Genomic DNA, 72,089 nt, shown 5'->3' on the forward strand with positions numbered 1-72,089 from the left:
AGATTCAGGCCGAAAGAGTTTTTTTCAATGTCACCAAGTTTTTGAAATATAAAAGATTAGAAGTTCTATGTAAACCTTAAGGAAGCTAGCATTAAAAAGATCATAGATAGTTCCAAAACTGAAATGTATTTAAGATGATACAATCCACTTGATACATAACACTAAGTTTGTGCCTAGGGCTTGGGTTTGGGCTTGACCTTAGCTTTGCCCTATGCTTACTCATACTATTGAGGATGCATTAGTGATGTGAACCCTATATACCAACATGACACCCACATCAATAATTAGAATCACAGACCCTAAGGCCTTTGTGTCTCCTTCAAGCTATGCAAATCATGTTGCGCATGACACATGGCCCAAATATCCTTGATTAGTCCAATTAGCACTTTTTTCATCCTCTTAGCTTTGACTCTTGTCATTGGTCCACCATTGATACACAAAGGATCATTGGAGTTGTCTTGTCGTTCTATATGTTGATGCATATTCATCAAAACATGCAATAACATCCCAATGCAAAAATATGTTTTTACTGTTTATTTGATAAGGGTAGTTTTTCAATTCATTCAATTTGACAGCCAAGACGAATTCCAATCCAAACCAAACTTATATTACTGCATTCACAACACAATGAGCTATCTTTTGATCTATGATAGCAAAAAAAAAAAAAAAACATAAGATAAGGCAATCAAAATAAAGATAAAAGTCAGTGGTAGATTTGGTAATTTCTTTGCAACTCTCTACAATGTCTAGCAAGCCGCACACAAATGCGTTCAATTTTGGATTCTAAAGATGTATAAATGAAACCAAGACATAAAAGGATAATTTCACCAACCTTAAGGTCTTCCACCATCAATCTTCTTCCAAGATGACCGGATAAAGGAAAAGAAAGATAAAGACTTCAAAACTTTATCACCAAGTTTATTCAAAACATAAGCTAAAACTTTACAATTGAGAGGCCACCTTTTATATATAAGGAGATGACGACAATGCTACAATTTTCCAATAAAAGTCAACTAAAAAGCAAGTAGTTTACATATTTTAAGCTAAGCTTCACCTTATAAACTAAGCCCATACTTCTTAATGTGCTAGGAGACAAAAGTTGTTGTCTTTTTCCCTAAATTTAGGAACCATATTCTCTAACTTTATCAACCAACTTCCTATTCAGTTCCAAAGTAACTAATTACTCAATTTTGGACTCAATAGGCTTCTCAATGAGCCTTGGACATCTTAGACTACTGATGGACTTCTTTTGAGACTTCTTTGGGGCAAATAAAACAAGTCACTTAAATGGATCTTAAGTCCATTCAATGATGCTATGCCCAAAAGTGAGATTAGGCCAAAAATGAGCATGTACTTGTAAAGGTTAGATGTTTATTCTTTTTACGCTCTTGGATGGCATAAAGGCTTGAGGAAGATTTGAAACCAGACAATGGTGATGGAGTTGGGTATGCATCATCCTACCTAGGTTGAGAAGGATTTTTCCTCAAATCCTCAAGGTAGTTATCTTCCAAATACGGTGAAAGATTACCTACATTAAAGGTAGTTGAAACTCCTCCTATTTCATTCGAAAGATTCACCTTATATGCATTGTCAATGACCTTCTCAAGGATTTCAAATGGTCTATTTACCCTCGAAGCAAACTTACTTTTCCTTTTGTTAAGAAACCTCTCTTTTCTCATATGCATCTAAACCAAATCACCTAGTTGGAAAAGTGAAGGCTTCCTATGCTTATTGATATTTCTTTTGGAAGCTTCATTAGCTTTTATAATTTGCAACTTGACGACCTCATGGAGCTTCTTAATGGTGGCTACTTTCTCCTTGGCTTCTTCGTAAACTTGAACACCAAAAGGCAAGGATGTTAGATCTAAAGGAGTTAAAAGATCAATGCCATATACTACCTCAAATAGGGATTGGTTGGTTGTCGTGCTTAGACTTTTATTGTAGGAAAATTCAACCTGAGCAAATTTTAAGTCCCATTCCTTCAAATGCTTGCTAACCAAAACTCTTAAGATTGTCCCTAAGGTTCTATTTGTTACTTTAGTTTGACCATCAGTTTGGAGGTGATGAGAAATGCTAAACATGTGCTTAGTCCCCAATTTACTCTATAAAGTTCTTAAAAAATGGATTAAAAACTTAGTATCCTTATCTGAAACTATAGTTCTTGGAATTCCATAGAGTTTAACCACTTCCTTGAAGAACAATTCAACTACTTTGCTTACATCTTCAGTTTTGGTATAAGGAATGAAGTATGCCATCTTTAAGAACCTATCCACCACCACCACATGATAGAGTCTTTCCCTCTTTGAGTTCTTGATAGAGCAACCCCAAAATTCATACTTAAATCCTCCCATGGCTACTCCAAAATAGGCAGAGGCATGTAGAGACTTGGTTTGAAGTGTGACTGGGACCTTTAACATGTGCCATACCTTGCAATAATGGCTAGGACGTCCCTTACCTTCTTAGGCTAGTAAAAGTGCTCCTTGAGCATGTCCAAGGTCTTGTTAATCCCAAAATGATCTGCTAATCCTTGCTTATGAGTCTTTCTAATCAAGAGCTCCCTAAAGGATCCCTTTGGAGCACAAAGCTTAGACCATTTGAAGAGAAAGTTATCTTGGACTAAATAATCTCCATACACTTCCTTGGAACACCTCTTTATGATCTCCCTAAGCTCTTTATCAACTTGATAATACTCATTCATGAGTTCGAAACCAAGAACTTTTGCATCAATAATAGACAACAAATAATACCTCATAGAAAGTGAGTTAGCAACTATATTAGAAGACCCTTGCTTGTAGGATGAAACAAAAGAAAAGGACTAAAGAAATTCCACCAATTTGGCATACTTTGAACTAATCTTATGTTGGCTACTAAGGAACTTCAAGGCTTGATGATTAGAGTGGAGCAAGAATTGCTTAAGCTTTAAGTAATGACTCCAATGGTTAAGAGCCCTAACAATAGCATAAAATTCTTTATCATAGGTGGAGTACTTTCTTTTTGACTCATTAAGCTTCTCACTAAAGTAAGCAATTGGTCTTTTAGCTTGAGTGAGGACTACCCCAATGCCAACTCTAATGGTTAAGAAGTTTAATGAATCAATTGCTAACTACTCTTCTTCATGCTTTCAATAATGGGGGCCATGATGGTGCTGAAATTAGACACAAATCTTCTATAGAAGGATGTTAGAACATGAAAGCTTTTTACTTCAGTGATGGTTTTGGGTTGGGGCCAAGACTTGATACCATTAGCCAAGGAACATAACTTGATCTACAAAAAACTGACACTTCTCTATTTTTGCATACAATTTTTTTTTCTCAAAACATCAAAAATATTTCTCAAGTGTATCACATGATCATCATAAGTTTTACTATATACAAGTATATCATCAAAATAAACAACAACAAACTTTCCAATAAAAGGTTTTACTACCTTATTCATAGAACTCATAAATGTGCTTGGAGTATTGGAGAGGCCAAAGGGCATAACCATATATTCATACAAGCCTCCTTTAGTCTTGAAGATTGTCTTCCATTCATCACCATATTTCATCCTTATTTGATGATAGTCACTCCTTAGATTAATCTTTGAAAACACACAAGCACCATGCAACTCATCAAACATGTCATTAAGTTTAGGAATGGAATACCTTTACTTGATAGTGATATTATTTATGACTCTATTATCTACACACATTTTATAGGTGCCATCCTTCTTAGGAATAAGTAGCCCTGGAACCAAACATAGACTCATGCTAAGCCTTACATAGCCTTTCTTAATCAATTCATCCAACTGCCTTTGTAGCTCTTTAGTCTCCGTAGGCTTGCATCTATAGGTTGACTTGTTACGCAATGGTGCTCTCAGAATCAAGTCAATTTGATGCTTAATACCTTTTAAGGGAGAAGGCTGGATGAAAGCTCATTGAGGAACATATCTTCATATTCGATCAAGAAAGGTTGCACTAATAGGCCTAAATATCCTTGATTAGTGCAATTAACACTTCTTTCATCCTCTTAACTTTGACCCTTATCATTAGTCCACCATTAGGGTCCTATGGATAGAATGGAATCCCTTCATGGATGAAACTTTTTAAATATTTCTAAATTTTAAATATTTTATAAATATTTATTTATTATTGACACGTGTAACAGTCAACATGAATATACATATTTTAAGCTAAGCTTCATAGTATAAACTAACCCCATACTTCTTGATATGTTAGAAGACAAAAGTTGTTGCTCTTTTCCTTAATCATGTTCCCTAATTTTATCAACCAACTTCCCATTTAGTTCCAAAACAACTAATTACTCAATTTTGGACTTAATGAGCTTCCCAATGAGTCTTGGACATCTTGGGGTTGTGATGGACTGATTTTGAGACTTCTTTGGGCCAAATAAAATAAACACTTAAGTGGATCTTGAGTCCATTCAATGACGTTATGTCCAAAAGTGAGATTGGGCAAAAAATGAGCATGTATTGCTTCCTTTGGCTTGTCAAGGGTTGGATCTTCATTCTTTTTAAGCTCTTGGATGACATAGAGGCCTGAGGAGAATACGAAACCCAACAATGGTGATGGAGCCGAGTATGCATCAATGATTGCTACCAATTAGCCAAAAAAAATTGCTAGTATCAAAGATCTATTAGTTGTTGAGGAATGGGTTGAAGCAGTGGAAGGAATTGTGCCATTATTTGATATGTCTGACAAGGAAAATGTGAGATATGTTACCCACCTTCTCAAGGTTGATGTGAAAGTTTGGTGGAGCTTGACCCTAGAGACAATTTGAGCTTCAGATATTACTTGGGTTATTTTATAAAATTGTTTAAGATGTAGTACAAGACTACAAATATGACATACTTGAGGGCATAATTCATCATTCTAACATAGGGGACCAGTTTAGTAAAAGGGCATAATTCATCATTCTAACATAGGGGACCAGTTTGGTAAAAGAACATACTACCAAGTTCAATGCATTATCATGGTATGCCTCAAGGATGGCAAACACTAAGTTAGGATGGATGGGAAATTTCATCAATGGAATCAATCCAACAATAGCTCATAATGTTATGATAGGAGCACTGCCACCTCAGAGTCATAATGAAACATTAAATAGTGCTTCGAGATTAGAGGCATTTGTGTAAAGGATGGTTCAAGAGCTTATATATTGCACTTAATTTTTATGTTCATTCAATGGTTTAGATTTGTAGATTAGATGCATTTTAGGTTAGACTATTTAAATTTAGGAATTAATTTTTATATATATTTTTTTGTTATCAAGGACCTTGCCTGTATTTGTTGGATGAATAAACCTGAGGCACAATGATTAGACCTACAACCATTGCAGCAAGTAAGTCAAGGTTTCACAATTGTGACAAGATGAAGGAAAATTGATAAAGCATTAGTACTTCTAAGGTGAAGGTTTAGGTTTGTGTTTTTGTCACATTTATAAAACCTTGAGTTACCTAGTGTTGTGGTTGTGGGTTTGATCACTGTGCTCTAGTTTTATTTGTCCAATAAAAATGGGTAGGTTCCCTGGTTACCCAAAAAAAAAAGAAACTATTCTCTAAGACTTCCATCTGGACATATTTTGAGATTTTGCAGAGTTCTTCATTATGCAATGTTACTAGAAATATAATTAGTATCTATTCTATGTAAAAATGGTTACAATGCACAATTTAATGGAAATGAATGTTTGTATCATTTTAGAAATTATTTAGTTGACAAAGTTGTAAATGAAAATGGTTATATGTTTTAGAACTGAATGATCTGAGTGTCATGAATGTTGTCAAAAATAAAAGATCTCAAGAAAAAATCAACACAAGGTAAAATCAACACAAGGTTACCTTGGCACCATCAGTTAGATCATATAGTAGACAACAAGATAACGAGATTAGAGATGAATGAGATTTTGAATGCATTAGGTTTTGAAACTTATCCAACTTATGAGTCTTGCCTTTAAGGAAAAATGATCAAATCACACTTTAAAAATAAAGGGAAAAATCTAAAGAACTGCTAGAACTGGTACATTCAGATGTATGCGAGCCATTTAATGAAATGACACGAGGTGGTTTCCAATATTTAATCACCTTTATCAATGATTATTCAAGGTATGGGTACGTGTATTTGATGAAATACAAATATGAATCTTTTAAAAAGTTCAAAGAATAAAAAATGAAGTATAAAAACAATCTAGAAAGACTATTAAGACCTTATGATCAGATTGTGGAAGTGATTATTTGAGTATAAAATTTTGAGATTATTTGAAGGAAAATAGAACTATATCCTAAATGGCTCTTCCATATACACTACAACACAATGATGTATCAAAAAAGAGGAATCGTACCTTACTGAATATGGTACAATCCATGGTAAATTTTATAGACCCATCGATGTCATTATGGGGATATGCATTACTTTTTGCTACACATATTTTGAATAGAACACTGTTCAAATTTGTATAGAAAACACCATATGAGATGTGGTATGTCAAGTCTCCTAGTATTAATTATTTTAAAATATAAGGATGTCTAACTTATGTTAAATTAATTAAAACAGATAAGTTGTATGCCAAATTTGAAAAAGGTCAGTTTATAGGTTATTTTAAAAATAGTTTGAGATATTGCTTCTACTTTATGGTTGATCAAAGAATTTTGATTATTAGAAATGCGTATTTATTAGAGAAAAAGTTCTTACAATAAGGAGGCATAAGAAGAAGAATAAAGCTAAAAAAAGGAGTTCAAAAGCCTCAAATTGAACACGCTAAACCAAGAAATCCTCTCAGTAGACATCTACATATGATGTACTAATTCCAATTTAATGATTTCTAGAATAATGAAACCTTAAGACATATACAAATTTCTTCATGAGCAAGATTTCAAATCCTTCATAGTGAGAGAAATAGATCATGTTGATGATCTTAGAAGTTACAAAAAAGCTATACTGGATACTAATTTAGGTAAATGGCATGAAGCTATGAATTTTGAAATAGAATCCTTGCATGCTAATCAAGTATGGACACTTGTTGATTCACTAGAACGAATTGTTCCCATTGGTTGTAATTGGGTCTTCAAGAGAAAGATTAGTAGGGATAGATAGATGGAGACCTACAAAGCTCAACTGGTAGCAAAAGATTATACTCAGAAACAAGGGTTGGATTATAAGAAAACGTTTTTGCCCATAGCTATGATTAAATCCATCTAGATAATGTTGGCCACTATCGCATACCATAATTAGGAGATTTGGAAAATGGATGTCAAGACGACATTCCTTAATGGATTCATTAAGAAAAACATATATATGGAACACCCTATAGGTTTTTTATTTATTATTGAAAGGTATAGGGTATGCAAGTTGCATCAATTTATTCATGGATTGAAATAAGCTTCAAGGAGTAGGAACATTCGATTCGATGAAATGAAAGGTATTTGATTATTTGCTTATATATATATGTATAATACAATATGATTGCATAAACAATATGTTCTTAGAATGGTAGAAACCTAACGATAGTATTAGAAAACTGATCATAGGAACCCTACGAATACATTGGTGGTCATTCGAGAAACATCTATAATTTTGACATTACTTTGACTATGGGCGCAAGTATTAGAGATGAAATTATCAAAACGTTGAATGACTCTATTGAAAGGTGGTAACAATTATCTTTTTTATGGATAAATAAACTGTGTGTTTTCCTTTTATACATCCAAAAGAATTCTAACTCAAGAAAGAGTACAAATAGATTCCTTGTGGATTTTTTTTCTCTTAAATCTAATTCAGAAGTTGAGTGTCTTGATTCAAGGGGGAGTATGTTTGTTTTATATGGCTTACTGACTTTCTTTATGGTTGCTAGTTATAATCTTTAAGTTTTATCTTTAGGGAAGACACTATTTCTGCAATCTATTCACTCTTATTGGTTTTCTTTCCTGTTTTGGTTTCTGAATTGTGACATGATTTAAGTCATATGATATTCCAAAGCAAGTTAACCTTTACAAGATCACTACGAGGGAAGATATTAGGAGTATCAAAGCTGCAGTCAAATATTAGTGTTGACCAAGTGATTTTAATTTCAAGTAACAGAGTTAAAACAAAGGAAGTTGAACTAACAACCATTATTATTTTTCCATCCTATTAAAGAAACGATGTCATATTGGTGTTGTTATATAAAAGTACCTCTGACAATCCTTTCATTGTTTGCATAAGAATATTCGAGACTCTTCTTTCCACAGGTGTGTATAATATAAGTCAAGGGTGTAAGTTTTTTTTATTCATGCTGATGTTGTGTTTGCTTTCAATAATTGTGATGAGTCTTACTGATATATCATAATATAGATTTTGTATTTTTTTATTTCTATATAAAGTTTTGTAAACCAATGTGTTAAAAACAAGAATCACAAATGTATTTTCATAAATATTAGTTTGTTCTTTGTTTTATATTGTTAAGTTTCTCATCACTTTGCTCCTAAAATTAAACTCTTGTTTTACAACTAGCGACACCACTTGAATTGTTGTTAGGCCACCATCAATGCCAACAACTTTGAAATAAAACTATTTATAATTCATATGATCCAGCAAAACCAATTTGGAGGAGTAGCAACTGAAGATCTACATGCATACTTAGCCAAGTTTATTCAAATATGTAAACTAAATAGAGTGTTGGATGAAGTAATGAGACTATGACTATTTCCTTTCTCACTTCAAGACAAAACAACTATTTGGCTCGAATCAAGACCTCTAGGATCATTCACTACATGGCAGGCTTTATCACACGCATTTTAAACCAAGCTCTTTCCAACAAGAAAAACAACAAAAATAGGAAATAATGCCACTACATTCACGAAGAGGGATGATGAGACCTTATACAAAGTATGGAAAAGATACAAATACGTTCAGAGGCATTGCCTATATCAAAGTCTACCTAACTAGATGCTAGCACAAACCTTCTATAGCCACCTGGACATATTAAGATAATTTTAGATGCAATAGCTAATGGATCATTCATGGGACTAACCACAAAGTATGTATTACAATTGATTAAACGAATGGTAGCAAACAACTTTGGCTAGAATGATGATTCAGTACCAAAAAAATCATCAAGTATTCACGAAGTAAACAACATAACTATGGTTAATACAAGGCTTGATAATCTGACAATGAAACTATAATAAATGGACATGAAGGTAGTTGACGTTGCACTATGTTTTTTTTTTGGTAAGTAAATATTAACATCGTTGAAGTGAAAACAAAAACAAACTTAAGCTTAACTTGATGGGATTGGCTTCAAGCTAGTGAAGACTATACAACCAAGAATCAAAATTAAACAAAGATGCAAAATTCCTTTCCCCTTAAGACAACCCCTAGATGAAAAGGAATATAAAACCAAAGTCAAAATAAACAAAGGGACATGTCTCTTGAGTGACTATCTAAACTAATTCTTAGATAGGAATCAAGAGAGCCCAATATCCAAAATACAAATAGTAATCCTACATGAATACCAAAAATGGCTTGGAAGTAAGTAACCAAATACATTAAAAGCTCTATTAGGAGGAAACACAAAACTCAATGCGATAGCATTTAAAGATAAAGCACCATGCCAAAACAAAACCACAATAAGCTCTTGGATTCTTCACACGAAATTGCATTTAAAATAAGACCAAATCCACAATACATAAACTACAACATACATGATTATTCTCCATTTCTTCTCAACTCTTGTGATAACTCCTATGGTAACCCCCAATTTCGAATAATGGCTTCATCATTAGCTCTAAGATTAATTTTCTTTATGGAAAGAGCTTTCTCTGACTTGATTTCTAAAATCAAATCTTGGATATCCCTTGCAACTTAAGTGAAAGTTCTACTATTGCATTCTTTCCATATAAAATAAATTGTTGTGCCAAGGCTAAGTCTAGCTAAAAAATATGTTAGATTATTATCCTTCCAATTTAAGCTCACTAGTCCTATATAGTCTTTCCAAGGCATAACTTCATACTCAAGCTTGCTCCAACTTAATATTTCTCGCCATATACTTCTTGTAATTAAGCTAAAGAAGAAAAGATGATCCAAACTTTCCATAGGTCTATACTGCAAGCAAAAGAATGAAAACATGCTTAAGAATATGATTCTTGAACCAAATGACTTTATTCCACCTAACCTACTATTTTCTAAATTTAAGAATACTCCAAGCCGAATAAGTACTAAAATCACCTTTCGACATTGCATTCCATCTTACATTATCCTCACCACCGCTCGGAAGAAAGTTGATACTTCTTTTTATTTCTATAAACTCCTAAGTGTTTGCACTCAGCTATAACTAGCATCCCTTTTTGATAATATCTTCCATTTTAGCCATTTCTCCTAGCTTGGAATCATAAACAATATGGTCTATGTATCAATCCACTAAAGGTCCAAGTGGATGCCATTTATCATACCACAAACTAATCTTCTTCCCATCACTAGCTACACAATCAATGTACGATTTAGCCTTATCTCTTAGCTTCAAGATAACCTTATCTTTCCACGTCCATGAGCAATTTTGAGGAGTGTACGAATTCCATAAGAACTTCTTCTTAAGATAGTGTTGTGAGGCTTATTGCACCCAAATGGAATCCTTTTTCATGTTCCATAAGAGTCTCATTATTGTCACCTTGTTCCATTCCTTTGTACGTATTAGACCAAACCCCCATTTTTGTTTAGAAAGCAAACATCCTCCGAAGCAACTTTGGCACTAGACTTTTTCACCAAATGACCCAATTAAAGGAACTTTCTAAGGATTCCTTCAATGCTTTTATTCACACTTATAGGAAGAATAAACAAGCTTGACCAATACACTTGGATTGTAAATGGATAGATTTAATTAGAAGCACTCTACCCATATATGACAAGAATAATTAATCATCCCAGTGATCCTCTCAATCAAAGGCTTGCAATCTCTACTTCTAAGCTTAGATGTGATCAAAGGAACCCTAAGTTATTTGACTAGAAGAAATCAAATTACATAACCCAAACAATCTGCAAGTCTTCTATGATAAGTTGAAGTCTTACCTTAAAAAAATATTAGGGACTTTCTCTCATTTGCTCTTAATCCAGACCATTTCCCAAAAGCTTTAAAGGCCTTCTGAAAGAGCTAAATAGATTTCTCCTCTACACCAGAGAAAAACATCACATCATTTATAAAACATAAGTGGGTTATATTTAGATCTTTACAATGTTTGTAGGCTTTAAAATTCGAATTCATGGTTGTTCTATTTAGTAGCCTAGAAAGTGCTTCAATTGCAATTACAAAAAGATAAGGTGACAACAAATCTCCTTGTCTTAGCCCCTTTGAGCCACCAAAGAAACCAACTAGTTCTTCATTTAAGCTAATGGAATATTTTGGGGAAGAGATAAAAACCTCAATCCATTTAATCATGGAATTAGGAAATCCCAATGTTTTAAGTACCTTCATTATGTTAATCTTTATAGCACAATTATTTCCTTTTTCTGAGCATTTATGGTAGTTGTGAAGGAGCTTATTTTTTTTTTGGTAAGTAAATTTCATTAAACTGAAGAAAAAACCTCACCATAGGCAAGAACCTTAGCTTGAGGTAAAAAAGCCTAGCACAAGACAAGTCTTTAGGTGAAGGCCAAAGAAATACACCCACCAACAAACATGATAGGAAAACTCCACCAAACACAAGCAAACTAAAAAATTCAAAGTACAAATAAGAAAGAATACTTTCACCATAGGACAATTCCTTAGGTTGAGAAGAGTAAAAAAACCCAATAGAAAGATAAATCAACAAACCAACTAGATTTGTCACCCCTTGAATATGCACCTCGACAAACCCTACTTGGTAGCCAATTCTTGATTCTTTGTGAAGTTAGTAAGCCTGACAACCCAATCTCTTATGAGCCATTTAATGATAGTATGAATCTACATATGTGGATGAACTTGCCATCTATTGGAAAACCAACACCTTGAAGAATGTCGTAGGCAAGATGCTTTTGGGAGCCATGTATAATTAATAGATTATTTTATAACCTTTCAAATATCAAACATAAGTCAAAATATATTTCAAACTTATCTCACATTATGTCACATATACTTCCAATGAATTAGCTAGAATTTCAGAATCAGATGTCATTTGTAATCTTGATGACCTGACCAAACTTTCATAATCATATGTCACTTGTAACCCTGATGACTTGATCAAAATGCAAAAGTGTGCATAACAGAATAGATAATTCAATTGGACTAAACTTATGAGTTCTGAGCTAAGAGTAGATATTCACAAATTGCGTATAATGAGTCAAAACCTATATATATTCAAAATTTCAAATCGTCAATGAAAAATAAGTTTTTCTTTTTCTTATGGAAATATATAAAAAACAATTCTATTTTGGTTGCTAAAAAATAAATTTATAAATCAATATCAAATTAAGTAAAATTTGGGTAAAATAAAAACATTTATAGAAAGATTATATAACTTACAAAAACATTATATATATAAACAAAACAAAATATTTGTATAATTCACTAAAATATTTATATATAAACAAAATAATATGTTTATATAACTTACGAAAACCTTTATATATAAACAAAACAAAACATTTATATAACTTATAAAAATATTTATAGATAAACAAAATGAAATATTTATATAACTTATAAAATCATTTATATATAAAAAAGAAATATTTATATAAATTACGTAAATATTTGTATAAATGTTTGAGTTTAAAAAAATGTTTATAAAAATATTTTATAATTTAAAAAATCCAAATTTTTTTCATATTTGACTATCATTTCCAAATGTATAGGGTCAAAAATCAAACATTTATATACACACAAAATGAATAGTTTTTACTTATCTCGATTAAGAGCAAAGACCTATAGAACCTTTTATATGTTTCAAACTACCTCGCACAACCTATTTGGATCTTAGCCACAGTTAATGAATTCAATTTATATCAATAAATCTTAGAAATATTGTTCAATTCACTGAAAACCTCAATTAAAAACTAATTTCACAAAGATACTCAAATGAACAATCCTAGACCTAGCTAACACATGTTTATAATTTATATCAATAAAATATTTAGCTTGAAAGGAATATAAGAACTTCTCAAAAATTAATTTCTTCTATAGCTTATGAACACTATCAATAGTTTTTAGGTTTGATAGCTCAAGCTTTTAGTAATTTTTTAAATTTCTATGTAACTAGAAAATTATGAAATTTTGCAAAATTAAACGAAGCATATTGATGGTTTAAATAAAAAAAATCAACCTGAAAATAATTTAAAAAGTCATGTAAAATGAATTTCTTTCACAGATTGCTAATATTGTTAAAAATCTTTCAGACTTGACACACAATTTTATAACAATTTTAATAAATAACATATAATTTATAAAATTGTGAAATTTATAGAATTAAACTAGACATACTAATTTATTTATAAAAAAAATATTCAAGTTAAAAATAATTTAAAAAGCTCTAAAAACTAAATTATTTGTAGAGATCACAAATTCTGCTAAAGAAATTTTAGGTTTAACACTCAATCTTATAACAATTTTAATAATCATATTTAATTTGTAAAATTATGAAAATTTACAGAATAGAAATATACATATTTATTTATATATAAAAAATATTCAAATTGAAAATGATTAAGAAAGCTATAAAAAACTAAATTCTTTTATAGGTCACAAACTTTACAAAAAATTTTAGGTTTAACACCTTAATATTCTATCTAATTTTATGAAATATTTATAACTTATAAAATCATAAAACTTAATAAAACTGTTAATAGTACTCTTTAGCAGCTAAACTAAAATTTTAGAAAATTTTAAAATACTATAAACCAACAACTTAAATTCAAGAAATAAACATATAAACAACCTACTAAAAATTGCATATTTTTATAAAATTAAATTAATAGATAAAATAAAATATATATGAAATATTTTTTGTTGTCAAACGGATAAATTAAAGAGGAATATCAATATTATAAATAAAAATCCAAAATAAATATATATATATATTTATTTTGAAAACTAATGTGCTAATATTATGAAACAAATAATTTATAATGCAAATTAGGGCATGTTTTACTATACAATAGTACAATTGAATTTCAATTTTAAAAACTCTAATTTTTGAATCATATATCATGTATAAACATGAATAATGAAAATATTAAGAGTTACTTTAGTGTGAGAAACTATTCCAATGACATTGCTTCACTACTCCAAGTCTTCTTTCAGCATTTTTTTTTCTAAACTTAACAGTCTCAATCTCTTTTTGCTCCTCAAGAATGCTTGAGTTTGTTGAAAGTTTTTTTCTTTTAATGTAAGTTTGTAAAATGATCAAACTTAATCTACAATTAATGAGAAATATTGGTAAGTTGATTCTTATCCTCCATAATATTCAAAATTGTTTTCCAAATAGCAGTCCTTAATACCTCAATTTTTTAATATTAAAAAATATCTCAATTCCTTAATTAAAAACCTTATCTCAAATATTAATATTAAAAAATATTTATTCCTTTAAAATAGAAGATAAAATAATGATCTCCTATCATTAATATTTATATTTGATTTCATCAATTTTAAAATTCAAACTTATCCCATATTTTTAATATTTAAATTATATCACAATCTCTAACTCTTATCCCAAACAAAATTTATCATATATAAAATGACAATAATAATAATATCTATAAATATTGGATATTACATTCGGTGTCTCTTTTAAAATCTATTCTTGAGACTTTTCATAGTTGGTCGGGCCTCCATGCTAACCCTTAAAAAAGCAACATGTTTTCTTTGAAATTTCAAGAATTAATAATAGCAAGCTACTAGGCATTCCCAACTTTGAAGAAGGTTCTCTCCTTTTCAAATATCTTGGGGTTCTGTTTAGTTCCAAGAAGCTATTGGTGCAGGATGGGAAGCCTTTAATTGAGAGAATTGTTGGAAGAATTACTTAATGGAAAAGTTAGTTTCTTTCCTATGCTAGGAGACTTGTCCTTAATAGAGTTATGCATTTTAATATCCAAATTTCCTGGTCTTCTCTTTTTGTGCTCCTCTCTACTGTGCATAAGGAGATTGATTTTCATCTTAGAGCTTTTCTTTGGGATGGTGTCAATATGAATATGAAGAAGGGAAAGGTGGCTTGACAGGATGTTTGTGTTCCTAGAGAAGAAGGAGGAATTAGGTTGATGAGAAGCAAAGATTAGAACAAGACGACTATGATGAAACATGTATGGGCTCTTATTAGCAATGAAAACTGAGCTCTTTGGGTAGATTGGGTTGTTTCCAACAGTTTAAAGAAACAAAGCTTTTGGGATATCAAGGCCGACAATGATAGCTCTTAGACTTAGAGGAAAATTCTCAATCTCAGGAAAGATATGAAGATGAGATGCAAAAAGAAAATAGGAAATGGAAAAAGAACTTTTATTTGGCTCGATAATTGGCGTCCAAAAGGCCCTTTATTAGATAGATATAAGTGAAAAGTAGTTTATGACTCTGACATCACTATGTTTTGCTAAAATTAAAGAGGTTATCAATGGCTCTCAATGGAGATGGCCTCCAATTAATACTGCACATTTAATGGAAATTTTTTGTTGGTAAGTAAATTAATTTTATACCAAAGAGAAATGTACAATGTACAAAGTTTACCTAGGACAATCTTATAGGTTAAGCCTAATCATTGAAAGCATACCTAAGACAAGCTCTTAGGTCATGTCAAAATAGCACAAGTACACACGAGAACATCTCAAATAAGAGAAATACATAAAATGCACCAAGATGTATACAAACTCAAATGAGGGTAATGGGTAACACCAAACTATACAACTTGAGGGTCACCTATTCTTTTTTCTTTGAAAATGCAACAAGGAAGAAGACTTGTTGAGGTAAGCCAATGGTTTTCACTTAAGTGGGCTACTTTGCTTGCTTCCAAAACTTTGTCTCTAATGTCCTTTTTAACTTTTGCCACCAACACTTCTTTGGTGGAGGAGGTATAAGAGAAAATACTATTGTTCCTTTCAATCCATAAGTGGTATATGGTGCTAGCCAAACTAGCTTTGCATAAGTTATTCTTCAAAGACTTTTCTTTCCACTCATGAGTAATTCTTTCCACATAGTCCATCCAGTTTTGGTCGGTGTAATGACGACCACATGCATCAAGGATAATGCTTCACACCATATAACTATAGTCATAATTGAAGAAAAGATGGTCAAGGGTTTCATCTTCCTCTACAAAGGACACATGTTGTTGTATCTAATTTCCCCCAATTCACAAGCTTTTCTTTTGTAATTAACCTTTTTTTCATTGCTATCCAAGTGATTAGAGCTTGTCTTAGAATTTAGAGCTTATGCCACACAATGTCATGCCATGGAGCTTGATCTTTCCTTGTACAAAATGTTTCCTAAGCACTTGAACAAGTGAACCTTTTGCTTGGGTTAAGCATCCACAATGTCATGTCTTCACCATAAGAGGCCAGCCCCAACATTCCTTCCTTTATCTCTATGAGAGCCAATAAGTTGGTACAAGGCCATTTCCATCTATTCCTATTAATAGTAAAACTAACCTTTGTATAACACCCTAAGCTCGAGTCATAGATTAATCTTTCTCCATATTTCTCTATGAGAGGGCCATTCCCATGCCAATTATCAAACCAAAGGAAAGTCTTTGTTCTATTAGCAATCCGAATTCATATGTCTATATGTAGCTCCTCACTTAGTTTTAGGATTTTTCCTCCAAGCCCACGGGCATCCATTACTTACTTTGGGTTCTAAAAGCTTATATTTTTTGGGTGAACCTCTTTCACCCAATTCATTTATAAGGATGGACTCACAGATTATGCAAGGTTCCATGTATGCCTAGTAATAGCTGCCTTGTTCTAATCTTTACATCTCATAAGCCCTAATCCTCCTTCTTCTTTAGGGATACAAATTTCCTCTCAAGCAACCTTAGCTTTGTTTTTCTCATGACCTATACCTACCTAAAATGAAATCCCTTGCTTGCCATTAATTTCTTTGAGAATTTTTGCAAAAAGCATGAATATTGAAGACCAATAAGATTGGATACTAAAGAATACGAATTTATTAGGACCAATCTACTCGTATACAAGAAGAACTTGCTTCTCTAAGAGTTAATTCTTCCTAAAATTTTGTCCACCAATGACTTGCAATCACTATAGGAAAGCTTAGAGTCCACCATTGGAACCCCTAGATACTTAAAAGGGAGAATGCCTTCTTCCATACCAAAAAGCTGCCTATAACTAAATTTCTCTTGATTGGAAATACTAAAAAAAAAAAGCACATTGCTTTTTGCATTATTATACTTAAGCCCAGACCAAGTGTAAAATTTATTCAAGGCTACCACAAAAATACATATTGCTTTTTGCAATTAATGGAAATTAGAATAGCCTTTGATTGCCCACTGTATGGAAGGGAGGATAAACTCATTTGGCTACACCATTCTAGTGGAAAATTCTTTATTAGATCTACTTGGGATAAAATTTGGCTTAAGAAGGATAGAGTGGAAAGACATCACTTGATTTGGTTCAATAAGCACTTTCCAAGACATGCTTTCTTAACTTGGTTGGCAATTAAGGAGAAATTCATAACCAAAGACAAGCTTTTGAGATACAAAATAATAACAAATGAAACTTGCATTTTATGCAATAGGAGGAGGAAGACATGGATCACCTCTTCTTTAATTGCGAGTTTAGTCATGAAATTTAGATCTATCTCTTAAGTCTTTACAACCAGAGATATATCATGCAAACTTGGCCTGACATTATCACAAATTGTTCAAGAAGGTGGAAGGAAAATAACTTTTTCTTTGGGTAAGTAAGATAATATATTGATCCAAAAAAGAGAAACAACTTAAACTCTTCTAGCTTGACAAGGTATCAAACAAGAAAGTAGATGTAATATAAAGCCAAATAACCACATCCCATAAGATAAGTCCCTGGGTGATAGGGAAAATAAAAGACCAAGAATAATTCTAGAAAAACACATCAACCAAATGCAAACTCTCTTTAAGAAACTAACTTAAGAGATAACTAATAAACAACAAGGAAAATGCAAACACTAGAAAGAAACACAAAGTTACAACATAAACACCAAACCATTTAAGCCCTCAGGTAGAAGACTTGAAAATGGTTCTTAAGAGGCCCACCTCATGGTTATTCGCTAATTTTCTTGAGTGCTTGAAATCTTTGCGAGATCCAAAGGCTTCTTTTCCACAACCTTTATAATTCTTTTGATCAAAACCATCTTGTTTGCCTTTCCATTTGAAAAAATACGGTCATTTCTTTCCTTCCAAAACATATATACAATAGTAGAAAAGTTTGGCTTATCCATTATATGCTTCAAACTATAGTTTTGCCAAGTGACACTAATTTCTTCACTCATCTTTTGTATGCATTGATTGACTTTGGTGCTACACATTGTTTAATTGCTAGTGGTATAGTAGAGAGATTAGGGCTAAAGCCCATAACTATTTCATAAATCAGTATAGAGATGCTAGATGGAGACAAAATCTATAGTAGGCACATGTTGATTAGATTGATAGTTTCTTTTAGAGGCTAGGAGTCTGATGCTTACGATCAAAATTTTCAAGAGTTAAAAGAAAGGTTAACATTAGCTCTTGTTTTAGCCTTGCCAATAGAAGGTAAAGAATATGATCTCTTTATAAATGCCTTACATCGAGATTTAAAAGTAGTTTTGATGCAAAATAGTAAAGTAATAACATGTGCGTTTTGCCAATTAAAGGACTATGAGACTCAATACTTGACACACGACCTTAAGTTGGCAACTATCGTGTTTGCTTTTAAGATATGGTGACATTATCTATATGGGGTCAATAGTAATATATACATAGATTACATAAGCCCTAAGTATTTCTTTGCTAAAAAAGAGCTCAATAAGAGACAAAAACTATGGTTGGAGTTAGTGAAAGATTATGAGTGTGAGATTAGATACCACCTGGGCAAGGTTAATATAGTTATAGATGCTCTGAATAGAAAAATAGTTTTATCGTAGTTTAGTGCTCACCAAGAGTTATAAAAAAAGTTGATGAGAGAGTAGATAAAGGTAATCATAGGGTATTGGTAGGCCTACAGATTCAGTAACCCTTTTGGATAAGACTGTATGTCCTAAGTATCAGATTCAATAGGAAGGCATGCAAGAGAGAAGGGAGCTAATGGTCCAGTAAGCAGTTGTACAAGGGTGAGGGATATAGTTGTCATTTTTAGATTTTCTTTCCATTTATATATTTTCATACATTTTAGTTATAGTTCATGAGTTGTTATGCATATTAACTAATATGATTTAGTTTTAAAATATTTCTTTCATTTAAGAAGTTTATTAAATGAGGTATTTCAATATTGACTCGAGTCACACCTTTTTGCATGCTTTTAAATTTAAATATTTATTATCATGTTATTTAACTATTTAGTCAAGTCATGCACGTCTCTTTAGGTCATATTTTAGGTAAATGTATGTATCTAGATAAAGGTGTTATAATGATCAATTTCTTATTTTCTGCCTAGTAGAAATGTACCTTTCGCTTTAGCGAACAAGGTTCCAACAAACAGGGTGTTAGGGTAGCTGCCCTAGTGTCAATTGTATTTGAAATTTGTGGATGTAATTTTATAATCATTAATAAAATGATTTATTGTTGTTTAATTCATATGTATTTAATTATATAATAATATAACGGATATACCCTTAGAATGGTAGAATTGTGACGAAGGGATTAGATGACTTATCATGGGAACCCTATGTGCAAATTAAGTGGTCATTCTAGAAACATCTATAATCTCGTCATTGTAATGAACAAACACACATTTAATTATGATGGGATTATCATAATGTTGAGCAATCCCACCAAAAGTGGGGATAGTTCTCATATATCAAACTTGTTATAGATAACTTGGTGTAACACATAGGTGCATGTTGAAGATGTGTTCATTGGACTGACCTAACCAGAGAATATTCATATGGATGGTTACTTCAGTGCCTATAGAATAAATCCTCTGAACACCATAGGTGTATGTGAACTTTTGACTTAAGGTCACTAGACTGTCTCGTGTAAAGATCGATATGGCTTGATGCTATCCAATAACATGTCATCGTAATTGGTGTAACTATAAAGATAGTAATTGACCTTATCGTGAGATACATAGAGGATATGGTTGATTAACAAAAGATTTGTTACTTTTAAGCACATAAAAAGATATCTCGTATGAGAATGTTGAATGACATCTATGACTATATGAATCAATGACCACGATAGGATAAAGTTATAGCCTAATCTATGTTGGTCATTAATATGTATCATAGTTCATACCAAGAGCCAAATGAGATGAACACACTTTTATGTCTTGTCCTCAAGAGATATTAGTTGACAAAAGGATTGAATTGCATGTAACTATGATATTGCAAAAGCTTAAAAAATATTCATTAACATTTTATTGTCCAAGTGATCATGATACTTTGCTAGAGGCCAATCTTGGTTTGTGTACAAACTCTACTTGAATTCAGACATTACCAGCTTAATAAAGAGCTTGTGGGTCACACACATAAAAGAGTTGAATTCAAAGGTGATGATTGTTTGTTAATGATTCTAGTGTTTAGGGTTGAGAGAGAGATTAAGAATCGATTAGGTTTACCTATTGGGGTTAAAAAGCCTAGTTGACCATGCTTTGACCAAGTGCATAACCATGCACTTTAGTGTGCTAGTCATGCACTTGGAGAGATGATGTCGACCATGCATATGCATGATGTCTACTAGTACTATACAAAAATGATATGTCGGTTGGCACACATATGTGGTGTCAACCGTGTAAGCTTTTGACCATGTTGGTTAGCATACATATATGGTAATGGTCATGCAAGCATTAAAACACATTGGCCTTGCAATATCATGCCAGTCGTGCATGTGTGTTGATGACTGTCGTGCTTGGTTGAAATTCTAGCCATACTTGGACACCAATACATATAAATTAAAAGCGTAAGTTAGCAATAAGATATAGATTACAAATTAGAGAACTCTATTTCTTTCATTCTCGTGAGCACAAGACCATCCAGTTAAAAGCCCTAGTAACCTTTTCGCCTAGATTTCCTCTTTTGTGTTTGTGCTCCACATGGATACTAAGGCATCACCTCATGAGGGTTAGATAACTTTCTCTGTCAAGCCATGTAAAGTTTAAAAAAGCCATCAACACACGTAAAAAATCTAGAACACCCTATAAGTGTTTTCTTTTGCATGTTTAATGAATTTTATATTTAAAATAGGTATCCTAGTTATGGCTACAATAGTTTTTTTTTTTAATTTTTCAAAATTTTGTTATGCTATCTATTATTGGCATCTTGAAAACTCTAGAGTGGTATTAGAGTCACTATTAACATAATTTTCATGAAAATTATACATGTAGTTAGTTTCGATTAATTTTTATATGTTGAATATGTAATTGGCATTAATCAAAACTGAATTTATAAAGATGATTTACAATCGTGTTATTGCATGATTTGTTAAGTGTCATGTACAACGTAAACTGTGTTAAATTATAGAGTGATGATTCTTAGATTTTTGTTTGAGTTTTGTTGACATATACAAGTTTTAAATAGATTGAATACCATGGGTTTTGTGTTATTGAACAAAATCACTCTTGAATCGTATTGTTGCATTATCTAAGGCTTGTTGTTGGAGTGAGTACAATTTACGTACCGTATTCTCTCACTTTGACAAAATGTTTTGTCTAAAGGTGAAAGATTTTTGGATTTTTCGATGCTCTGAAAATCTAGAAATTTCTTTCTAGAAAAGCCTACTATACACAGCTGGAAGCAAACCTTGCATAGTGGTTGCCAGGTGCACACCACTTGGCATCATCATGTGGTGTTGGGTGGAACCTTCTTAGCACCATGTGTTGGTGCGTGATTGGACATCCCTTGTCCAACTGTGACCTTTAAATGGTGCCAACCATACACCTTGGTTGATTTCCAATCATGCCCAGTGTCCTCCAACCGTGCATCATTCTAGAATTTTGGTAAATTTTAGAAGCATGGTTGGATATCTTACCTACATGCCCAATAAAGTTGAAAATATCAATTCAATTATGTTTTGTTGAATTAGAACTAAATTAAGATTTTTTTGAGTCTTGGCGTTACAGTTTTGTAAAACTTTATAGACCAAAATGTAATTTGGCAGTTAGGATAATAATAACTAAAATTTAATTATAACTAATATGTATATGTATGGATTTATGTATGCATGGTGCTCAATACATAGTCAATGGAGTTTTTTGAATGTTTTATTTATTTCTTTTTGTGTTGTAATTATAAAAATAAGGTGTGCAACCTGTCTTTATCCCTATTATTCTTTTAGTTTAAGTTGTTTTTATTTTCTTAGAATTATGTAACTAGAAAATAAAGTCATGTAATAATTAAAGACTGGAGATGAAAGGACAAGTGCGAAGACCCTAAGATGAAAATTCACCTAGGTTGACCAGTTAAACTTCCCTTGGCTCGAGGGACTTGAAATTAGTTATGGCTATGTGCTAACATGTTTTATTTTTGCATTGTAAAATGTATGTGTAGGTTTTATTTTGTAAATATTACCTAACATACTGTTTAAAATATGACAAGACTAATTAATAAACCCTTAATTTAAATATTAAATCTAAGATTTAATTGATGTCTTCCAATATAACACCCTAATTAAGCTTCTGTTTATTGAAACCTTGTTTGGCAAAGCAAAAGGTATACTTCTACTAGAGAGAAAATTAGGAGTTGATTATATTGGGTCCAACTTAACTAATGTACTTTGTTTGTTTACCAAAGCGAAGGTAAAGTATTTAGAGGCATAAGTAGGGAACGCACTTGTCGATGCAAGGAGATATGTAATATCTACCCTACGAATATCAAGAGTTACATCTGAGGTCAAACATAACATATTGATTAATCCTCTAAAAAGAAAATAGGCTCACTAGAAGCAACTTCACTAATTGGTACAAAAATCTTCAGATTATTTTGTGCAAGGAAAATAGGTTGTATATCCTTGAGGGGTTGTTGTCTCTAAGCTTGGTCTTGATGTCACCTAGGACCAAAAAGATACTTTTAATAAGCATCTTGATGACTTTGTGGAAGTTTAGTGTCTTATATTAATTTCTATGTCACTTAAGCTTTAAAAACAACATAAGGAAACGAATGCACAATTCATACTTGCATACCTTAAGAGTTATATGACACTCGTGTGAAGGTTGAATAATATAAGCAATCAGGTGTTCTGTTTCATTGCAAACTCTCTGAGGGAGGACAAGTTGGTCCTTATATGTTCAAGATAATTGGCTACATTAAATAGTTAATGAACTTAGGCTGATAATGAGCTTGCCATTGACCTAGTGTTGAAATCCTTCCCTATATCATGGACTAATTTCATCATGAATTTTAACTTGAATGAAAAAGAGAAACCCCTTGAGAAGTTGTTATATATGCTCAGGATTATTTAACGAGAGGTATGAAAGGTAGTTTTAACTAATATACTTATGGTTAAAACCCAAACACCAAAAGTCAAGGCTAAGGGTAAGGCAAGCCCAAAGCAAATAAGTAACCTAATACTGTTACTCAGCTTATATGGGCTATAAGGAAAAGAAAGGTTGTCTGATTCTATTGTGACAAGACAGGTTACTAGAAGAGACATTGTAAGGTCTTTCTAGAAAACACGAAAAAGAAGGTAGTTGAAGCCTCTACTTCAAGTATGTTTGTCATTAAAATAAGTTATTCTCCTTGTTTATCTTGAGTTGTAGACATAAGATATGATTCTCATATTTGTTCTAATATGCAAAGATTGTGACAAAGTAGATTACCCATCAAATGAAAGGTTGACCTACATGTTGGAAATAAAGCTTACGTTACTGTATTAGCCATAAAGATTTATTATCTTAGGTTACCCATGGGCTAGTTTTAGAATTAAGAAATTGTTATTATGTTCCTTTTGTTTCTAGAAACTTAGTATCGTATCTATTTTGGAAAAAAAAGAGATATTTATTTTCAATTGCTGGTAGTATTATAACTATTAGCTTAAATATTATTCTCTATGGAATAACTTCATTGCATAATAGTTTATATATTCTAAAACTATATAATGAAGTTCTCAATGTACAAAATGATAAACTATTAAAATCAAAAGATTTGAACAGTACATATTTGTGACATTACAGGCTGGGCCATATAGAACCGAAACATATATCATAACTTCTTGAACAAGGAGTCTTACAATCATTTGACTTTTAATGATATGAATAGGTAAGATGGCTAAAGTACCTTTCACTAGACACAATAAAAGGGTTACTAAACTATTAGGGATCATACATAATAATATGTATAGGCACATGGCAATGAATAACAGATTGAGAAAACCTACTTCATCACATTTATTTATGACTTCAGTAGATATGGCTATGTGTTTTTGATAAAACACAAATTTGAATGCTTTGATAAGTTCAAAAAATTTAAGAACAAAGTAAAAAAGCAATTTGGGAACTACATTAAAATCCTTCAAAGTGATCGAAGAGGTCAATACCTAAGTGCCAAATTAAGAGAATACCTGAAGGAAAATAAGATAGTATCTTAACTCATTCCTTTTCATACATCAAAACATAAATGGAAGAATAGGGTCTTGATGGAAATGGTTAGGTTTATGATGAGTTTTACTGATCTATCCATGTTTTTTTGAGGTTATGCCTTATAAACTATTGCCTATATACTAAATAGTGTCCATTCTAAATCTGTGGATAAAACTACATATAAGTTGTGGACTGGGCAAAAGCCCAATCTAGATTACTTGAGGATCTGAGGCTTTGAAGCTTATGTCAAAAAATTGACTTCAAACAAGTTGAGAGCTAATTTTGAAAAGTTTATCTTTATAGGGTATCCAAAGGTCACTAAGGATACTACTTATATCGTCTAAAAAAGCAAAAAGATTTTGTAGCTCTCACTAGTGTGTTCCTTACAAAAGAATTTATTCTCAAGAAAACTAACGAGAGAAGGGTGGAACTTGATTAAATTCTTGTACCATAAGATACCATAAATATTAGATAGGACATTATGCTATCATAGATGGTTGACCATGATGCGGAAGTTCCTCTACTTTAGGTGGAACAACTTCAATGCACACAAGATTTATGTAGGTCTACATGAGTATGTCACGAGCTATAGAGATTTGGTTTTCTCTTAACTCAGAATGGTGACATACTAGTCATCCATGATAATGAACCTAAGATCTACGATGAGGCTATTTTGAATCTAGATTTTGACAAATGGTTGGATGCTATTAAATCCAGAATAAACTTCATATACTAGAACCAAGTATGGACTTTGCTAGATACACTTAGAGGGGTAAAACCTGCAAGGTGTAAATGGGTTTTCTAAATGAAAAGTAACATGGAAAGTAACGTGCATACCTAAAAAGCACGATTGGTTTCCAAAGGTTTCACTCATAAGTATAACATTAACAATGACGAAACCTTTTCGCTAGTCTCTATGCTTAAGTCTATTAGGATTATGCTTGTTATAGCTACAGATTATGACTATGAAATCTTTTAGACGAATGTCAAAACTACCTTTCTGAACAGTAACCTTATAGAGGATGTTTGTATAGGGTAACCCTTTGGTTTAATTCTTGCTAGATAGACAGATAAAGTATGTAGGCTATAAAGTCCATTTTAGAACTTAAGTAGGCTTCAAGAGGCTAGAATATTTGTTTTAATAAAGTCATTTAACAGTTTGGATTCATCAAAAACAAAGACGAACTGTGTGTATTTAAAAAGGCCAATAGGAACATGATTACATTTTTGGCATTGTATGTCGATGACATCTTGATTATTGGAAATGAAATACCGAACTTGCAATCGATAAAGGATTAGTTATCCATGTATTTCTCCATGAAAGACTTAGGAGAATCAACTTACATTCTTGGGATTAAAATTTACCAAGATAGAGAGCATAAATTGCTAGGCCTAAGTCAAAGCACGTACATAGACAAGGTATTAACTATATTTTATATGGAAGAATCCAAAAAAGGATTTTTACTTATGTCCATGGTGCATATATTTTAAAAGATATGTGTCCAAATGCACAATCTGAGAGTGATAAGATAAGTAGGATCTTATATGTCTTGATTATAAGATCAATCATGTACACCATACTATATACGAGGATTGATGCCTTATAGGCCTAAAGCGTTCATAGTAGATATCAATCTAATCCAGGTGGCAAACACTTTATCGTTGTAAAAAACATTTTGAAGTACTTGAAAAGGACTAAGGATGTGTTCTTACTTTATGTAAGGGAATATGAACTCATTGTTAGAAGCAGTGAAAGAGGTTGTATGGATCAAGAAGTTTATGACTGAACTTAAAGGGGTTCTAAGTATTGTCAAGTCGATTGAGCTTTACTGTAACAACAATAAAGTGATTGCTCAAGCAAAGGAGTTATAGTCTCATCAGAGGTCCAAACAGATACTCAAATGATATTACCTGATTCGAGTGATTGTTTAACATTGTGACATATAAATAAAAAGATTGATATAGATGAAAATTTGGCTGACTCATGAACAAAGCCCCTATTTCAGTAGAAGCATAATAGACATATAGCCAAATTTTGCATTAGATATCTTACCAATTGGCTGTAATACATGTAAAAGATTGTTAGGGTAGGTGCCTTAGAGTTAATTATATTTGACACTTTTGGATGTAATTTTATAATCATTAAAAAAGATTTATTATTGTTCAACTCATATGTGTTTAATTATGTGATAGTATGAATAATATACCTCTAGAATGGTAGAAGTATGATAAAAGGATAAGACAACTTATCATGGTATCCCTATATGCACATTAAATGGCCATTTTAGAAACATTTGTAATTTCGATAATGTAATGAACAAGGGCACATGTAATTATGATGAGATTCTCATAGTGTTAAGTGACCCTACTAAAAGTGGTAACAATTCTCAAATGCCAAAGCTATTATGGATAGTTTGGTATAACAAATGGGTGTATATTGTAAATGTGTTCACTAGACTGACCCAACTAGAGGATATCCATATAAATAGTTACTCTAGTGTTTATGGAATAAATCTTTTAAACATCACAAGTGCATGTGATCCTTTAACTTGAAATCACTGGACTATCTTATGTAAGGATCGATATAGATTGACATTATCCAACTTGTTATCATAATTGGGGTAATTATAAAGGTAATAATCAATCATATCAAGAGATACAAGGAGGCTATGGTTGATTAACAAAGAATTCGTCACTCCTATGCATAAAAGAAGATATCTCATATGAGAATACTAAATAACATCTATGATTGTATAAATTTATGGCTGCAGTGGGATAAGGTTATAGTCTAATTCGTGTTGGTCATTAATGTGTATTAGTTTATATTGAGAAATGACTAAGATAGACCTACTTTTATGTCTCAGGCTCGAGAGATATTAGTTGACAAAAGGGTTAAATTGCATGTAACTGTGATGTTGTAAAAGCTTAAGAGGTGACGATGATGTTTTGCTAAAGGCTAATCTTGTTTTGTGTCTAGATTCCACTTAAAACCAAACACTATTGGCTTGATAAAGAGCTTATGGGTCACATGCATAAAGTAGTTAAATCAAACTCAGAGATGAGGATTATTTGTTAACGATCTTAATGTTTAGAGTCAAGAGAAAGATTGCGAATTGTAGTACCTATAAATAAGCCTAAGGGCATTTCAATCTTTTTCCTTAGTTTTCAATTCAATGATTAATGATTTTTCAGAGGAACATACTTGTGTATGAAGGAATACATGATGGTTAACAGAAAGTTAAATTTTTTGATCAAATTGTGATCATGATGAAATCAGAAATTGCTCTTGTTATGTAACTTGATACACAATCGTGTATGGCCTATACACACCTATCCATCGCATCTTGGAATTAAAATAAAAATGCAATCAACCCTAATTCTCTCCATTCTTTGCATTCACAAATAGCACAAATTGAAAGAGCTGTGAGGGGAGATATTGTAGAGTTGGAAAAGTTATCGTTGATCATTAGAGACATCATCGTTGCATGAGAGATAAACAAATCACCGAAAGCTAAGTAAGTGGTGTGACTTCTTTTGTTTAATTATGAAATTTCAGGGTTTTACTAATACACGCAAGATCTATGGTTGTTTAGATATAACAGTGATAATCTATATGATATTTTTCATTTAACATGCAATTTTGATAAGTCATACACTTTCCTAGCCTCTTGATTTTATAGAATTGATGAAATTAGAGTTTATATACGTATCACTAATACTGTGTATGCATGTTCTTACAAGTGTGTGGTGGATTTTAGTAGATTAGGTGCATAAAAGACTGCTTGATTTATGTCTATGCATCCAAGAATAGTGTCAGTATGATTATGGTAAGAATGTTATGTGTTTTTTCTTGATAGTTCAATAATGCCATAAATGTGTTATGTATATTGGTTACAATGCATGTTTCTTAGTCAATAAATGACATAAGGGACTTAAAGACTATGTATCGACCTGAATATGGTTTGGATGACCTTATGTGTGACTAGAACAAAATAGAAACCCCGAAGGTGCAAATTCTAGATTACAACACATGGCCACGTAAGGCTACATGCACTATCGTGTGTCATTCCAGAAATTTCAAAAGACTAAGAATCTTGCACTCATTCTAAGTGAAGATATGTACGATCGTATGGTTTTGGATACTCATCCATGTATGGCTTCCCAAAAGTGGATGACATACAACATAAGACACGTGGCAAATACATAGAGACCCATGTCAACGGGAGTATGTCCAAGGTAACTCCCTATATGCACATGCTTTATGCATGGTCGTGTGCTAAGTGCATGGATAGAAAAGAACATGACTATGTTCCCCTAGTCAAAGACAATAGACGATTATACCTTTAGGCTTGATGTGTGTATGAAATACACACAAATAAGGTTATAATAGTATAGTTTTAAAGTGAATTTTGGTCTATTTTGTCAAATTCTTTAAGTTTTATTTAATCTTGATGGCTTTATCTTATTTTGTTCTTTGAATTATATTTGTAGATGATTTGGAGTCATTCAAGCCCTTTTTAAAGTGAAAATGGAAGCTTAAAGAAGCAAATGAGAAGGGTTTACATCAAGAGGCAGAGAGTAATTATGAGCAGTCTTATGGTCATAATTGGTGCCCATAATTACTGGGCATAAATAAAAAAAAAAAAGAAACAAAAAATAGGTTTAAGTGATAGGTATAAAAAGAAAATTACGTCTTCTCCAAAGGGGGAACCAAATATATAGCAACTCAAAGGATTTTTAGAGAGAGAAAGCTTTAAGAAACAAGTAGAAGAGGGAAGATCCAAGATTAAAGATAGAAGACGCAAGAGAATCAAGATTTGAAGACCTTAGAGTTTTTCTTATCTCTCTTATTATCTTCTTTTATTGATTCAAAATGTCTCTCTCTCTAACTTTATCTTGTATTTTGAACTTTATAGCCATGAATAGCTAATTTCCTTTGCTAGAGTTTATGATGAATCTATAAATTCTCAAGGATTATGTAATGGATTTTGATTTTTAATCAATGATGATGAATGTTTGATTTAGTAATTGTGATTTTAACTTCTTGCTTGGTGTTAGGGCCCAATGCCATGCTCGTTTGTAGATTGGAGTGTGATATTGAGAAATACATACCTAATTAGTTCATGTATTTGCTAAACCTAAGGTTTTATTTAGAGATAAATATAAATCTTTTGTGGGCAAATTGATTATCATAGAAATTAATGGGTTTTGATTAACAACATACCACGAAAGTAGGTAAGCTTTTAATCTTAACACTTCTAATTAATCTTGAGAGAGGAATTGGGTAAAATAGGATAATTAACCATCAACAATTCATCTTATCATTGATTTTAATTGGATTCGTTACTAATTTTTAAGTAATTGATAGTGAAATCATAAACCCTAGGCTTCTCTATAATTGGTATTTCACTTTTAATTTGCTAGGTAATTATTTTCCTTTGTTAATTTAGATTTAGTTAGTTGCTTTATTTTATTGTCTTTAATTCAATCCCAATCCATAGCATTTTCATTTCTCTAGCTAATTTAAACTACAAAACAAGCTAGTATTCGACAACCAATCTCTATGGGACCGACATCTTTCTATATTACTTGATTGACTCATATACTTACGAGTCATTGGTAACAAGGCTATATGCATAGAAAGGGACATAACTATCTAATTCAGTTCAGATGTGTATGGTAAAGATGTGGCTTTTTGATATTCCTCATATGATCAGCATGATGCATCACATATGTACCTAAGTTAGAGGTTATCTATAGATGGTTAGTCAATAGTTTTGATCAATTTATGTTATAAGGGAAGAAGCTGCTGTTAGAAACTTTTCCCATGTAATCAAGGTGTCTTAGTTAGTTAGCTCAATAGGGCGTTTGGCATGTGTATAAGGCACGACAATATCTTTCACTAGGGCATCAAATATGTCGATTCCAGGTTGGGTCTTCATAGCTTTCATGGATGATCCATGTCAGGGCACTAAGGTGTCATAGTTTTTAGCTTATGAATAGAACGCAAGTTTTATCACAAGTTATTTATAACAGTTTTAGGTGCCAAAAGGTTACCATTTACTAACTTTTACTCATGCATTTCCTTTCATATGTTTTGCAAGTAGAGGTGAGTAGTAAGGTAGGTGAGGGAATCCAACGGTCAAACGGGCATCAACGCTAGAGAAATGGGTGTTTGTGGCATTTTAGTTTTATCAGACATACAACTATTATTTTTATTTTTAGATATAGTGATTACTCATGATTTATACAGTTATTTTATATTAAATTTTTTTACATATTTATTATTTTATGAGTTTTGATTAATAAGGTAATTATTTTTATTACATCACCTTTTTGCATGTTTATGATTATGATCATAGATTAATGGTTTTCAATAGTTTAGTTATGCATGCCTTTTTAGGTCACATTCCTATCAAATGTATGTATCTAAAGAGAGGTATTATATTTATAGTATCAGAGCATGATCTTGGTACCCAAAAAGGTGAAAATGTTTTGTGTGTCTAAAAAATGCATAGAGTTAAGTAAGAAAGTAGCCCTTCATGCAACGTTGATCGCCCTTACATGCCTACCACAGTAAATATAATATACCTACTTTCATATTAAAGTTATATATGACTAAAGGTTGTTGTGATTTCTGGATAAGGAGATCTAGGTGGTTGATTAGTAATGCCCTGGGGGCTTAGGGACAGGCATCCAACGTGCTAGTTGCACCCTCTATTGATAGTGTTATTGATGTGTGCATGAAATACACACAAATAGGGTTATAATAGTGTGTTTTTAAAGTGAATTTTGATCCATTTCATCAAATTCTTTAAGCTTTATTTAATTTTGATGGCTTGATCTTATTTTGCACTTTGAATTATATTTTCAAATACTTTGGAGACATTTAATCCTTTTTGGAGTGAAAATGGAAGCTTAAAGAAATAAATAAGAAGATTTTATATTAAGAGGCAGAGGACAATTATGGGTAGTCTTATGACCATAATTGTTGGCGAAAATAATATAAAAAAATAGAAAATAAGGTTAAGTGGCAGGTATAAAAAGAAAGTTACGCCTTCTTCATTGTGCTATCACCAAAATACAGCAGCCTAAAGGATTTTTAGAGAGAAAGCTCTAAGAAACAAGTAGAACAGTGAAGATCCAAGATTAAAGATAGAAAACCTAAGAGAATTAAGATTTGAAGACCTTAGAGTTTTTTTTATCTCTCTTATTATCTTCTTTTACTGATTCAAAATGTCTCTCTCTTCAACTTTATCTTGTAGTTTGCACTTTATAGTCATGAATAGCTAATTTCCTTTGCTAGGGTTTATGGTGAATCTATAAATTCTTAAAGATAATGTAATGGGTTTTGATTTTTAATTAATGATGTTGAACATTTGATTTAGTAATTGTGATTTCAACTCTTGCTTGGTGTCAGAGCCCAATACCATGCTTGTTTGTAGATTGGAGTGTGATATTAAAAAATACATACCAAAATAGTTCATGCCTTTACTAAACATAAGGTTTTATTTAGAGATAAATATAAATCCTTTGTAGGTAAATTGATTGTCATAGAAATTAATGGGTTTTGATTAACATCATACCATGAAAGTACGTAAGCTTTTAATCTTAACACACCTAATTAACCTTGAGAGAGAAATAGGGTAAAATAGGATAATTAACCATCAACAATTCATCTTATCATTGATTTTAATTGGATTCGTTATTGATTTTTGAGTAATTGATAGTGAAATCATAAACACTGGGCTTCTTTATATTGGTATTTCACTTTTAATCTACTAGATGTTTATTTTTCTTTATTAATTTCGATTTAGTTAGTTTGATTTTTACTTATTTTTAATTCAATTCCCATCCATAGTATTTTTTTTATTTCTCTAGCTAATTTAAATTACAAAATGAACTACTACTCGACAACCAATCCCTGTAGGACCGACATCTTTCTATATTACTTGATTGACTCATATACTTGCGAGCTATTGGTAGTAAGTTTTGCTAGGGATTAGTGTTTTGTTGATGTTAGTATAATTTATAGTTTGGCTAGACTAGAGTTTTATTTTATTTTATTTTTGTTCTATTTGATTTCTTGTTGTCTTTGTTCTCTCCTTGTAGGTACTCTATTGGTTTATGACCAGATCTCAAAATCCAGAATTATTGGATTTTGACCCAGAAATTGAGAGAACCTTTAGAAGACATAGAATAGAAAGACGAGCAAGACAAATGGTTGCCATAGAGGATAACATCAGCAATCAGAGAGCTCTTTGTGATTATGCTGTAACTACTACACATAATGGTTATTCTAGTGTTATGAGGCCTGCCGTGGTTGCCAAAAATTTTGAGATCAAGCCTTCCATTTTTCAGATAGTACAACAAAATTAATTTGAAGGGTTAGAAAATAAAGATCCACATGTCCACTTGTCACGTTTCTCTTAGATATGTGACACCTTCACGATAAATAGGGTTTTTAAAGATGTAATCAAACTGAGGCTATTTCCATTTTCTTTGAAAGATAGAGTGACTACTTGGTTGGATTCTAGGGCACTTGGTACATTCATTACCTAGTAAGCACTTTCTGAAGTTTTCCTTGCAAAATATTTTCCACCAAGTAAAACGGTTAAATTGAGAAATGAGATTGCCATTATTTACCAAAGGAATGATAAGTCCTTATATGAAGCTTGGGAAAGGTTCAAAGATCTACAGAGATAGTTTCCCTATCATGGTTTACCTAACTGGCTAGTTGTTCAAACCTTCTATAATGGTCTTTCTTACTCGTTGAAGAGTATTTTGGACACAACTACTAATAGGTCATTAATAGGTAAAACATTTGATATGGCTTTGCACTTGATTGAAGAAATGACTTCCAACAGTTGTCAATGGCTTAATGATAGAACTAGTCAAATAAGACATTTGGGAGTATATGAAGTGTATGGAACTACTATGGTGGATGCTAAGTTGGAAGTATTAACAAAGAAATTAGAGAGATTAGATATGAAGGTTGTAAGAACTTCTAGTTGTGAGAATTATGAAGGAGATCATGCAAGCTTCGAATGCCAGTTGGGTGCGTACTATGCACATAAGTCTACAAATGAGCAAGTGAATTTTCTTAATTATAACCAAAGGGGATAGGGTAATCCTTGCTCAAATACATATAACCCAGGTTGGAGGAACCACCCAAACTTCGCATGGACAAACCAAACCAATACTTTTAATCCAAACTAGAATTTTAGGCAGTTACCTCTAGGGTTCCAAGCTAGAAACACTAACCCTTAACCTTTACATCATCCTCAAGTTCCTCAAGAATAAAAATCAAAATTGGAATTGATGATAAAGAATTTCATTCTTGCCCAAAAACAAAAAGTCGAAGCTCAAGATGAAACAATTAGACAACTCACTACTAAGGTGGATTAATTAGCCATACATAATAAGATGCTTAAGGTACAATTGGGTCAACAAGCAAGTACTTCTAATTCTAGGGAAATAAGAAAGCTACCTAGCCAACCTTAAAATTCAAGGGAACATTGTAAGACAATTATCTCTAGGAGTGGTAAAAAATTGGGTGAACCTATAGGCAAGGTTGAAAATGAGGTTGACGAATAAGAAGATGTTGAAAAGTCTAGTGAAGAAGATACATTGAAGAAAAAGGTTGAGGGAAATATCTAAGAAGCCCCTGAAAAGCAAGTGCCATCCAAAACATATACAACACCTTTGCCTTTTCCACAAAGGTTCCAAAAGGCAAAGCTTAATCAACTGTTTGGAAAGTTTTTGGATGTTTTCAAACAAATACATCTTAATATTCCTTTTTGGAGGCTATAACTCAAATGTCAACATACGCCAAGTTTCTTAAAGATATCCCCTCAAATAAAAGGAAACTTGAAAAGTTTAAAACGGTAGCTCTTTCAAAAGAATACAATGCCATTTTGCAAAATAAGTTACCATTAAGCTTAAGGATCTAGGGAGTTTTTCTATTCCTTGTGTAGTTGGTAAAAATTTTTTTGAAAAAGCTTTATATGATCTTGGTGCAAGTATAAGTTTAATGCCTTTTTCTATTTGTAGGAGATTGCAGCTTGGAAAATTAAAACTTACAATAGTGACCTTGCAATTAGTGGATAAATCCATAAAGTATCTTATGGGAATAATGGAAGACGTGCCAATTAAAGTTGGAAAATTTTATATCCTCGTAGACTTTGTGGTTTTGGAAATGGAAGAGGATATTCAAGTTCCTCTTATTCTGGGAAGACCATTTTTAGCCATAGCGGGAGTGATCATTGATGTTAAAAATGGAAAACTCACTTTTGAGATTAAAGATGAAAAAGTAGAGTTCAATGTTTTTCGAATGTCAAAGCAACCTAATATTATGAATTCTTGTTGTAGAGTTGACATTATTGATGATTGTGTGAAAGAAGTCTTTATCAAGAAATACCTTGATGATCCATTTGAGTTGTGCATTGTTCATGGAGCTTCAGTCAAAGATGAAAACATGGAAATTGTAGCCTGTGTTCAGTTATGGAAGCAAATCCTAAGGTTGTTCCCATTTTGAATTTCAAGTATGAAAAACTCGAGATAGGTAACCATTCTCTTCCTCCTCTTAAAATGGAAGATACACCCAAGGTAGATCTTAAATCACTTCTTGCTAATTTATCATGTGATTATAAATGTTGAATTAAATGATGAATAAGAAGATAAGTTACTTAGGAACTTAGAGCATATAGGAAAATCATTGGTTATAACATTCATGATATTAAGGGAATAAGTCCTACCATTTGCATGCATCGCATCCATATGCTTAATGATTTCAAACCTACCATTGAACATCAAAGAAAATTGAATCCCATCATGAAAGAGGTAGTGAGAAATGAAGTCATCAAATTGTTGGATGCAGGGATTATTTATCCCATTTTTGATAGGTCGTGGGTAAGTCTGATACAAGTGATACCAAAGAAAGGGGGTATGACTATTGTCAAGAATGAGAATAATGATTTAATACTTACTAGGACAGTCACAAAGTGGAGGTGTGTATTGATTACAGAAAACTTAATAGTGCCACCCATAAGGATCACTTTCCCTTTCGTTTCATTGATCAAGTTTTGGAGAGACTAACAAACTATTCTTATTTTTTCTATCTAGATGGGTATTTGGGATTATTTCAAATCCCCATTCACCTAGAAGACCAAGACAAGACCATCTTCACATGCCTTTCGGTCTTTACAATGCATCGCTACCTTTCAAAGATACATGACATCCATATTTTCTGATTTTGTTAAGCGAATTATGGAAGTGTTTATGGATGATTTTTTTGTATATGAAACATCTTTTGATGATTGCTTATTTAACTTATCTAAGGTTTTATAGAGGTGCGAAGAGGTCAATTTAGTGCTTAATTAGGAAAAGTATCATTTTATGGTGAAAGAAGGGAGTGTTCTTGGGCATAGAGTCTCACAAAGGGGGATTGAGATAGATAGAGCAAAAGTAAAAGTGATTGAGAAGATGCCCCCACTGATATCAGTAAAAGGAGTCCAGAGTTTTCTTGACCATGTTGGGTTCTATAAGTGTTTCATTAAGGACTTTTCAAAAATTGCTAAACCTTTGTCTAATTTACTTGCTAAAGATGTCCCTTTTAATTTTGATCAACATTGTCTTAATTCTTTTTACAGGTTAAAGGATGCATTGATTTTAGCTCATATTATGCAACCACCAGATTGGAGTCTACCTTTTGAAGTAATGTGTGATGCTAGTGACTTTGCTGTGGGGGCAGTTTTGGGGCAAAGGAAAGATAAAAAGGTTTATGCAATTTACTATGCCAGTCACACTTTGGATGAAACACAAGTCAACTATGCCACAATTGAGAAAGAACTTCTTACAGTTGTGTTTACTTTTGATAAGTTTAGGTCTTATTTAGTGGACACTGATCATTCAGCTATTAAATATCTCCTAAATAAGAATTATGCAAAATTGAGGTTGATTAGATGGATATTGCTTCTTCAAGAGTTTGACTTAGAAATAAAGGATAAAAAGGGGACAAAAAATGTTGTTGTTGATCATTTGTCTTGCTTAAAGCAAGCTAAGTGAGGAGGTTTTGACAAAAGTCTACCTATTGATGACTCTTTTCCAAATAAGCAACTTTTAGAAATATCTCATTTGGTAGTACCATGGTATGCAAATTATGCAAATTATCTTGTGTGTGGTGTATTACCTCCAGAGATGAATCACCAGTAAAAGAAAAAGTTCTTATAGGAAGTGAAGAACTATTATTGGGAAGAGCCACTGCTTTATAAAAGATGTTTTGATAGGATTGTGTGACGATGCTTACCACAAGATAAGATGGAAAGTGTTTGAACCTATTGTTATTCTCTTAAATAGGGAGGTCATTTTAGTGCCACTAAGACAATAGCTAAGGTGCTCCAAAATGGGTTTTATTGGCCAACCCTTTTTCAAGACGCGAGGAAATTTGCTCTAATATGTGATAGGTGCCAAAGAACTAGAAACATTTCAAGAAGTAATGAAATGCCTCTAAACAATATACTAGAGATTGAAATTTTTTATGTGTAAGACATTGACTTCATGGGGCCATTTCCTATGTCTTATGGGAATAAATATATCTTAGTTGTTGTAGATTACGTTTCTAAATTGGTTGAGGCACTAGCAAGTCCATCCAATGATGCTAGGGCTATAATGAAGTTCTTAAAGAAATATATCTTCGCAAGATTTGTGACTCTAAGAGCCATTATTAATGATGGTGGTTCTCACTTTTGTAATTACCTATTTGAGAAATTATTAAAGAAATATGGATTTATCCATAAGGTTGCAACCCCATACCACCCTCAAACTAGTGGACAAGTTGAGATTTCTAATAGAGAGATCAAGAGCATACTTGAGAAAACCATAAGTGCTTCAAGGAAAGATTGGAGTTTGAGATTGGATTATACACTTTGGGCATACTGCACAACCTTTAAAACTCCCCTTGGTACATCTCCTTTTCGTCTTGTCTATGGTAAGTCCTGTCACCTTCCAGTGGAGTTAAAGCATCAAACTTATGGGGCTATTAAGTTCCTGAACCTTGATTGGAAGAAAGCTGGTAAAAAGCTTTTCCTCTAACTAGATGAGTTAGAAGAGTTTAGATTGGATGCTTATGAGAATGCCAAAATATATAAGGAAAGAACCAAAAGGTGGCATGATAAGCATATTCTAAAGAAAGACTTCAAAGAAGGTGATCAAGTATTGCTTTTCAACTTATGACTGAAGCTTTTTCCAAGAAAGCTTAAGTTAGGGTGGTCCAGTCCTTTTAAGATCTTAGAGGTATTTCCTTATGGAGCCATTGAGGTGTGGAATGAAAATTCTAGAGCATTTAAGGTCAATGGGTAGAGGTTGAAGCTATATTATGTTGGTGACCAAGTGGAAGTGGCGGTGTCTCGACCACTTTCCAATCCCCCAACTTAAGTCTCACCATTGGTCAAGCTAAGGACCATAAATTAGCGTTCTTGGGAGGTAACCCAAGTTTTTTTTTTCTTAAAGAATTTTCTTCTAATTTATTAATAAATAATTTTTCCCACATTTAGTTTAAGATTGTTCTTCTTGTTTATTTCAGGTTGATTTTAGAATGTCTAGCAATTGGAGTACAAGCTTAGACATGAGGAGTATTTTCAAGTTATAAAAGAAGGGTTCAATTAAATCTTATTCAATTCAATGTTTTCATTGGTTGTGATTTGTTTGATTAATTATGTTTTTACCATTGATTGCATTAATTCGATTGAGTGATTTCTTTGAGATGTTGAATTGGTTGATAAAAATTGTGAAATTTGAATTTCCTTAAAAATTGCATTTTGAGTTGAAGGGAGTAGTATTTATGGGCACCAAATATAAGCATAAAAGTGCCCATATTTGGTCTCTGAAAAAAAAAGGTAGGGTATTTTAGATTTTGTTTTCTTTCATTTTTGTTTTTTTTATTTTTTTTTATTTTGCTTTATTTTAGTTTTATTTTGTTTTTTACTTTATTTTACTTTATTTTATTTTATTTTATTTTTATTTATTTTATATATACATATTTTTTTTCCCTTTTATATATATACGCGTTTGAAACCTAGCCTCTGTTTTACCTCTCCTATTTCAGCGCTGCGCTTTTCTTCTCCATTCTCCTGACAATAACGTCTTTTTGCTCCCATTTTCTTCCCCAATATTTCACAAAACAGCCTCCAAGTTTGCAACAGACCACACGTCATCTTCAAGCACGCGTCAGCCTCCCATTTTGGCTGAATCAAGAACTCGCCAACTTCTTCAAAACATTGCAGTTTCTTCTCTGCATGGCCCCACTATTTCACCCATTTCATGCACCAGTTGACGCGTCACTTCCAGCTTCTCCACACAGTAACGTATCAGCTCTCTACTTCTTCTTCTGCACAAAACATTTCAAGCATGCGTCAGCCTGTTCTGCACATTTTTACGCTGTTCCAGCTTCATCAAAACACCGCAGCTTCTTCTCTGCACAGCCCCACTCTTCACATATTTCAAGCATCACCTGACGCGTCAGCCTTCCAATTTCTCCTCAGCTTCAAACACGTCAGCCTCACATTTCTTCCACTGCAGAAACACGTCACCTGTTTCCTCTCGCTAGTGCACGACTTTTTCAAGTTCTCCTCCACAAACCAGTCACGTGAAAGCCATACATAAATTCCAGTTTTTTGCACATTTTTTTTCAAAGCAGTCCCAATTTTTTTCAGTCAACATGGAATGAATTTTTCATTCCAAAATGGGTCGGATTAAATACATTCCTAATAGGAAGAGACCATACGAATGTCCAAGCAAGTCGTCTTTGACAACACCACCATCCTCCTCTCTGACAACCAATGACACAGCAACACTGGCGTCTTCTCGTCCAGCTCTAAAGACACCTATAAGTTCATCAAAACCCAAAAAGAAACAGCAGGAACACAAATCGCGCCCAACAGCAGTGAAACGTACTCCACGGACATCCCGAGCAAGCTCTGGACCTTTGCTACTCTTCCCTTAAACTTTGCAATTTTCTAATACTGATCAAATAGGCAGGTATGAAAAGCTCTTACCTAGAAAAATTATACCAACAATGTATACTGATCAAATAGGCAGGTATGAAAAGCTCTTACCTAGAAAAATTATACCAACAATGTATTTAGATCGTCATATCCTAGAAACTTTGAATTTATATGATGACATCCATGAAATCATGCTTAGGGTAGGTTGAGATAAATTTTATCAACTTTATCATCATACCCATAAAGAGCTTACCCTAGAATTTCTAAGTTCTTACCACTTTGTGGATGATCCTACTAGTACAGCCTATGGATTAATGAGCTTCAGGTTTAATAATAAACATTATGGTTTAGCCCTTAGCAATATAAATGCAATTTTTGGTTTCCCAAATGATGGGATAACATCCCGCCATATGAGCAATTTTAATTGTGAAGATGTGTGACACAATTTGACAAACCATATTTTCCACAAATCACCCCAAGATAAAGTATCCAAATTGAGCAGTCCCCTCTATAGGAGTCTACACAGGTTTATTATGAAAAACATCTATGCAAGAGGGGATAATGATGGCATTGTTACTAAAACTGATTTGTTCTTGCTCCATTGTTTAATTAACTGGCATAAAAATTAATGGTGGAGCCTTTTTAGGACAAAGATTCATACATACAACCTTAGATGAAAAAAATAGAAAGGGAAACATTGCTTGTGGGGGTTTTATAATAGCGATAGCTATTGCTATTGGGGCTTTTAATGTATCACGACACGAGTATGAACCAATAGTAGGGGAAGAACTTACCAGCCTTGAAATGCTCAGAAAAATAGGTATTTATTGAAAAATTGCAAATGGTTCTTATGTCTTAGTAGGTGAAATCCCAACTCAAGAGCAAATGGGGAAAAAGGCAAAGGTCCCAGTCATAGAGGTAGCACCCGAAAGCTCCAATATGAGGGTAAAATTGTAAAATATAGAAAAAAGATTGCTCAAACTCCAAAAGAAACTGAAAAAAATCAACAGCATGTTGAAAGCCTATTTCCATCACCAAGGGTTCACTCCTTCTCCTTCTTCACTTGATCAAAGCTCCTCCATATCCAATTTAGAATCCAACTACTAGACATGATGATTCTCTCATTCTAATGTTTACTTTCTATTTTGAACTGACTTCTATTATGTTTTTATATATGTAGTCATATTTTGATGAACTAATTTATTTGATTAGGTGATATTTTGATGACTGTATTGATGTTGACAAATTGGACACTTTGACCATATGATTTTTTTGTCACAACTAATTTATTGATTGGTTGGATACATGTGAGCAATTTATGTAATGTGATGCTTTCCTAGTTTAATGATGATTTGGTGCTCAATTTGTTGGTTTACATGTGGTTTATTGATGTGGAGATTTGATGTACAGGTTGTTATAATTGAAATGCTAAGCTTATTGAAAAATTATTGTTGATTTGTTCATTATTTGGTTTTTTTTTATGATGAAGATTGTTGCATATGTGAATCCATAATTGTAGATAATGCTGTTATCTTTCCCTTTTCGTTAGTTGGATGTAATTCTTTGGGACTTCTTTTGTTAGATGGTGCAATTTTGTTTATATTTACTCATTCTAATTTCAGGGACAATGTTTGCATTTTTATCCAATTTCATCACATGAGTTTATACTGAACCAAGGAGTTTTTCATCTTTTTCTTCTTCTGTTGTCCATACTTGGTTATATTTTCTTTATTACATATTGAATAAACATTGAGGACAATGTTTGTCTTAAGTGTGTTTTAGTGTTAATTTTGCAATTTTATTTTCAATTCTTAAATTAGGTTTATTTTTTTATGCAATTTTTATTTTCAATTTTCCTTTTATTTAATTTTCATATTGCAATTATGTACATATTAGTTTTAATTAAGCCCACATTAGTTATCCCTCATTTGATTTTGAACTAAATTTTGCAAATTCACTTTTTAGTACCTCAAAAGACACATTTGTGAAAATATTTTTGAGTCATTTGAATGATTAGAGCACCTTTAGCAATCGAACCCATCTTTTTGTTCGTAAAAGGCAAAGAGTGTTGAGACATTTACAATTAGTGATAGAGTTACGATTCTTGCATTTGTCGTTTAGAGTTTGTTGTGCATGTGGTCGTTATTTCGAAACTATGTATGCTTACTTAGAGAAGGCTTATCCGTGGCTAGACATATTTTCGTGACTCAATCTTTCGAGATGAAATAAAAGCTGCATGCATTGATAAGGGAAATGATATAGGCATTTCTTTGATTCTTTGTATCCTAAATTGCCTTATTCTCTTAGCTAACCTTTATAAATGTTTAATCTCTTATTAGCCCTTTGAGCCATTTTCTTTTATGTTTTATTTACAACCTGTAACCTCTCCTAACCAATAGATGTGTTATAGAAAAATGGCAAGAGTTTCCTTATTTTAGAGGACTCGGGGATTTTTTTTTTTAACTATGCCCTGTAGCACTCCTAATTAGCAATTCATATAAACCAGCCCTACCAACCGACTGAATTTTCATCAACTTAATCACAATTAACAAAATAAGTACATAATAATAGCTATCATAAAAATTACCACCCATAAAAACTTTATAACCAATTTTCATGACTGGCCATAGATATACACATATATAGATATATATATATATATATATACACACAATCACATATATACATATAGGAAATAAAATATATACATATCTACCAATATTTATATCAAATATATATTTATGCATATAGTCACATATACATGAAGACATATAAATCAACAAAAATATGGTGCCTTTCTCCTTTAGCCTCATGTCTCACTAATGCTCCTCGGGAATCTTTGCTGTAACTCTTTACTTGTAAAATATTAAATTAAACGGAGTGAGCGACCATGACTCAATAAGAAAATCATACTGAATACTCAAAGCATTTCATACCAATACTAATATTTTCCATACTCAGCGTGTTTGAGCTATTCACATACAAAATAATTGACATGGAACACACATTAAACACGTATCATAATTCTCTTCTTTCACCCATTTATTCATTTCCTTACTATACAAATATGATTCACTTGTTATGATTTATGCATGTATGAGTGTCATGACTTTTCCATTTTCTGATCATACATCTTTCTCAACTCTTTATCAGCCACATAGGCTTGCATGCATGATTCTAATGCAAATGACTTTCATAAAATATTTGCTAATTCTTTCTCTTTTTTTATTTTGTCAAATATTTTTATCGACCGGTCTAGACTACATAAGATAGTACTCACATATTTCTCTTACACGCATATTTCTCTATTATTATTTTTTCTTTGCTATCCACACAGTATAACTGGGATTTTTCTTTGTTGTCCACACAGTACAGCTAATATTTTTCTTTATTGTCCACACAGTACAACCAATATCTTTCTTTGCTGTCCATATAGTACAACTTGCGTGTAAGGATTTTAAGCATGTTTTCTGTTTTCCTGTATCATATGAGTCATTATAAAACCAAAAACACTTGTTTTCTATTTTTTGAAAACATGCATAACTTAGAAAATGTTTTTCCTCTTCCTTTATTTTTCTGAAATCATGCATATGTTATGATTCCTCATGTATACATGTATAACCATAAGATGAAATATGCCCATTCATTATTTTTTCTTTATTCTTTTCAAGCCTCATCGAGCATCAGATTATTTTCTCATGCATTTACATATATCTCATGCATTCCATATGAATATACATATTTATTATAATGGTTTTTTCACACATATCATGCACATAATTAAGCAAAATTAACCTACATCACATAAAATGATATTTTTGCCCTTATAGATATAAGGGTTATTCCACATATCATACACATAATTAAGCAAAAATTAACCTTATGGATAAAATTACATGCTTACCGTTAATGCAAATTCTTTCATCAATTCATCATTTCTCATATATTCAACATACAAAATCCACAAAGCTAACCCTAGGAATATGAAACGTCTAAAATACCCTTATGGCCAAAAATTACATTATGAATCCTAATGATTTTCTTTATCCTTTTAAGCATAAATCACCTTAATTCTAATACCTTACACACTTATACAAGTAAAGGTTATTTAAATAACCTAACTCAAATTACTTCAAGTATGTAAAGTATGAAATTCTTACATTTTCTTTGCTAATTAGGTGATTTAAGCCTATCCTCCTTCTTTTCTTCTTCCTAGCAACCTTAATCAACCAAAAACATAATCATCCATCAAAACTCTAAACTTGACATCTCTTAAAAATTAAACTTTTTACCTTAGAATTTACCATAATTGATAGATTTACACTTTTTATAACTTGAGGCTCTGGAAATTAGGTGGTTTAGCTAGGTTTTTGATGAATTTTGCTTGAACGAAAAACTTTAGTTAAAATTATGGAGATTCTCGGCTAAGGAAGAAAAAAATGAATAGTTGGTTGGTTTTATAAGCTTTTTGGACTAATTTACCCTTAACCTTTTCCAAAAATGACTATTTTATCCTTATCCAATTACCAAAAACCCTTAGCACCATTATATAATTTCAAGTGTGCCATTCAATTTACATTCCCACTTTGTCTCTTAAATCCTTCTAAAATGACTATTTTACCCCCTTTGAAAACTATTGCTTATTTAGTAGTTTCTATAATTCTTTTACAATTTCTTTAAACAACAAGTTATAAAATCAACTCTAGGGATAATTTTGGAAGTAGAGTTCACTGGCATACCTGAATCTAGGTGTTACACAACCTTTTGCATTTTTCTTTATTTTAACCCTTAATCACCCACCTAGCTAATAAATATATTAAACATACACTTTACATGAGTTATATTATTGATGAAATGAGTGGATTTGCATGTGATTTTTAGATCAATTGAAAAGGGAGAATGAAGAAAAATAAGAAAGTCATGGTATTATCACTCTATATGCCCCATGTATAAGGAAACAAGTTTGGGAGATTTTTGAAAGAATTATATATATTCATACATGTATATATGAAAACAAAAAAAAGAGAAAGAGAGAGAGAGAAATCTTAAAAAAATGAAAATGAAAAAAAAAAGAAAAGGAAAAAAAAAAAAAGAAACCCTTTTCACATATTATTAGTGTAATTTATATTCATATTTCTTCCTTATTTTCTATTTTGTGATCATGTAGATCTCTACTTCCCTCATTAATAGTATACTCTTGTTTATTTGTTAAGTCATTTATCCTTTTATTCTTTAACCCATACCCCTAGCCATGTGACAACCTAAACAAAGACCTATTAATCTTTTTGAAATGCATTGCACCTTCATTAATGGAGATAGGTTGTTTGATTTTGCCTATGGGACTTGGTTGACTTTATTTAGAGATCATAAAGGTTGCTAAGCACGTATATGCATATCTGAAGTGCAACAGTTTTGGTGTGACTGATCACAACATACATTTTTAGTTTGATTTTTGTGACTCTTGTTTTCTTTGGATTCGGGATAGAGTGTTCCTTGCATTTAGGGCCTCTGAAGAGCAAGTTTTGGCTTTCGATTACATAAGGTCGCTATAAGAATTCAACTACCTAAACCCTATTGATCCTTTCATTTTTCCCTTTTGATTTCACTTTTGTTCCTTTTAGCTTGAGGACAAGCAAATTCTTAAGTTTGGGAGAGTTTGATGTGTGTATGAAATACACACAAATAGAGTTATAATAGTTGTTTTTAAAGTGAATTTTGGTCCATTTTGTCAAATTCTTTAAGCTTTATTTAATTTTGATGGTTTAATCTTATTTTGCACTTTGAATTATATTTTCATATACTTTGGAGACATTTAAGCCCTTTTGGAGTGAAAATGGAAGCTTAAAAAAGTAAATAAAAAGATTTTATATCAGGAGGCAGAAGGTAATTATGGGCAATCTTATGGCCATAATCGGTGCCCATAATTACTAGCATAAATAATATAAAAAAACAAAAAATAGGGTTAAGTGGCAAGTATAAAAAGAAAGTTACGTCTTCTTCACTGGGTTATCACCAAAATACAATAGCTCAAAGGATTTTTAAAGAGAGAAAGTTCCAAGAAACAAGTAGAAGAGTGAAAATCCCAGATTAAAGATAGAAGACCCAAGAGAATCAAGATTTGAAGACCTTAGAGCTTTTCTTATCTCTCTTATTTTCTTCTTTTACTGATTCAAAATGTCTCTCTCTTCAACTTTATCTTGTAGTTTGAACTTTATAGTCATGAATAACTAATTTCCTTTACTAGGGTTTATGGTAAATCTATAAATTCTTAAAGATTATGTAATTGGTTTTGATTTTTAATTAATGATGATAACTGTTTGATTTAGTAATTGTGATTTTAACTCTTGCTTAGTGTTAAGGCCCAATACCATGCTTGTTTGTAGATTGGAGTGTGATATTGAAAAATACATACCGAATTAGTTCATGTCTTTGCTAAACCTAGGGTTTTATTTAGAGATAAATATAAATCCTTTGTGGATAAATTGATTATCATAGAAATTAATAGGTTTTGATTAATATCATACCACGAAAGTAGGTAAACTTTTAATCTTAACGCACCTAATTAACCTTGGGAGAGGAATTAGGTAAAATAAGATAATCAACCATCAAGAATTCATCTTATCATTGATTTTAATTGGATTTGTTATTGATTTTTGAGTAATTGATAGTGAAATCATAAACCCTAAGTTTCTCTATATTGGTATTTCACTTTTACTTTGCTAGATGTTTAGTTTTCTTGTTAATTTTGATTTAGTTACTTAGTTTTTTAATTATTTTTAATTCAATTCCCATCCATAGTATTTTTTTATTTCTTTAGATAATTTAAATTACAAAATGAACTAGTACTCGACAACTAATCCCTGTGGGATCAACATCTTTTTATATTACTTGATTGACTCGTATACTTATGAGCCATTGACAATAACTACTATTTACTAGGTTGTAGAGAAGGTCCTAAGACAAAACACAGAGATGTCAGCCAGTGTTGGGCACTTAGTTCAAGCCCCACAGATGCCAAAGAAGTATTCAGATGCAAAGATACTCTCTTGACAGAGTAAGAAGAATGTAGAAGCATCTCGAGCAAAGATTGGAGGTAGAAGTAGAAGATAGGAACATCCTATTTACAACATGTCTTGTCATCATCAGCCTTTAGATTTCAAAAGCAATACAATGTCAAAGGGATTACCAGTGGAGAAGTGGTTAGAGATAGTGAAAGACATCATAAGGATTTACTTTATGATAGATGTTGATAAGATATAGTACGCCAACCTCCTATTGAAAGATGAAACTAAGGTCTGATGGCAGATGTTAGTGTATGCCTTAGAAACCATTCGTGTTGTCGGTTTCAGAGTATTTCATCTTGTATATAATTTTTTAAATAATTTATTAATAAAAAAGTAGCTCTTTTGTTTATATGCATAAGTTGTTTCCTTTATTTTGTGATAATATAAAGTATGTGTATGAACTGTTCAGATAACTCACTTAATAGAAATTGAATCATTGAATTGTTTCCTATGGACATGGTATAACTTGGATAATTATATCACATAGCAGACATACTGAAGATCTCTGTTGAATGTCATGAGATGACATTAGTGCATGTGATGATGATGCTCATGTTATTAGGGTATTAGTATGGATTAACGGTTAGATAACTGTTTTCAGACATAACCAATAACGATAAGTCACATGGTCATTAAATCGTAATCAATGACTTATTGTAAGATCATACTAGGGTATGAAGTAATCCTTTGACTTGAGACGTTATAGTCAGAACTGAACTAATATATATATGGGGTTAACCACGTCTCATAAAACAAAGCATACTTGTCATGTGTTATTTGTATGTGGAGAAGAATAATGGTCAAGATGAGATCTGTTAACTCAAAAAGTATTGAGTTTTGAATATCCATTGATTTGACCTTAATTTGAGTTCTAACACAAACATCGATAAATATTAGAAATCGAATCTCTGACTAGAGTATAATATAAATCATACGAAAAATGTTCATTATGACATGTTCTAAACATTTAAATTGATGATTTGTAAAGAATCGAAATTAGGACTTTAACAATCCATGAGTTTGAAATCGATCTAGATTAGACAACGGAAAGATATTACATAGATGGAATGTACAGTTAGATATTTTAGGTCCAATGGAGTATTCTTCATCGTGGTTTAAAGGCTATGACATATTGCTAGATGTTTACCATAATAGTTGAGTTTTCATCCGAAAAAGAACTCACGCCTATGGCATGATCAACCTAAAGGGTTACACTAATAAACTAAGCTTACAAGAGAGAGAATTAATTATCTAGGGTTAGCTAGCACCTTCCGAAGGATAATAAGAATCATATAAAATATTATATTGATGCAAAATAATATTTTAAAAGTTAAGGTATTAATGAGATGAAATTAATGAGGCTAAAATATTATATATATATACACACACACACACATGAGAAATCTTTATATCAAGATTTTAGTGGGCCAAAAGTAGAATTTTAGAAAACTACAACTAACCACCATTACAAAAGAATGAAGTTAGTTCATTCAAAGTAAGTTAGTCCATTTTAAACTAAAAATTCTTTCACTAAATTGCAAAACTCTCTCCCTTCTCTCTACCTCACAATAAGGGTTGATTTTTGGCTTAGTGGTGGACTTTCTTTGTAGGTCTTGCAAGTGGGAGACTCATTCCATCATCATATATCCATATAAGAGGCAAATGAGCAGGTAAAATCTTTATCCTTTCTCTCTTGACATATATGTTTGTTTTGTATCTATTCTCTTCACCCAATCTTTCAAATGGTATCAGAGCTTGGTTCAACACCTTGCATGTCTTTTTGAAGCTAAATATATGATTTTTATATATAAGGGTATGTATATGTATCATATGTGCACATGCATGTTGTTAGTTTGCTAGGAAATCAAGCTTTTCAAGCATGTTTTGCTTTATAACTCTTGGTTGAATCTTTCTTGACTAAGTTTTATTTCTTTTTTCCATGTTCTAATGATTTTAAGAGGAAGAACATATGCTTTAAGGCATGTATATGATAAAGTGTTCATAGGATGCATTTATATGTGCTTGATTTAGACATATATGTGCTTTTTGGCTTGAGAATTCAAATTTAAATCCTGGAATTTTTATTAATGCATGTTGACTAGATGTATATGATGATATACATTGAAAAATTTATGCTAATTTTGTGTATTGTACATAAAATGCATGAATTAAGGGCATGCATGTATGGCATATGCGTAGGAAAGTTTGATGTATGAAAATATGTTAATATATTTGCACATAGATATTGAAATTGTTCATGAAAAATTTTGGATTATTTTTTAAGGTCACATTTAGACATGCTAAATGATGTTTTAATGTTGATTAAGACATTTGGGTGAAAATTATGATGTATGTGATTAATTTATATAATTGCATATAGTCTAAAAGGATATGATGCATGGTGAAAGTACTTGCATGTTGTTTTGAATGGTAATGGATGTATATGAGCCATGAGATGATGTGCATGATTTTGTTCACTTTAGTTGAATGAAGGGTTGTGTACAAGAATCAATTTGCATTAATAAGATTAGATACATTAGTTGAATGAAATGTTATGTACAAGAATCAACTTGCATTAATAAGATTAGGTGCATTAGCTGAATAAAAAATTGTGTACAAGAATCAACTTGCATTAATAAGATTAGGTGCTTTAGTTGAATGAAACATTGTGTACAAGTATCAACTTGCATTAATATGATTAAGTATATAAGTTAATAAAGGTGCACTAGGTCAATTAACACTTAATGTTAATTGAGCGTGAAAGTTGTCATGGTCTAATGTTAGGTAAATGTTACCTAAAATAAATATTATGAATATTTAAATAATATACATCATGTCATTTAAATTTAAATGATTGAATCATTACATGTTGCTAACTATAATTTTGATTAAATCATATATTATGAATTAATATTTAATAGATAATGAATGAGTTTATAATTTATATTAAATGTTAATGTGAATGTTGGATGGATGAATGATTATGGGATGATCATTGGTGTAATTTGTGATTTTTCAAAGTTTAAATAATTAGGTTGTAATATTTTTTTAATTAAGGGATTTACATAAATAATTCCATCCCATTTATTTTATTTTATTTGTCGGGCTAGCCCGCCTTAGTTTCGAAAATAATCAGAGGGATTAGACGAGAACCCAAAGATAATTCGGATAGCAATTCGAATGAAGACATAGACCTAGGTGAATAGTTTGCTATTAAATTGTATTTTTAAAAACCCTATGATCATCCCACCATATCTTAAATTATGCATATTTAAGATGTATGTATGTCATGTTTAATTAAACTTATTTAAAATTAAGTTCAATTTAAATATTCTTAATTAAAATTATTAAATCTATGCCTCACATCATGGGATAATTAAATTCTATATAATAAATTTTAATATTCTAAGATTTCTATTATGCAAGGGATGTAGGATTTACGTCATTGAATTAAATTTATCTTGTTCTTGAGTGATTATTTTCATCATGATCAAGAATTCTATTATGTGAGGACATCATGAAAATGTCATTTTAGGAAAGTGTAATGGTTCGGATTTAACTAGTTGAGAGTACCAAAAATTCTATTATATGAAGTATCTGAAGCAAAGTGCATGCTAAATGAATAAAGTCTTATACAAGGATATAAATGAAAAATTTTTCCTACGTATTAAATTTAATTACCTAAAATTTCTGTTATATGAGGTTAATTACATTTAATAAGAATTCGATTCCTCACTAAGAAATTTAATTTAATTAAATTTTCGAATCCTATCTAAACGAGTGTGGGATTTGAATAAAATAGTAGGAGCTAATGAAATTATGCAATAAAAGGGTTTAAATTCATATATATACAATACATTAATAAAAATTCAATTTTCTTTGCAGTATTTTCTAAACGATTATGATAAGATAAAAAGAAATGGCTAATAATGTCTTACTACGAATTTTAGATAACAATATATTGACCAGGTCGAACTTTAAAGACTGGCTAAGAAATTTAAGAACTGTTCTCACTTTGAAAAGGTTACGTATGTAATGGAAGTGCCCATTCCACTTCACTTAGCTCCAGATGCCACGAATGATGAAAAGGAAGTTTTCAAAGTTTGGTAAGATCATAATTTGAGAGATCGAAGCTATATGCTAGCTTCAATGAACAAAGAGCTCCAAACAAAATACGAAAACATTTTGAGTGCGTACAATTTGCTCATGGCCTTACATCAGTTACATGACGAGAACTCATAAATAGTCGAGTTTGATCTATGTACGACACTTTTCGGAATAAGGCTAAGAGAGGGAATGTCTCCAAATAACCATATCATTTGGATGATAAATATTCTAGAGCAGCTAAATGTCTACGAGGTTGTGATTCTCCACAAAATCAAGGTAAATTTGATTTTCTAATCCCTCCCAAATAGTTATAAACCATTTTATAATAAATTTCAATCTAAATATAATTGAATGCTCACTTCCAGAGTTTCTAAATAAGATTTAGGAATTTTGTAAGCAAGGGAAAAGACATGGGAAGTTAACATTGCCTCTACAAGTAGAGCAAAGAAGAAACACAAATAACCTTGGAAAGGTCCAAAAGTTAGACCAAAGAAAAAGAACTTTAAGAAAGACCAACCTAATATAAACAAGGTCAAGGCAAAGAGATAGTGCTTCCACTACAACAAGGACAAACATTAGAAGAAAAATTGTCCTCTATACTTTCAAAGTTTGAAGGAAAAGAAAGCAGATATATTTCCTTCATTTGTGATAGAATTTGAGTGAAATGTTAATTCAAATGATCAAATCTGAATATTAGATTCAACAACTACATCTCACATATGTGTGTCATTATAGGATTTGCAGAATAGTTTTACATTGTCTAAGAATTAAGTTATTTTGAAGATGGCCAATTAAGCGAGAGTCACAACTGAAGCCATAAGGGATTGTTCTCTAAAGCTTCTATCAAGGCATCTTTTGAGATTGTACAAAGTTTTGTATTTTGCTAAAGCTATTAGAAATATAATTTCTGTATCTGTCTTATGTAAAAATGGTTTAAAATGTACAGTTCAACGATAATGAATATTTGATTCATTTTGGAAATTCTCTAGTTGGCAAAGCAATAAATACAAAAGGTTTGTATGTTTTTAGAACTAATTGATTTAAATATTATAAATTTTGTCATGAATAAAAGATCATGAGAAAAAATTAATCCAAGGTTACTTTGACATCATCGTTTTGGTCACATAGGAGACAACAAGATAATAAGATTGGAAACAAGTGGAATTTTGAATTTATTGGGTTTTGAACCCTATCCAACTTGTGAATCCTATCTTCAAGAAAAACTAACCAAATTACCCTTTAAAAATAAAGGGGAAAGATCCAAAGAACTATTGAAACTAATGTATTTTTTATGTATGAGGACTATTTGGTGAAATAACGAAAGGTGGTTTTCAGTACTTCATTACCTTTACCGACGATTATTCAAGGCATGGGTATGTGTATTTAATGAAATACAAATTTGAATCTTTCAAAAAGTTCAAGGAATTCAAGAATGAAGTAGAGAAACAATCTAGAAAGAATATCAAAGCCCTACGATCAAATCATGGAGGTAAATATTTAAGTATGAAATTTCGAGACTACTTGAAGGAGAATGGAATCATATCTTAGATAACTCCTTCGTATACATCATAACACAATGGTATATTAGAAAAGAGGAATCATACCCTATTAGATATGGTAGGATCCATGGTAAGTTTTATAGACCTACTGACATCATTATAGGGATATGCATTGCTTATCATTATGTATATAATGAACAGAGCACTGTCAAAATTAGTTCAGAATATACCATATGAGATGTGGTATGGTAAGCCTCCCAATGTCAATTATCTTAAAATTTAGGGATGTCCAGCTTATGTTAAATTAATTAAAACTGATAAGCTAGATGTTAACTCTAAAAAGGCTCGGTTTATAGGATATTGTAAAGATTGTTTAGGATATTACTTTTACTTCTTAACTGATCAAAAAATTTCAATTAGTCGAAATACACACTTCTTGGAGAAGGAGTTCTTATAAGAAAAAGGTGTAGGAAGAGTAATAGTGCTTAAAGAAAATTTCGAAGAGCCTCAAATTAAACAGGCTAAGGCCGAAGAGTCTTCTCAGTAGACCTCTACATTTGATGTACCAATTCTAGTTTGAAGATCTTTTAGAGCATCCAAACCTCCAAAAAGATACGAATTTCTTATGAACAAGATTTTGAATCTTATTTAGTGGGAGAAAAAATCATAATGATGATCCTAGAAGCTATGAGGAAGCAATCTTGGATATTGATTCAGGTAGATGGCCAGAAGCAATAGATTCTGAAAAAGAATCCATGCATGCTAATCAAGTTTGGACACTTATTGATCTATCAGAAGGAATTGTTCCTATTAGCTGTAAATAGGTCTTCAATAGAAAAATTGACAAGGATGGACAAGTGGAGACCTATAAGGCATGACTAGTAGTAAAGGGTACTCAAAAATAGTGGTTGGATTATAAGGAAACATTTTTGCTTGTGACTATGATTAAATCCATCCGAATAATGCTAGCTATCATAACATATCATAATTATGAAATTTGGCAAATGGATGTCAAGACCACATTCCTCAATGCATTCATTGAGGAAAACATATATATGAAACAACCCATAGGTTTTGTATATACTTCCAAAAGTTATAAAGTATGCAAGTTACATTGATCCATTTATGGATTGAAACAAGCTTCCAGAAGTTGAAATATTTGATTTAATGAAACAATCAAATCATGTGGTTTCAAAGAGAATTCGGTTGAACCTTATGTTTACAAATAGGTTATGGATCATGTCATTACATTTCTCATATTGTATATAGATGACATACTACTAATAGGTAATAACATTTGCATTATGAATGAAGTCAAGATCTGTTTATCTAGAACCTTCTCAATCAAATATTTGGGAGATGTTACATACTTCTTTGGAATTCATATCTATAGAGATAGAACAAAAAAGGTAATTGGATTATCCCAAAAAATAGACATAGAAAAGTTGTTGAAAAGGTTCAATATAGAAAACTAGAAAAGAGGACTTTTGCCCTTCACTCATGGTCTTCATCTTTCTAAAAATATGGGTCTAAAGACTGATGAAGATCGACAACGGATGCGTAATATGTCTTATGCTTTGGCTACAAGTGGACTTATGTATGCAATGCTATTGACAAGGCCTGACATAGCATTTGTTGTAAGTGTTACGAGCAAATATCAAGCTAATCTAGGGAAGAAACATTGGTCAACTATGAAATCAATCCTTAAGTACTTAAGAAGGAATAGGATCTTGTTGTGAGTTATGGGTGTTCAGAGTTAAACATTTAGGGATACTTAGACTTTGATTTCTATTCAAACATTGATGATAGAAAACTATGTCAAGGTTCATTTTGATTTGTAATAGGGGTGCGGTTAGTTGGAGAAGTTTCAAACAATCAACAACAATTGAATTCAATGCAAAAGCTTAATATATTATTGCTTTAAAAGCTACAAAAGAGGTTGTATGGACGCACAAATTCATATCTGAACTTGGTATGGTTCCAAACATGGCTTATCTGATAACCATGTTCTATGATAATATCAGTGCTATTGCATAGGCAAGGGAACCAAGAGCACATCAAAAGTCCAAACATATTCAGTAAAAATATCACATTTTAAGAGAATTTGTTGAAAATGGAGAGATCATAATTCAAAAAACACCATCAGCAGAGAACATTATTAACCCACTGACTAAGGCGATGACACTGAAACAGTTGGACCATCATTTTGTTTATATGCATAAGTTGTTTCGATTATTTTGTGATAATATAAAATATGTGTATAAATTATTCAGATGACTCACTTAATACAAATTGAATCATCGAATTTTCCCTATTGATGTGATATAACTTAGATAATTATATCACATAATAGACCAACTGAATATCTCCGTTGAATGTCATGAGATGACATTAGTGTAGGTGATGATAATAGTCATATCATTAGGGCATTAGTATGGATTAACAGTTAAAGAATCATTTTTGAAACATGACCAATAACGATAAGTCACATGGTTATTAAATCGTAGTCAATGACTTATCATAAGATTATACTAGTGTACGAAGTAATCCTTTGACTTGAGACATTATTGTCAAATTTGATATGGATATGTGTGATTCATATGGTATATATATACGAGGTTAACCACATCTCGTAAAACAAACCATACTGGTCATGTGTTATTTGTATATGGAGAAGAATGATGGTCAAGATGGGATCCGTTGACTTAAAGAGTATTGGATTCTGAATATACGTTGATTTAACTCGAATCTGAGTTCTAAAGTAAGCATCAATAAATATTGAAAATCAAATCTCTAGCTAGAGTATAATGTAAGCATACGAAGGATATTCGTTATAACATGTTCTGAATATTTAGATTAATAAAATCAAAATTAGGACTTTGACAATCCATGAGTCTGAAATTGATCTGGATTGGACAACGGAAGGAAATTAGGACATTACTTACATGGAATGTACGATTAGATATTTTAAGTCTAATGAAATATTTCTTCATTGTGGTTTAGGGGCTATGACACATTACTAGATGTTTACCATAGTCGTTGAGTTTTTATATACACTTTTGGATCATCCAAAAAAGAAGTCATGGCTACGACATGGTCAACCTTAAGGGTCACACTAATAAACCAAGCTTATGAGAGGGAGAATTAATTATTGGAGGTTGGCTAACACTTTCTGAAGGATAATAAGAATCATATAAAATATTATACGGATGAAAAAATAACATCTTAAAAGTTAAGGTGTTAGTGAGATGAAATTAATGTGGCTAAAATATATTAGATATATATATGCATGACAAATCTTTAAATCAACATTTTGTGGGCCAAAAGTAAAACTTTAGAAAACTACAACTAACCACCATTATAAAAGAATGTAGTTCATTCAAAGTGAGTTAGTCCATTTTAAACTAAAAATTCTCTCACTAAATTGTAAAACTCTTTCCCTTCTCTCTACCTCACAACAAGGGTTGTATTTTGGCTTGGTGGTGGACTTTCTTTAGAGGTCTTGCAAGTGAGAGACTCATTCCATCATCCTATCTCATATAAGAGGCAAAGAAGTAGGTAAAATCCTTATCCTTTTTCTCTTTTGCAAATCCATGTTTTGATTCTTTCTCTTTTGACATGTATGTTTGTTTTGCATCTATTCTCTTCACCCAATCTTTCAAATGGTATTAGATCTTGGTTCAACACTGTGCATATCTTTTTTAAGCTAAATATATGATTTAAAGGCCCTCGATAAAGCATTGAGATTTGAGACCATGAAACAATGCATGGTAAGAGACAAAGAGTTTTTTGAGAAGCCTATACCACTAGCCCCAATGCAAAGACAGAGCCAGCTAACTATTGGAGGTAGCCAAGAGAGAGGCAATAGAAATAGTCCAGGTAGAGACAACAAGGGTAAGAAGTTATTCCAACTTAATAATAAAAAGAACTGGAAGAGCAAGAAATAGGGAAAAGAGGATCAGCCTAGATATGATAATCCTTTTACATGTCGTAAAAGTGTTAAGAGGCACACCAGTGAGTGTTTAGCTAGATAAAGGTTATGTTATATGTCAGAAAAAAGGATCAGTTATTATTTCACACTTGTCCTTTAATACTTTAATTGACATTGGTGTCACACATTGTTTTATTGCTAGAGACATAGTTGAGAAATTAGGATTGGAACCTTCAGTCATCCCCCATATCAGAACAAAGATGCCAGATAAGGACCAAGTTCATAGCAGTTCAATATTGATAAGGGAGATAGTTTTTTTGAAAGGCCATAAGATGGTTATGGACCTAATAATCATGGATAAGCTAGACTTTGATGTAATACTTAGCATAGACTTCCTAAGCAAACATGAAGCAGAAATGAACTGCAGGAAGAAGAAAGTCAGATTCAATATGGATAATGGTAAGCAGTCCATATTTACAGAAAGTCAAATTCTCAGTATGATGATCAATAACATCAAGGCTAAAAAGATGCTTAGTAAGGGTGTATGGCATATTTTGGTACATCTAGTTCAAAAATTAGTAAAGGTGGTTCCAGGCATAAAAATACTTTAGTGGTGCAAGAATTTCCAGATGTATTTCTTGACAGCCTTAGAAGGTTTAAAGGAGTTAGAGTTTAGCATCAAGTTAGTCATTGGCATAACACTAATTTCTAAAGCCCTATTGGATAGTGGATTCATCAAACTGAGCCACTCACCATGGGGTGTACTAATCCTCTTTATAGAGAAGAAAGTTAGATTGATGAAGATGTGCATTGACTATAAGGAGTTGAATAAGACAACGATGAAGAATAAATACTCACTCCATTGGATTAATGATTTATTTGACCAGCTCAAAGGTGCCTTAATGTTTTCTAAGATAGATTTGAGGTCAAGGTATCATTAAGTTAGGGTGGTAGAGCAGGATATACCCAAGACTTCCTTCAGAACTAGATATAGGCATTATGCGTTTGTGGTCATGCTCTTCGGATTGACCAATGCCACGAAAGTATTAACAGGTTGATACGAACAAGAGGAAAAGATTTAACGACAATCTTGATATCATGGAAAGAAATAAACATATGGATGTGTTTTGATTAGAATCAATTAGTATACATAGTGCTATGTTGCATCGTGCAAATGCACTACATGGTTTTGGCTAGACCCATTTAAGAGTCCAACTGAGTAAAGCCAAATGATGGATATGAGTCAACTAGTTGAGTTAACTTGTGGGTAAGGTGTTTTAGTTAAACAACAATTCTTCAAACTCCTTGTTTAATAAAAAGTTTATGTTGAGTTAGAATCCTAATTTAATTGGTATTCCTATACATTAAAACTTTCAATAAATGTGTGTATGTGTGCGTGTGTGTGTGCACTTAGAGTCAATATAGGACTAAAAGACTACATATGCATGACTCCTTTAGAACACTATATGTTAGTTAACTTCATACATGTAGTACGGTCAACATTTTCTTTCCTAAGTTGCACGGTCAACATATGTCATAAATGGATGTGCACTTGGTCAATGCATGGTCAAACCATACCTCTCAACTCTATTAGGCAAGCCTAGTTTATTCGCGATCTCTCTTTTATCCCTAAACACCAGGATTATAAACAAATAATCCATGCCTTTGAGTTTGAATAAACTTTTTTGTTCGTGTGACTTATGAGCTCTCTATCAAGCCAGTAATGATTGGATTCGAGTTAAATTTAAACATAGACCAAGATTGACTCTAGCAAGGTGTCATAGCCATTCGGATGATAGAGTATCAACAAACATCTTTTAAGCTTTTATAACATCACATTTATGTGCAATTTAATCATTTTGTCAACCAATATCTCTTTAGGTTGAGACATAGAAGTGTGTCTATCTTAGTGGTTCCTTATATGAACTGATACAAATCAATGGCCAACACAGATCTGTCTACGACCTAATCCTACTATGGTCACAAATCCAAGCAGTCATGGATTTCATTCAGTATTTTCATGTGAGATATCTTCTCATATGCTCAAAGGTGATGAATCCTTTATTAATCAATCATAGCATCCATGTATTGCATGATATGACTAATCACTACTTTTATGGTTACCCTAGTATGCATAGAGTTCTTACATCAGTCATTTGATCCCTTCATCATAGTACTACCATTATAATGACATGTTATTTGTACGATCATATCATTACTTGACATATGAATTGAATAACAATAAATCTTTTATTAATGATTAATATAAAATTATAATTATAAATATAAAAAACAATTGGCTCTGGGGCACTTACTCTAATAGGGCAATAGGTGCTAAAATATTCAAATGAACATCTAGGATAATAGGAAAACATCCAAAATTATCACATATGGATTTAAAAATGGAACACTTACGGATTATGGATTGTAAATATTAATGTTGTGTCAACATAACACACAACATTAATATTTGCAATCTATACTCTACCTAGCAACCTTTTTGTCCTGATAACAAAGGAAAAATGCTCCATAGTTTTATTTTGTCATTATTTTTGTTTTCTAACCTGTTTAAATGCGTATAGATTGATCTTTGATGGGAAGCCCTTTTGTAATTTATTTTGGTTGTATATTGCCACCCTTTTGAACCCTATCAGTGTAGTTACTTTGATGGTAGCTCAAGAGGTATGAGCTCTTTATGTATCATATAGGTTTGCCCTGCTTGTTCTTGTTGTCTTATCTTTTGACAGGGTGAGCTTAGGTTGTTTTAAGTTGATTCTAGGCCCTTGTTATATTTTTTCTTTTTAATTCAATTTTACTTAACATATATATTTTAGTGTTATGTGTAAGGTATTGGGAGTTCACCTATTTACTAAGTGGTTTTCATTTACTGTATTTTTACTTACCAATATAAGTATTATTTTAACTTGCATTGCAATTGTGGCATATCTACTTGAGCTTGTTTTGTTATTTTAGGATGAGAAGATCCAAAAGGTAGATTGTATAGGCATGTCATTGTGGCATAGCTCAATGATAAGGTAGATTGTTTTTGAGGTTTTTTGGAAGAATCGTAAGACATTTGAGAGTGGGTAAGTAGGTACATCTATTCTCATACACTTAATTGAGAACTCTCCTATTGCTGAGTAGCCATCTATTGTAGATTTAGTACCCTAGTAGGATAGAATGGGTAAGTAGGTACAAATTCAACTAGCAAACATTAGCCATTAGAATTACAAGATGGCTTAGGGATCGAATCTGTTCCAGTTAAGTAATGGTCAAAATCTGTTGAGGATGTCATAGGATTATTTGAGATGTCAGACCATGAAAGGCTCTAATGTGCTAGCTTTCTACTTAAGAGAGATATTAAGATATGGTAGCAGATGTTGTGCAATACTCACTAGTTAATTTAGAAGAATTGGGTAGATTTTAATAGGCTTTTAAGAAAGAGTGTTTGTTAATGTGTTATATGTTCGAACCCAGGAGTTTATTAATTTAAGACAAAAGTAGATTACTATCAAGGAATAGTCCACCAATCTTAAATACAATTTTCTGATATACCCTTACGGTGGCTAATACTGATAAAGGCAAGATGAAGATTTTTATTAATAGGTTGAGACCAAACATTGCCAAAAATGTGTTAATAAGAGATAATTTGCCATAATAATATTTAGAGGCTTTGAGTAAACCCTAAAGATGAGAGGCCATGAGACTGATGGTGTCTAAGAATAGGGGTATTCCTAAGCAACCTTGATTAGCAGCCTTAACCCTTAGATATGATTAGGCAGTTTCAAGTGGCATTCGTGAGAGAGACAGTCGAAACTATAAAGGCAAAAGGAGTTTGTAGTCTATAGGGTACAAAAGGACTTAGAAGGGTAAGAAATTAAGGCAAGATGAATAGCCATAGAGAGTAGATCAATCGAGGTATGATAACCATCCTACTTATCATAGGTGTAGGCACATACATATTAGAGACCATGTAAGGCAGAAATTGCACTTAAATGCAAACAACGAAGACATTTTGCCTATGAGTGTACTGTAGTAGCACTAACCCTTTACTAAGCAGATGGTTGGAAGAAGATAGGTTAGAGTTAATGACTTAGACTAGGCTAAGGCTAACACTTCTGTAGTGACAAGTCAATTAATTTTTCATTCATGTCCATTATATGTACTAATATATTATGACACCACTCATATTTTAATTGCATGAGTTATGATTGTGATAGAGGCTATTAATATTGAGATGCCTAATAAGGATAACATCTTCAATAATCAGATGTTATTAGTGGCGTAGTTAGTTAGAAAAACTCTAAATAAAGCATAATTATTGATTCTATAACAGAATCTAAGTTTATTGTTCTCTCTAGCAAAGGAAGTTGTTTGGATTAAGAAGTTCATTATAGATCTTTGAGTGATTTTTGGCATTACTAAGCCAATCAAACTCTATTACTACAAAAATAAAGTCATTGCCTAGGAAAAGGAACCAAGGTCTCACTATAAATCCAAACACATACTAAGATTATATCATTCAATGTGAAGATATACATATTGTAAGGGTTGATATGGATGACAATTTGGCAAACTCGCTGACCAAGCCTCTATCACATTAGAAGCATTATAGACATGTAGTTTCATATGGCAGTAGATATATGAGAGATTGGCTATAGTGCAATTGGGAGATTGTTAAGGTAATGTCCTAGAGCCAATTAGTTTGTACATGTTTAACTGTGTAATTTGTTTAATTATTAATAAAAGGTATTATATTGTTCATACATATTAATGTTCAATATAATATGTTTGTAAGAATAACATGTCTTTAGAAAGATAAAATCGTGACAACGGGATCGAACAACTGCTTACAAGAACCTTGTGACATATTAGATAATCATTTTAAAAACTTTCATAATCATAATATTATTATAACCAAGCTCAAAAGTAATAATGATGGATTATTATACTGTCAAGTGACCCCATTAGAAAGTTGTGATAGTTTACATTCGTCAAAATTGTTAGCTAACAGTTTTGTACAACACAATAAGTACACCTTATAAATATGTTCATTGAACTAACCTACCAAGAAAATGTACAAATAGATGGTTACTCCTATGTCTATGAAAATAAATCCTCTAACTTACAGGTTCATATGTTTAGGGCACCGTTAATTGACAACACAGTGGAATTAAAAATTTTAAAATTTATCAAAGATCTTAAAACCTATCCACGATACCCATTTTAATGCAAAAATTAATAAACATGTTAAACACACATAAGATGTTTAGAAATTATACCTGCATTGTTGGCTCCTCCAAGACTTAACGTGACTATGTAAAGATCTTTATCCAAACCCTCTTGAGGTGGCACCTTGGTATCCACATGGAATACGAATGAGAGGCGATCCAAAAAAAAAGTTGTTAAAAGTTTCTATTGACTGGATCTTGGAAATTAGATCACAGCAAAGTGAGAAAAAGGTCACGAAAATGGAAGCTTGTGCTAACAAGGTTCTAGGCATAAAGATGTGTGTTTAGGATATATGTGTTGGCTTAGTGTAAAAAAAAAAAAATTGACTCAAACTAAACACCTTTATTTATAAGGTGTGTATGAATCATAAGCTAGTTAGGATTCTAACTACTTAGGTGATAAAGTATCCAAGAGTTCTTATTAAATTAAAACTCATAATTTATTAAAAATTTTAATACATAAAAATCCTAATAAAATTAGGATTCCAACTTAACCTAAACTTTCTATTGAACAAGGATTTTGAAAAATCTTTGTTTAACTAAAACACCTTATCTACAAGTTAACTCAATTAGTTGACTCTTATACATCATTTGGCTTTACTCAATTGGACTCCTAAGTGGATCTAGCCAAAACATGTAGTGCATTTGCACGATACCAAGTGGCACTGTGCATATCAAATGTTCCAGTGAAAAAGCATCCTTACATTTCTCTTTATCCATAATCCTAGGATTGTCGTCAAATGATTCTTGCCTCTTGATTCATACCAACCCCTTAATGCGTAAGACCTATAAACTCTATATTGAATCGACATTGTCTAAATTCGGATCAAATTTAGACATAAATAAAGATTAGCCTCTAGCAAAGTGTCATGGCCACTTGAACGACAAAGTGTTAGTGAACATCTTAATAAGCTTTTACAACATCATAGTTACATACAATTCAATCATTTCCTCAATCGATATCTCTCGAGGTTAAGACATAGAAGTGTATCATCTCAAAAATTCCTTGATATAAGATGATAAACATTAATGAATTACATGGATTAGACTATAACTTCATCACACTGTGACCATAGAATCAAGGAGCCATGAATGTTCTTTAACATGTGTATATAAGATATCTTCTTTTATGTTTAAGAGTGACGAATCTTTTATTGATCAATCATAATCTTCATGCATCTCTTGATGTTGCCACTCACTACTTTTGTGATACCCTTATCATGACGATTCATTAGATAATGTCAAACTATATTTATCCTTACACAAGACGGTTTATCAACTTCAAGTCAAAAGATCACATACACCCGTGATGTTCAAAGGATTTGTTCCATAGGTACTGAAACAACCATACATATTGATATCCTTTGGTAGGGTTAGTCTGATGAACATATCTATAATGTTCACCCATCTGTTGCACTAAGCCATTGGTAAACAGTTTTAACATATAAGAATTGTCATCACCTTTCAGTAAAGTTACTTAACACTATGATAATTTGATCACCATTACATGTGCCCTTAGTTATTGTAATATTGAGATTATGGATATTTTTAGAATACCCACTTAATATGTGCATAAGGTTCTTATGATCAGTCATCTGATCCCCTCGTCATTGTTTTACCTTTTTAACTACATGTTATTCACACAATCATATAATAGACAACCATATGAGCTGAATAACTATAAATCATTTTATTAATTAATGACATAAATAACAATTACAAATGTAAAATCAATCGGCTTTAAGGCATTTACCCTATCAATCTCCCACTTGCATTATAGCCAATCAGTCATGTATTTGACGCCTAATCCTGATACATGCTTGTTATGTTTCTGTAGTGACATAGGCTTTGTCAGTGGGTTAGCCAAATTGTCATTTGCATCAACCTTTTCTATCTATATGTCACCTCAATAGATGATCTCTTAGATCAGGTGATATTGTTTAAGTATGTGCTTAGACCTCTAATAAGACCATGGTTCTTTTGCTTAAACAATTGCTCAATTGTTGTCACAATAGAGCTCTATCGACTGGACAATGCTTAGAACCATTCCAAGTTCTATCACGAATTTTTTCATCCATATAGCTTCTTTTTTCACTTTTGAAAGGGCAATGTAGTTAAACTCTGTTGTAGAATTAGCCACTGTACTTTACTTAGAGCTTTTCTAGCTTACTATACCACTATTCAAACAAAACAGAAACCTAGATTATGATTTAAGGTTATCTCAATCAGTATGAAAACTAGTATCACTGTAGCATTTAATAGTGAGTTTAAAATCCCTTCCATAAACCAATAATGCATCTTTAGTCTTTCTTAGGTATAATAGTTTTGTCTAGCCATGTCATGCTTCTTTAATAATTATGCATAGGGCCACCCAACACCATGCACACCAAGTAAACCTTGGTTAAAGCATGGTTAACTGGATTCTTTCTTTCCTTAAACACTAAGATTATCATCAAATAATTTTGGCCTTTAAGTTCAAATCAACCCTTATATATGTGTGACCTGTAAGCTTCTATAAAACTAGTACTATTTGAATTTTGGCTAAATTCAGACATAGATCAAGATTGGCCTCTAGTAAAGCTTCATGGCCACCCAAACAACAGTGCCAACGGACATATCTTATGTTTTTACAACATCACAATTATGTCCAATTCAATCATTTTATCAACTAATATCTCTCGATCTCTCTGTTGTCCCTTGGTATGAATTTATATACATTAATGACTAACATGGATTAGGTAACAACCTTATTCCACTGTGGCCACAGACTCAAACAGTTATCGATGTCCTTCAATATTCTCATATAAAGTATCTTCTTTTATGTTCAAAAGAGACGAATCTTTTATTGATAAACCATATCTTCAATATATCTCACAATATGGCCAATTACTACCTTTGTAGTTATCCTAATTACAATGGCACATTAGATAACATTAAACTATATTGATCCTTACACAGACAGTATAGTGACCTCAAGTCAAAGAATCACATGCACCTATGGTGTTTAAATGATTTATTCTATAGATACTAGAGCAACCATCCAATAGATACCCTCTAGTTGGGCCAGTTTAATGAACACATCTACAACATACACCTATGTGTTGTACTAAGCCATTTACAACAGCTTTGACATGTGAAAACAAACGTCACTTTTGGTAGGGTAATTTAGCACTATAATAATCCCATCATCATTACACGTGCTCTTATTAATTGTAATGTTATGATAACATACATTTTTAGAATGGTCATTAAAAGTATATATAAGGTTTTCAAGATCAGTCATTCGTTCCCCTCGCACAGTTCTATCATTCTAAGGGCATGTTATTCACATGATTATATAAATAGACAACATATGAATTGAATAACAATAAATCCTTTATTAATTATTAATATAAAATTACATTCGCAAATGCTAAATTCGATTTGCTCTAGAATACCTATCCTAACAATCTCCCATTTACATTATAGTCAATCAATTATGTATCTAATATTAAGCTTGGTTACATGTCTATCATGCTTTATTATGATAAAAGCTTTGTCAATGAATAAGCCAAATTGTTATTTGTATCAATCCTTGCTATGTGTATATGACTTTGTTATATAATCTCTAGGATCAAATGATATCGTCTGAGTATGTGTTTGGACCTCTAATGAGATCATAACTCTTTTGCTCGAGTAATCATTCCATGATTATCATAATAGAGCTTAATTGGCTTTGTTATATTCAAAAAAACTCTAGATTCAGTTAAGGACTTCTTGATCCATACAACTTTTTTTGCTACTTTTGAAAGGGCAATATACTTGGACTTTGTTGTAGAATCAGTTATTATACTTCGCCTAGAGCTTTTCCAACTAACTGCACCACCATTCAAACAAAACACAACCCTAACTGGGATTATCTCGATCAATTAGGAAACTTGCATCACTGTAACCTTTTACTATGAGTTCAGATTCCCTTTCATAAATTGAAAATGCATCTTTAGTCATTTTCAAGTACTTTAGGATGTTTTTAATAGCCATCTAATGTTTTTCACCTAAATCAGATTGATATTTACTACAAACACTTAAGACGTATTATAACACCCCCTCTACAAATACTGCCCTTCAAAGAAAAGTATTATTAAATTAACTATTAGAGCATATCATTTAATAAAATTCATATAATATAATAAATATCTGAGTAAAGCTTCTTTATTAAAAATTGTTAAAAATGTATTAAACTACCCTTATAAGAACATTAGTCTAGAAACATATTAAAAGATGTTTATCAAACCCAAATCATTAAAAATATGTCTTCTAGTATAACTACTAGAATAAAACTGAATGTAAATGAGAATATGGAAAATGATAGAAAACCCTCCAGCTTTATGCCCTTTTACCACCACTCATCTTATAGCTGTTATGATCACCTGTACCATACACACAAAGATAAAGGGATGAGTGATAAATACTCAATAAATAGAAGATTCTAATTCATATGTAATCTCTAAAATTCCCTAATATGCCTTTGACCCTAACTTTATCATCTAGAGTTGGTATCAAACTCCTTACTGAACTAGTGCCCATATTTTATTTCTAAGATTAACTAGGTTATTCATCATACCTTTTGGTTAAACTATGTCTTAACCTAGTCACTAAAGAACCATTTTCTTGGTTCTAATATAATGTGTTACGTGGAACCATCTGAAACTAGAAACTAAGTACAACTTAATCAATCGATTTAAACTGAATATAAGATTCAACACCTTGCCCATATGAGTTATTACTTTCTAACTTAGCTATACTTTAACTAGGTTATATTGTAAGCATTACCTTACTGTGGGTCCGATGTTGGGAATAAATTCTCTCAGTGCCCCCTTGTAATGATCCTAGAATAACTAGTATGCTTTAGCTTCCACCCTACTACTAGTTTATGTCTCTAAATACTTTTACTAATTGGCACATGAGGTACTACTGTATACACTAAAGCTTTGTTTATCTCTAAGGATGACCCTTCTATTTTTAGCCTAGTTTCTTAGTCAAATTTTTTTTTTGCTTTATATACACAAGCGTGTGCATTGAATACATACGGGTGTGTGCTTAATTACTATTCACACATGGCTTTTACTCAAACATTAATATTCATAGATACATGATCGTGTATCTCTTAGGTACACAGTCATGTATCCTCAGTTGTTTGCTTACTGCTCTCACTTACTTTCATCTCATGTATAACTCTTCATAAGGGTAATTCGATAAATTTTTATCTTATTTAGCTATACTAAGACAATTTACATAATGCTCACATGTAATAGATGACTACTATTGGTGGACAACGTTTGGTGAACATCAAAATGCTAAGGAAACATGATCGGAATGCCACAGATTCAAACAGTCATAAATGTTATTCAACATTCTTATGTGACATATCTTGTCATGTGCTCAGGATTGATGATTCCTTTATTATTCAACTATAGTCTCCATGTATCTCACGATATAGGCGTACACCACCTTTATGATACCCTTATTATAGTGATACGTTAGATAGTGTCAAACCATATCGATCCTTATATAAGATGGTCTGATAATCTCAAGTCGTAAGATCACATATACCTATGGTGTTCAAAAGATTTATTCTATAAACACTGGAGTAACCATCCATATGGATATCCTCAAATGCAGTTAGTCTAATGAACACATCTACAGTGTTGCACCAAGTTGTCTATGAATAGCTTCGACACCTAAAAATTGTTACTATCTTTTAGTGGGGTCACTTAACACTATGATTATCCCATTATCATTATAAGTGCCCTTGTTCATTGTAATGTCGGGATTATAGATTTTTCTAGAATAGTCATTTGATGTGTACATAGGATTCTTACAATCAGTCGTTTGATCCCCTCATCAAGTTTTAGCATTCTAAGAGAAGACACATATATGAATTGAATAACAATTAATCCTTTTCTTAATTAATGAGATAAACTACAATTACAAATATCAAATCAATTGGTTCTAGGACATCTATCCTAATAATCTCCAATTTGTATTATAGCTAATCGGTCATGTATCTAATACCAAATCCTGCTACGTGGCTATCATGCTTTTGCTACAACATAGGTTTTGTCAATGGGTCAGCCAAATTGTCATTTGTATCAATCCTCTCTATTTGTATATCACCTTGCTAAATAATCTCTTAGATCAGGTAATATTATCTGAGTATGTGCTTGAACCTCTTATGAGACCGTGGGTCCTTTGCTTGATCAATCGCTTCATTATTGTCACAATAAAGCTCAACCAGTTCAACAATGCTTGAAACCATTCCAAGTTTTTTCATGAACTTCTTCATCCATACAGTCTCTTTTACCGCTTCTGAAAGGGTAATGTACCGGGACTTTATTGTAGAATTAACCATTGTACTTTACTTGGAGCTTTTCTAACTTACTATACCACTATTTAAACAAAACACAAACCTAGATTATGATTTAAAGTCATTTCAATCAGTTTGGAAGCTGACATCACTATAGCATTTAATAGTGAGTTTAGAATCCCCTTCATAAACTAAGATCACATCCTTAGTCCTACTCTAGTACTTTAAGATGTTCTTGACAATCATCCAATGTTTTTCACCTAGATCAGATTGATATATTTTTCTTCTTGGGTGGCACTAGGACCAAACTCATGGGACAACGACCCCTCAAGGATATACAACCTTTTTTTCTAACACAAAATAATTTGAAGATTTCTATACCAATCAATGAGGTTACTTCTAATGAGTTTATATTACTTTTCAAAAATTGATCGATACGTTGGTTTTGACATAATGATTATTTAATCTACAATTTATAGATAAAGAAATTAGTAATTCTATTCTTAATTAATATTCATTTTAATTAAGAATTTAATTAAAATACTCCCATTATTTTCCTTATGTCAATAGTCCTCACTATTGTACTCAAAAAGTTCTAGTGAACTTTTTAATGAACCAAGACCCCATCATATTAATTCTCCTTTTCACTTTGGTGAACAAGTTCAAATTAATCGAACAGGTAAATTTCAAATTAATCAACAAAAGCCTATGATCTCAAGCTAGGTATTATCCTAACAAATCATGTGACCTCAAATGTGACTCTTGGTGTCAGTAGCATGGATATTACATATCTCCTTATATCAACAAATATATTCTCTACTCATGCCTCTAATATACTTCACTTTCACTTTGGCAAAAAAGCAATGTACATTAGTTAAGTCAAACCCAATATAAACGTCTTATAATTTTTTGTCTAGTAGAAGTTTACCCCTCACTTTGGTAGACAAGGTTCCAATAAACATGGGCTTAATTAGGGCATCATATTGAAAGGCACTAATTTAATCTTAAACTTAGTATTTAATTTGAAGGTTTTTAATTAATTAGTCTTATTAGATTAAAGTTGCATGTTGGGTGATATTTGCAAAATATGACCATCCACGTACATACAACAATGTAAAAGTAAACGTGCCAACAAACAATTATAACCAATGTTAAGCTCCTCGAGCCAAGAAAGGTTTGACCAGTTAATCTAGGTGAATCTTTATCTTCAGGTCTTTGTACTTGTCCTTTCACAACCAATCTTCAATAATTACATGGTTTTGTTTCCTAATTACATAATTTTAAGAAAATAAATAACAACCTAAACTAAAGAAGAAACGAAATTAAGGGAAGGCGCACAGGCCGTATTTCAGAATTACAACCCAAAGAAAATAAGATAAAATAAAATAAAATAAACATTCACATCAATTTTTTGACTATGTACTAGGTAGCCAAATATAAAATTACATTTTGATCCCTGAAGTTTTGCAACATTATTATTCAACCTTAAAGCTGAAGAAAATTTCAATTCAACCTAATTCAACAAAACAGGACCACTATAATTTTTAACTTTGTTAAGCATGCAAGCGAGACGTCTAGTCATGATTTTGGAATTTAACAAAATTCCAAAAAGATGCATGGCTTAGACACAACTGGACTAATGTCAAAAACTCTCTAGTCATAACCTATAATTGCCTCACGACTAGACATGTGATACCATGAGGAGTCACAACTGGACTAACATGAAAATTCATTAAGTTGTGACACCATTAGGTGTCACCAGCCATGATATGTCAAAGGTAAACCAAATTAAATAATGGTCCAGCCGTGATGCCTCATTTGGTGACACTGGACCAATTTGAAGATGGTCCAATGATGACACTTATGGTGCCAATCATCAAGTGACATCACGGTTGGACTAATAATTAGTCCAGCTGTGACACCTCATTTGGTGTAAGGTCCCAATAGATGACACCTTTATTCACGAAAAATTTTCAGACGAGTTTTTTAGATTTTCTAACGATGAGAAATCTAGAAAATCTTGTCCTTTGCAAGTCTCTACTAGGATAAGGAAATACAATATGTAAATCATACTCATACTGGTGGGAACAACTTTCAATAAAATTCAACTTACAAAAATAACAAACTCTAACAAAACAATTAGAAATCGTCACTCAATAATTTAACACATGTTGACATTGTTTATGAAACTCTACAAATCGTGTGGCACTATGATTGTAAATCATCTTTACCAATTTAGGGTTTTGATTAATTCAATTACATATAACAATAGGTAAAATAATCAAAACAAACAGGTATTATTTTCATAAAAATATGTCTAAACGGTTGCTCTTACCATTATAAATTTTTAGGGCACTGATAACTAACAACGCAATGGAATAAAAAAATTATAAAAATCATACAATCCTAAAACTCTAGCCAGGATATTGTTTTTCGGTATATACCTATGTTGGTGGCTCCTCCAAATCTTCAAGTGGCAATGAAACAAATGTTATCCAACCTTTATGAGATAATGCCTTGGTATCCATATAGAGCATGAACACAACAGCTATTTAGGAAGAAGGCTGCTAGGACTTCTATGTTGGATGATAACACATTCATAAGAAGAGAGAAATTTCAAAGAACCTAACGACTACTAGGGTTTTCTAAGAATGTGTATCTGAATTATGTGTTATGTATATTTTTTACTTTTATTTTAAGTCTAACTCACGTTTTGTATTTATCAGTGTGTGTAGGTATCTGAGTCCCAATGGATTTCCAAACAAACATGTCTCTATTAACACACATGCATGGGTGTGCTACCCAACACAAATTGAACTATGCATAGATAAATATATGTAACACCCATAGGTAAACCTAAGAGTATTTCGGTCTTTTTCTAGTTTTAAATTTTGGTAGTACATGCTTGTGTATGGAGATATACACAACCATGTATGGTCAGTAAAGAGTAAACTTTTGGATCAGATTATGATCGTGACAAAATAGGAAATTACCTCAATTATGTACCTAGACACATACCTGTTTGTTGCATCTTGGAGATAAAATAAAAAGACAATCAACCCTAATTCACAGGCATTCTTTTGCATTCCCAACTACTCAAAAAGTAAGAGAGTGTGTGAGAAGAGTTTGTGGTCGCCTAAGGAGTCGCCACAGATCACTGGAATTATCACAGTCGTGCAACGGAGACATTTTCACTAGAATCCAAGTAAGTGGAGTGGTTTCTTTGTTTGATCATGTAAATATTTAGAATTTTCTATTTTATACATGATCCAGAGGTGATTAGATATGGTAATGATAATCTATTTAATGAAATTAATGTTATATGCAAATATGAGGAATTATTTGCATGTTTAACCTCTTGTTTATATAAATGTTATATGTTTTGGCTTGATTGTTGCATTAGAGCCATGTAAGCATATTTTAATTAGACAAATCGCATGAATATCATGTTTACATGTATAGAGACTTTTGTGCATGCCTTAAAAGAAGTAATCTTGTTGAATTAGCAGTTGAAAAAGTGTAAAAACCCTAAGACATGATTTCCAAATTATGACACACAGTCGTGTCTGGTTCCATACATGCCCATGTATCGTTCCAAAAATTTTGAAAGTATAAAAATCCCACACTCATTCTGAGAGGAGAAATGCATAGTCATGTGGTATAGGACACGCGTTCATGTATGACTTCACAAAAGTACCCAACGTGTGCCAAAGGATATGGGCTCATACATATGGATCCAAGTACATGGGAATATGTTCAAGTTAATTCCTAATGTACACCTACTCTATATACGATTGTGTGTTTTGTGTCATATGCCCGTGTATATAGCTTAAAAGGCACATGGGTGTGGGTTAAGAAGCATACGATTATGTACCCCTAGACAAAGTCCAAAGATGATTATATCCTTAGGCTACATGCATAAAAGAAAAGAGTTACATAAGAAGAATAATGAGCTGACAGAGAGTAAGAATTCAAGGAAGATATAGATAAGGTGCCCGACTGTATGGAAACGACATAAGCTTAGATTAAGTCAAATCGGAGTCAAAAAGTTAGCAACTTTAAGGCTAATGTCACACAACTACATAGTCACCAATTATGAATAAGTGATGATATTTGTGAGGGCAATAGGGTTAGATACCCATGAGATACATAATGCACTCGATGCTAAGACACATAGCCACTTGTTCAATTCAGGTATGCATGGTAAGAATTTGACTTTTAGATATTCCTCATTTGATTAGCAGGATACACCACATATGTACTCAAGGTAAGGGTCATCTCTAGATAGTTAGT

General features: G+C 32.0%; 1 non-coding gene across 1 annotated transcript; it reads right to left on the reverse strand.

Moving 5' to 3' along the window:
* Nucleotides 1-33,232: 33,232 nt before the first annotated feature.
* On the reverse strand, nt 33,233-33,339 carry LOC123217802. The gene has a single exon (XR_006502540.1). It is a non-coding gene; the product is annotated as a small nucleolar RNA R71 (small nucleolar RNA).
* Between the last annotated feature and the right edge of the window lie 38,750 nt (nt 33,340-72,089).

The sequence above is a fragment of the Mangifera indica genome, chromosome 5 (assembly GCF_011075055.1).
Source record: "Mangifera indica cultivar Alphonso chromosome 5, CATAS_Mindica_2.1, whole genome shotgun sequence".
Taxonomy (NCBI): domain Eukaryota; kingdom Viridiplantae; phylum Streptophyta; class Magnoliopsida; order Sapindales; family Anacardiaceae; genus Mangifera; species Mangifera indica.